This window comes from Peromyscus maniculatus, chromosome 2 (genome assembly GCF_049852395.1).
Source record: "Peromyscus maniculatus bairdii isolate BWxNUB_F1_BW_parent chromosome 2, HU_Pman_BW_mat_3.1, whole genome shotgun sequence".
Taxonomy (NCBI): Eukaryota; Metazoa; Chordata; class Mammalia; order Rodentia; family Cricetidae; genus Peromyscus; species Peromyscus maniculatus.
In genome coordinates this window covers 152029612-152098425 of record NC_134853.1, presented here as the reverse complement: position 1 = coordinate 152098425, position 68814 = coordinate 152029612, and the positions used below count along the sequence as shown (strand labels likewise).

The window sequence follows — 68814 nt, the reverse complement described above, 5'->3', positions numbered from 1 at the left end:
ACAGAGGCTAGAAAATGGTGGCACTCACACCTTTAAGCCTAGCATTCCAGAGGTAGAAATCCCTCTGGATCTCTCTGAGTTCAAGGCCACATTGGAAACGGCCAGGCATGGTGACTCAGGCCTTTAATCCCAGAAGCAAGCCTTTAATCCCAGGGAGTGATGGCAGAAAGGAAAGGTATATAAGGAGTGAAGACCAGAAACAAGCAGCATTTGGCTGGTTAAGCTTTTAGCTGGTTAAGCTTTCAGGCAGTTCAGATGAGAGCCATTGGGATGAGGACACAGAAGCTTCCAGTCTGAGGAAACAGGACCAGGTGAGGATCCGGCGAGGTGAGGTAGCTGTGGCTTGTTCTGCTTCTCTGATCTTCCAGTTCACCCCAATACCTGCCTCCAGGTTTGATTTTATTAATAAGAACTTTTAAGATTCCTGCTACACCGTGCTCTCTCTCTCTCTCTCTCTCTCTCTCTCTCTCTCTCTCTCTCTCTCTCCCTCCCTCCCCCTCTCCCTCTCTCCCCCTCTCCCTCTCCTAATAAAGCTCAGCTCTGGAAAGGTAACCATGGCTCGTGATTCTTCCGCTACCACAACATCCAGTGCTCTCTTTCGTCCACATGGAACAGATGGGTCTCTGTGAGTTCAAGGCCAGCCTGGTCTACAGCCAGAGCTACACAGAGAAACCCCGTCTCAAAAAACAAACAAACAAACGAACAGAAAGAAAGGAGAGAGAGAGAGAGAGAGAGAGAGAGAGAGAGAGAGAGAGAGAGAGAGAGAGAAGGACAGTAACAGGAAAAGAAGTCAATGGGCGACAGAAGGAGCAAGAATGATAAAAATACATTATGTACATGTGTAATAATTTCAGACCAAAGCCATTAACATATGATAATGAGACACAGCAGCAAACAGACGAGGCTGGGACATGGCTGCGTTGACAGAGTGCTTGCCTAGCATGCACGAAGCCCTGAGGTCAACTCCAGCACTGCAGAAACTGGTGTAGGTCTGATCACAGCAGGAGGTAGAGGCAGGAGGATCAAAAGTTCAGTGTGCCCCTTGGCTGTATAACAAGTTTAAGGCCAGCCTGGGCTACATGAGAGCCTGCCTCAAAAAATAAAAAGAGGTCTTGTATACATTTGTCAGGAGCTGGGTTTCTTGTTTTGTTTTTTGTTTTTTTTCCAGACAGGGTTTCTGTGTAGTTTTGGTGCCTGTCCTGGATCTCGCTCTGTAGCACAGGCTGGCCTCCAACTCACAGAGATCCACCTACCTCTGCCTCCCAAATGCTGGGACTAAAGGCATGTGCCACCAACGCCCGGCTTGTCATGAGCTGTTTTGACAGTGTGAAGCTTGAGACCACAGCCCAGCAATGAGGGTTAAGGACCCCAGACCATTCTTGTGAATCCTGAACACAGTTCACTGCAGAGAAGCAGCTTTACTCATGGGACTTACGTAAGTCAGGGGTGAGCCTTGTTTACCTTCCGTGAGACCAGACAGATTCCAAATTCCAGTTCTTTGCCTCATAAAAGCTTAGTTGACCTTCTTGTCCCTGCCAATCAAGCTTTGGATTAACTTCATTCTCCCTGGATCTCTGAACTTTGGCCCATTCTCAGCTTGAACCAGTTCTCCCCCTCCTCTTCCTCAAAAGTCCTTCACAGATTGGGCCAGGCTTTCGAGCCAATTATTTCCCATTTACTGCCCTGTGTCTGCGGCTCATCCCACTTCCTCCCCCACAGCTCCTGTTTACTCCCGCCTGAGAAAGAAAAGCCCTGTTGGCCCTTGAGACCCTTGAAGATCTCATAGTCGGGTCAGGGCCGCTCCTCAGTGCGATGGTTCCTGCCCTCGTAATTGAGATAGTTCCTTTTTACTAATCCTTACAAGCCCGCTGCGGAGTCTAGTGTTGTTGTTATCTTGTTCTCCGCTTGACAGTCTATGCCAATATTCATGTGTTCATGAGAGTTTGTAAACCATTAGCATTTTGTACCAATAATTTCAGGTCTAGCCAGAGAAAGGAAGTCAGAAGCCAGAATTGTCTCATTTATATAAAGGTCAAACTTGCAAACTAAAAACAAAATTTAGGGATGTATTTAAATCAGAAAAAGTCCTGGGTACTCAAGTAGTCTCAGCACCTTAGACGGAGAGGCAGGAGGTTTACTACAAGTCCAGGAGCAGGCTCAGTTACAGAGCATAAACCTGTCTCGAACATGGAAACGGGGGAAGGAGAGAAAGAAAGCAAAAGTCAAAGAAGTGGTTAACTGAAAGCCAGGGTGGTCGTTAGCGCTGGGGGATGACGAGAAGGAGCCTTCAGCGTTGGTGGAGATGACTGACGCAGTGATGGTGAGGTCCACCATGCTGTTACTCTTTGTGTTTCGTAGATACAGTTTATAAACTGTTTGTTTTCATGATTTCTTTGTTTGTGTATTTTATTCTATTTATTTATTTTATATATTGGGGGGTTTGTTGAGACAGGGTTTCTCGTGTGGTCCTAGCTGTCCTGGAATTCACTCTATAGACCAGGCTGGTCTAGAACTCACAGAGATCCTCCTGCCTCTGCATTTCGAGTTATTATGGGCTGGAGAGATGGTTCAGTGGTTAAGAGCACTGACTGCTCTTCCACAGGACCTGGGTTTAATTCCCAGCACCCACATGGCAGCTCAGAACTGTCTGTAAGTCCAGTTCCAGGCGGTCTAACATCTTCACACAAGACACACGTATAGGCCAAACACCAGTGTACATTAAAAAAAAAAAAAAAAAAAAAAAGACTGCCGGGCGGTGGTGGCGCACGCCTTTAATCCCAGCACTCGGGAGGCAGAGCCAGGTGGATCTTTGTGAGTTCGAGGCCAGCCTGGGCTACCAAATGAGTTCCAGGAAAGGCGCAAAGCTACACAGAGAAACCCTGTCTCGAAAAAACCAAAAAACAAAAAAACGAAAACAAACAAAAAAAAAAAAAAGACACGTCATTACACCTGGCTCCCAATATCATTCTTATTTTAACTCAAAATTCATCTTAAAAGTCTTGCCAGTAAGCCAGGTGTGGTAGCACACGCCTTTAATCCCGGCACTCGGGAGACAGAGGCAGGTGGATCTCTGTGAGTTTGAGGCCAGCCTGGCCTACAAGTCAATTCTAGGACTATATAGAGAAACCCTGTCTCAGAAAAACTGAAGTAAACAAACAAACAAACAAACAAACAAAAACCCAAAACTGTCTTGCCAGTAAAATTCATTTAAAGTTAAAAAACAAAAATAAGCCGGGCGTTGGTGGCGCACGCCTTTAATCCCAGCACTCGGGAGGCAGAGCCAGGCGGATCTCTGTGAGTTCGAGGCCAGCCTGGGCTACCAAGTGAGCTCCAGGAAAGGCGCAAAGCTACACAGAGAAACCCTGTCTCGAAAAACCAAAAAAAAAAAAAAAAAAAAATAAGTATGAGGACCCATGCTAATCGCATGGAATTATATAGTGGGTGAAAATTAATTCCTTTTTTTTTTTTTTTGGAGATAGGGTTGAGCTGTGTGGCCCCAGCAACCAGAGTGAAAAAGTGATTCTTTTTGTTGTTGGTGGTGGTTTTTTGAGTCAGGGTTTCTCTGTGTAACAGCTCTGCCTGTTTTGGAACTCACTTTGTAGACAAAGCTGGTCTCAAACTCGGAGATCCACCTGCCTCTGCCTCCCAAATGCTGGGATTACAGGCATGTGCTACCACAGCCCTGCTTCAAAAAAAATAATAATAATTTTTAAGATTAAGACAAAGTTTTGCTATGTAGTACAGGCTGGTGGGAACTTATGGCAATCCTCCTACCTCAGCTTCCTAAGTGCTGGGATTACAGATGTGTACCATCATTTCCAACCTTAAAAAAAAAAAAAGCTCTAAGCCAGGAGATGGTGGCACACACCACTAACCCCAGCATTTGAGAGGCAGAGGGAGGCAGATCTCTGTGAGTCCAAGGCCAATTTAAGTGAGTTCCAGGACATGCTCCAAAGCTACACAGAAAAATCCTGTCTCAAAAAACCAATAATAATAATAATAATAATAATAATAATAATAGTAATAATGCATAGCCAGGTGATGGTGATACATGCTCTTTTGTTTTGTTTTATTTTTGAGACATGGTTTCTCTGTGAAACAGTCCTGGCTGTCCTGGAACTCTCTGTAGGCCAGTCTGGCCTTGAACTCACGGAGATCTTGCCTACCTCTTCATCCTGAGTGCCGGGATTAAAGGTGTAAGCTACCACTGCCCAGCTGTGATGCATGCTTTTAATCCCAAAATTTGGGAGGCAGAGGTAGGCGGATCTCTTTGAGTTCGAGGCCAGCTTGTTCTACAGAGAGAATGCCAGGACAGCCAGGGCTACACAGAGAAACTCTGAGACAAAAAAAAAAAAAAAAAAAGTTGAAGACGGGCCTGGAGAGATGGCTCAGCAGTTAAGAGCACTGGCTGCTCTTCCAGAGGACCTGGGTTCAATTTCCAGCACCCACATGACAGCTCATTACTGCCTGTAAACTCCAGCTCCAGGGGCTATGACACCCTCCCATAGACATACATCATGCAGGCAAAACACCAATGCACATAAAATAAAAATAAACAAATTCATTAAAAATTCATCTAATAATGTAGAAGAGGCAGAGGAGACAGTCTGATCTCTGGCCTACACACACACACACACACACACACACACACCCGCACTGTTGAGTGCACCCGCATACATGTGTAGACATTATACAACATATACACAAATAAATAAGTAAGCAACAGTCACTCAAGCAAGGTCATTTGTAATATTCATAAAATGTGGAGCAAGCCATATGTTCATCAACATAATAAGTAAATGAATTTCGGCATAATGAGACACGTTACAACAATGACAGTTAATTGTTCCTGCCACACAGAACAGCTGGATGACATGGAGACAGTACTAAGTGAAAAAAGATAAACAGAGCACTGGAGAGATGGCTCAGAGGTTAAGAGCACTGACTGCTCTTCCAGAGGACCTGGGTGCAATTCCAAGCACCCACATCACAGATCACAGTCCTCTGTAAGGAATCTGAAGTCCGTCTGGCCTCACAGGGTACCATGGACTCAAGTGTTACACAAGGCAGAATACCCGCACACACATAGATAATGAAATAAAGTAAAGTGATAAACAGGAAATATCTTATACAGAATCACACAGAAGCATGTAAGATAAGCAATTCCTTTTTTTTTTTTTTTTTTGCTTTCTTTCTTTCTTTTCTGTTTCTTGAGATGGTCTCACCTGACTCAGGCTGGTGTCGAACTCATTATGTAACTGAGAAGGATCTTGGACTTTTTTGGGGTTGGAGAGATGGCTCAGTTGTTAAGAGCACTAGTTGAGCCAGGCAGTGGTGGCACACGCCTTTAATCCCAGTACTCGGGAGGCAGAGGCAGGCAGATCTCTGTGAGTTCAAGGCCAGCCTGGTCTAAATAGTGAGATCCAGGACAGGCACCAAAACTACATAGAGAAACCCTGTCTCAAAAAAACAAAACAAACAAAACAAAACAAAAGAGCACTAGCTGCTTTTGTACTGGACCTGGGTTTGAGTCCCTACATGGCAATTCACCACCTGTAACTCTAGTCCAAGGGATCTGACACCTTCTCCTGGCCTCCATGGATGCTGCACAAATATACAGACAGAAAAGATCCATACAATAAAAATAAATAAAATCTGGCCGGGTATGGTAGCACACACCTAAAAAAACAACTAAACCTTTGTGTCTGTGTGTGTGGATGTGTCTGTGTGTGTGGATGCCAGTGAAGGCCAGAAGAGGGTGCCAGAATCCTTGGAGAAGGAATTACAGGCAGTTGTGAACTACCAGACCTAAGTGTTAGGAGCTGAACTCGGGTCCTCAGGAAGAGCAGGATACTCTCTTAACTTTGGAGCCATTTTGTTGTTGTTGTTTTGTTTTTCGAGACAGGGTTTCTCTGTGTCACTTTGCACCTTTCCTGGAACTTGCTTTGGAGATCAGGCTGGCCTCCAACTCAAGAGATTCGCCAGTCTCTGCCTCCTGAGTGCTGGGATTAAAGGTGTGCACCACTACTTTCCAGATTTTTTTTTTCCTAAAATTTTTCTTTTCTTTTTTTTTTTTTTCATTTTTTAAAAAAGATTTATTTATTTATTATGTATACCGTGTTCTGCCTGCATGTATGCCTGGAGGCCAGGAGAGGGCACCAGATCCCATTATAGATGGCTGTGAGCCACCATGTGGTGGCTGGGAATTGAACTCAGGACCTCTGGAAGAGCAGCCAGTGCTCTTAACCGCTGAGCCTTCTCTTCAGTCCCAAAATTCTTTATTTTCTTTTATGATTTCCTATATGCATAGTGTTCCTCGAGCAAAATCCTCCTTTTTGTTGTTGTTGTTTTCTGAGTCCATTATTCTACCATCCTTACCCCTCCCAGCAAATGCCCTCTCCTTTCCAAGCCCCTCTGTGAGTTTTCATGTGTGTATGTATGCATGTACGTATGTATGAATTTGTGACCCATTGCATTTACTAAGGTTGTCTGCATGAGCACGGGTATGTGGGTGGGAGAGTAAACTTAATTTTTAATTTATTGTCATTATGTGTGTGGGGAAGTGTGGGAACGCACGTGCTACAGAGAGGGTACGGAGGTCAAAAACCTTGTGACTTGATTTTGTCCTTCCACCCCGAGGTTCCAGAGACTGAACTGAGGTTATCAAGTTTGCACAGTCAGCACTTTTACCCAGCGAAGCATCTTGAACTTCTGATGCTCCTGCCTCCACACCTCCCGAGTGCTGGGTCTAAAGGCATGCAACCATCACACCAGCTAAGCGCTGGGGTTATTGATGTGTGCCACCTCCTAGTTCCTTTGTGTTCTAGAAATCAGTATGGTAGAAAACTCTGAGGAAAACTCTGAAGTTTTCTGGGGTATTGTATTTTTGTTAGGTTTGTTGTTGTTTGTTTGAGACAGGGTCTCTCTATTATGTGTCCCTGGCTTTCCTAGAACTCACGATGCAGACCAGGCTGGCCTTGAACTCACAAAGATCCACCTGCCTCTGCCTCTGCCTCCCTGGTGCTGGAATTACAGATGTGCGCCACCAAGTCCTGGGATATTGTTATTAGATTTTTTTTCTCCTGTGCTGAGGATTTACCTCAGGGCCTCATGTACAGTGAGCTGCCACTCTACCTCTGACGTACACCCCTAGCCTGACTGTGTGTGTCCCATTGCACAGGCATTTGGAGGAGCTATTTTAGACAGGGCCTCCTCATGCATCCCTGTCTGTCCTGAACTTTGTCATGATTGCAGAGACTAACTTCAGATTCCTGGTCCTCCTGCCCCACTCCCCAGTTCTGGGACTCCACAACACCTGGTTTGCCCTGACTCAAAGATGGCACAAGGTTGGCTTTCCTCTAGCCATGCCCTGCCATGAACAAATGTCAATTCCCCTGTGTTGACCATGACTCCCTTCAGACTGTCATGGGTCTCTTCCACCAGATTCTTTGGAGTTTCCTTTCTCTATTGTTCCATTTTGTGATACAAACCCCGTTCACATCCCCAGGTCCATCTTCTGCTGCTCCCAGACCCACAGGTCCCGGGTCACATTCAGAAAACACCCCTTGCTCTCTGGCACCTCTGCGCCTTCGCATATTCCCTTCCCTCTGGAATGCCTCACCTCTGCAAACTCTCAAACATTTCTGAGTAATCAGCACTCCAGGGAAGCCCTTTCCCTGCCTCTGGGCACAATCAATCACCTCTGTAACTGCTGCTCCCACACGATTCAGATCACTGTAGCCTAATTACTTAGGTATCTTCATCTGCCAGGGGAAGAGTGTGGGTCTGATTCATTCTCTGTCCTTTCCCGACATCTACCCCAGAGTCTGGCCTGAGTAATTGTCAGGAGACACTGCGTGATACAATAGGTGAATGAATGGGTGGACAGATCATGGATGAGCACCTCATTTTTTGCAGCAGCGTCAAAGGTTCTAGGGTGCACCAAGGCCCTGAGGGCAGGGTGGCTCATGGCTGAGCACAGCACCTCAGCTGACAGCTGCGGGCTGCCTGATGCACAGCCAGTGATTTGGCTAATGAAGATAGAGCTAATGATGGCCATAAACCAGTACCCTAAGCTGCCCTGAAGCCACAGTCCTGCTCCAGCTCTCCAGTGAGTCATCCCTGGCTGAGCCTGAGGACAGAGATCCTGCCTTAGAAGTAGATGGTCAGTAAGCAGTGGCTGAACTAACAGCAGGCTGCCTGATTCCGACTCACTGCAGCCTGTGGTGATGGTAGGAGTTCCTCCTCTACCATCACAGGGGCCTGAGCTCAAGTCTCCGCACAGACAGTGATTAGCTTTAGACAGCCAGGAAGTTCCATACCCCAGCTGGGCCTGCTTCTTCCTCCTCCCCCAGAAAAGAGGCCCGAACCCAAGACACAGGCCCAATCCGAGATGCTGATAACAGACAGTCTCCCAGCTCTGGAAAACCCACATGGAAGGAGTGTCACTCTCCTGGTTCAGAGAGAAACAGCTCCTGAAAGTTGTCCTTGGTTGGCTCTCCACAGGGGTGAGCGAGCAGACATGAACACATTTGCACTCACACACATAGAATAAATAAAAAGGAGGAGGGGGGGGGAGAGAGAGAGGTCACACTTCCTGACCACTTAGAAAGAATAATTTTTTGAAAAGGACCAAGACAGAGTTAATAAGAAAAGCTATATGGATGATGGAAAGATTAAGTAAGTTGAGGGGGAAACTGGTGTGGGGTGTTGAGGAGAATGTCCCCTAATACTTGGTGGCCTTGGAAGAGGAAAGGGAGAGACAGGAAGATTGAGGATTTGAGGTGGCGTTAGTAACTAACAGAGGCCATTGATGAAAAGGCATTAAAGAGGATGGCCCCAAGTGCCTGCATCCCTTTGATCAGGTCACCTGGAGGAAAGACCTGCTATGTCAGCACTGTGGGAGGGGCTGGGATGTGCCAGGAGGAGGCCAGGCAGGCAGAGGTCAGCGGCTCAGGCCAGGTCTGAAGGTTTGGTGGGAGGTGGGAGTGTGTGGAATGAGGGGCTTTTTCAGCTCTAAAGGATTTCACTAGAAGATTTCTCTAGGGAATGGCTGAGAAAGTGAATGTTCAGGTCACCTTAAAGGTCATTATAAGCGATTATCTAGTTAAAGTCCTGAGTGCTGGCTGGGTAGAGCAATTTGGCCTGGGTTGTAGATTCTGAGAACTACCTGAAGATGTGTAGACATAGGTCTATCACTTCATTCATTCATCTCTTCAGACGTGGTCTCCATTAGCCCAGGATGGACTTGAACTCATTATGTAGCCTAGGATGATCTTGACCTTCTGGTTATCTTGTGTCCACTGTCAGGTGCTTGGATTAGAGGTGAGCCTCACTTACAGGGCTGGAGGTCAACTCAGGACTTTGAATGTGCTGGGCAAATATTCTACCAATTGAGCTACATTCTCCAGCCCTAATTTAACTTATTTTTTTTTAGGTTTTGGTTTTTTGAGACAGGGTTTCTCTGTGTAGCTCTGGCTGTCCTGGAACTTGCTTTGTAGACCAGGCTGGACTCGAATTCAGGAATCAGCCTGTTTCTGCCTCCCAAGTTCTGGGAGTAAAGGTGTGTACTGCCACACCTGGCTCCCTAAATTCTTTTTTTTTTTTTTCAGACATGATCTCACTATATAAGGCAAGCTGTCCTTGAACTCACCAAGTAGCTCCGATTCATAGCAATTCTTCTGCCTCTGCCTCCTTGAGTGCTGGGGTGATTGGCATGAGCCTCCATGTTTAGTGAGGTCTGCCTACATCTCTCTTTACTGTGACATAGGAAGGATGAGCAACACATCCCACGGCCAGGTGTAACAGTGCAGACCTGTGATCCCAGCACATGGCAGGCTGGAGGATCACAAAGCCACTTTTTATTTTATTATCACTAAGTAATAAGATTCTGTCTCATTTTTTAAAAAAAGGGAGGGGGCATAGGCAGGGGGCTGGTGGGGGGCACTGGAGAGATGGCTCAGAGGTTAAGAGCACTGCCTACTCTTCCAGAGGTCCCGAGTTCAATTCCCAGCAACCACAGAGTGGTTCACAACCGTTTATAATGAGATCTGGTGCCCTCTTCTGGTGTGTAAGTATTCATGCAGGCAGAAACACTGTATACATAATAGATAAATCTATAAAAATAAGAAGGGCGGTAGTGGTACACGCCTTTAATCCCAGCACTCGGGGAGACAGAGCCAGGCGGATCTCTGTGAGTTCGAGGCCAGCCTGGACTACAGAGGGAGATCCAGGACAGGGACCAAAACTACACAGAGAAATCCTGTCTCGGAAAAAAAAAAAAAAAAAAAAAAAGAAGAAGAAGAAGAAGAAGAAGGGCATAGGGCTGGAGAAATGGTGTCTTAGTTACTTTTCTACTGTGATAAAACACTGTGACCAAGACAACATATAATAGAAGGAATTTAATTGTTCTATGGCTCCAGAAGTTTGACATTTATGACGGAGACAGAGGTTAGCAGCTGGAGCAGCAACTGAGAGTTCACATCTTGATCTGCAAGCAGCAGGCACAGAGCACACTGGGAATGGGGCGAGTCTTTTGAAACCTCAAAGCCCACTCTCAGTGACACACCTCCTCCACCAAGGCCACACCTCCTAATCCTCCCCAAACAGCCCCACCAACCGGGGACCATATAATCAAACAGGAGCTTACGGAGGCCAGTCTCATTCAAACCATCACAGATGGTTCAGCAGTTAAAAGCACTAGCTGCTCTTCCAGAAGACTCAGGTTCAATCCCAGGAACCTATATGGTGGATCGCAGCCATCTGTAACTCCAGTACCAGGGGGATCCTATGCCCTCTTCTGGCTTCTGAGGGCACTGGGCATGGACATATACACAGACACATATGCAGGCAAAATATCCACACACACTAAAAAGATAAAGTAAAATAAACAGAAGAACATATGCAGATTGAAGGTGTCTCCAAGCAGTATGTCCACTCTTGGGTGCACAGGTGCACGGTATTGTGACTGTGTGGCTTGGGTACTTATGTATGGTTTTGGGGGAATCTGCTGCAACGTGCTTTACAGTACTATGTGGGGGTCAGCTGAGGGTCTGGTGTGTGTGTGTGTGTGTGTGTGTGTGTGTGTGTGTGTGTGTGTGTGTGATAGAGGGAGAGAGTTTCTGTGAGGGTGACCCTGAGCTATACATCTGAGTTCTGTGAATCCTTGTTGTGGCATCTGAGCTGTGTGGTTCTATAATAAGGGGCTGGGGGAAGGCGCCGGGGTGTTCTTGGTGCTGGCACTCGGTGTCTATAACGGGGAGAGGCGTGGTCCTGAGCTGGGAGCTTTAGAGCCAGGCCTGAGTGGTGACTCCTCGGCTGTTGCCCCTGAAAGAATGACCTCTCTCTGAGCAATGATTAACTCGGCCCCGTGAGAAGGATCCAGACTGTGGAGGTGAAAGGGGTGGAGCCTGATCAGCACAGGAGGAGGGCTGAAAGCCCTATGGGCAACTGTGTTGTTATCATTTCCTCCTGCCCACCCTTCAGGTCAGTCACCCTGACCCGGGGTAACCGGGTCAAAATATTTAACAAACGCGGAGGCACAGACATTAGCCAATCAAAACAGACGCTAACCAGGCTCTGAATGGAGCCAGGCTGGAGGCTGTGGCCCGGCCAAGCACAGCTTAGGTGGCCAGGACGATGGGAATGACCCCCTGAGGGGGCTGTGGCAGGGCAGAAGGAGGACAGAAGGGAGCTCATGGACTCGGGCCACAGTGGTTTCAGACTTTAACAACTAGGGTGACCATGCCATAGTTAACCCTCTGCCTGGCTCTGCCTCTAAGCCACTTCCAGGCCAGCTCTGGATGCTGCTTTGTCCCTGGTGCTGGGAGAGCATTGGACCAGTGTCTTCTGTCAATTGCAGGAGGCGGGGAAATGCCGACGAGGGTCAAAAATCCTTGAAAGTGAAGTGACCTTGTCTATTTTGAGAATGGGGCATTTCTGTGATTAGCTGCAATCCCAATTCCTCTGAGGGAGAGGCAGCCTCTAGGGGACAGTAACCTGAGAGCGGACAATAAAGGCTCTGGAGGCAAGGACAGAAAGTCCCTCTGCTCAGGGAGAAGGGTATAAAGGTGGCAGGAAGTGAGATGATGCTTTCTGGTGGCTTCTCATTCTCTTGTAAAATAAATCTTATCCTCAGCATTGATGTTGCCATCCCTCTCTAGAACATCAAGGAGCTGGTCTCGGGTTCTTTTCCAGGAGTCCCCTCTGGCAAGAGTAGGGTGTACCCTGGAGATTGGCGGGTCCCTTCCACAGGCAACTATGGTATCAGCAAGTCATACCTTTTATTACAAAAACCAATAACTTAATTTAGTTTTATACAAAGTCAGGAGGAATTCTGGTCTGATATACAGCCTCATTCATGCTCCCTCCCTGGCCCTGGCCCAAAGGCTTTGGGGGCCACCAAGGGCCTATTAGGCAGTTAGTAGCACACTGTGTTCAAACCAAGGAAGTCCAAGCTCGGGGTGTGGCTGAGGTGAGGGCTGCTCCTGGGGCGCTGAGTGGGGCCTTTCAGGCTCCCCTTTGGAAGCACTGGACCTCATTCTGCAGGTCACCTCAGCAAAAGCATGTCTTCGAGCAGTTCAGCGATGTCAACATCTCCGATGATAGGGCGGAAGAAGAGGTCTACCAGGAGGCTACATGGGATGTTCTTGAGGGTGGAGGCCATGAGGAGGATTCGGGCCAGGCGGCCGTGGCTAGCCGGGTACCAGGGCTCCAGGACCTCACACAAGGCCCAGTGAGCCTCCTGCTGCAGATGTGCGATGTGGCAGGTGGCATGGAGGCCCGGCACATCTGTGGCAGAGAGAGTGCAGAGGGCTGGTGAGCGGAGGCTAGCCCAGGATGTGGGGATGTTAGCAGTTCCCGCCCCTCGTATGCTGGGGTGTAACTGCAGGGCCTTGTGCATGCTAGAGCCTGCTTGGCAGGATTTCTACAACTGGACTATATATTGATGGCTCCGTTAACATGCTAGGTAAGAATGGTACCACTGAACGACATTCCCAGCCTTTGAAGATAGAGAAGAGCCTAATTGGTGGTGCTGGGAATCAAACCCAGGACCTGTAGCTCGGGAGGCAACACTTTACTAATGAGTTACAGGCCTTGGCCTACTCTGCTACCTTGGAGGTTTCAACCACCATCTCCTTCATTTTATTGATCCATCTACTTATAGACAGGAAGTACATAATGTGGATTAAAAAAAGACATACGGGTTAGAGAGATGGCTCAGTGGTTAAGAGCACTCACTGCTGCTGCAGAGGACCTGGGTCCTGTTCCCACCTACACCGTGGCTCACAACTGCTTATAACTCCAATGCCTGATACCCTCTTCTGGCTTCCGGGAGCTCCCACCCAGATGACACACATTCATACAGGTAGAAACTCATACACATAAAATAATATACATACATACATATATATACACATATATACACATACACACACACACACACACACACACACACACACACACACACACACATATATATGTATATACATACTTTTTTTTTGAGATAGGGTTTCTCTCTGCAGCCCTTCATGTCCTGAAACTCAATGTGTAACCCAGGCTGGCCTTGAACTCACAGAGATCCACCTACCATGCCTCTGCAGTGTTGGGATTAAAGGCATGGGCCACCGGTGCCTGACTAAATGAATTTTTAAAAAAATACAAAACAAAGCCTGGCGGTGGCGGCGCCTTTAATCCCAGCACTTGGGAGGCAGAGGCAGGTGGATCTCTGTGAGTTCGAGGTCAGCCTGGGCTACAGAAAGAGTTCTAGGACAACCAAGGCTACACAGAGAAACCCTGTCTTGAAAAAAAAAAAAAATACAAAACCAGAAGCAGGCTCTCTGGATGTGAACCCCAGCACTGCCACCTACTAGCTGAGTGACCTTGGACAAGTAGTTTAATCTTTCTGAGTGACTGTAGATGAGTAGTTTAATTTCGTGCCTCAGTTTCTTCATCTGTCAAGTGGGAATGACAGTACCTGTCGTCCATGATTGTTAGGAGGCTTAACCAAAGCAGCATCTAAAACCCTTAGACTGAGTCCTGACATATGGTGAATGCATGTGGCTGTTTGGTACTGTTACTGCTGTTTGGCATTATACTTCAACTTTCAAGGCTTGTCTCTTGTCTTCCTCAAAGCTACAAAGAATATTTTCCCATGCCAGGCATGATCTTAGTTTGAAGTCAACTTGCTCTACACAATGAGTTCTAGGCCAGCCAGAGTTACATAGTGAGACTCTGTCTCAATTCTCTGCATGGCCTCCCGCACCCCGACACCCCATCCCCACCCCACATCCCTGTTCTCCCGGCTAGATTTCCCAAGGAGTGCCCACGCTCACGCTTTCATTCTTTTTCTTTGTGTGGCCTCTCTGAACCCACGGAGGACTTTAACCTTCAGAACCTCACTGTACTGCCTGCCCTTGAAGATGTGGCTGCCACACGGCTGTGTCTACCCCACCCCCTCCACCTTCCCACAGTCCCTGAGAGTCAGGGCGAATTTCTCAGGCCCAGCGGCACGAGCAACCTCTGCATTAGCTTGACCAGCATGCCCAGCCCTGCTCTGCCTCTGCCTGCTGTGTGGTTTCAGGTAGTTGCTTGATCTCTCTATGCCTCTCCTGTGAGATATCTATTTGCGTCTAACAAGGATACAAAGGGACAGTCGATGTCAAGCTCCAAGAAGGCCCGTTCCCGGGATGGGTCCCCTCCCAGCTTGGCCCCTATCCAGGAGAGTCTGGGAGCTCACCTGGGTTGAAGAGGATGGTTCCTTTCAAGTAGGCATACTCCTTGGGACCCAGCTCCAGGCTCCAGAAAGACTCCAGACAGCGCTGGAGCCACCGTACAGCAGCCAGCGAGGGTTGTGGCCGGTCTGGTGGCTGGGCATCCCGGGTACCACTGCTGGGCTTCTCCAGTAAGATTTTTTTAAGTATACTGGGCACCGGAGCCTCGGCCACCTCGAAGGTCACAGTATCTTGGGCCAACCCGAGCAGGAAGAGAGGGCTCCAGCAGACCCCCAGCAGCCGCCGCTGGTCCTCGTGGGGCAGGCGGCAGAAGGATGGCAGGTTCCTGAGGAATGCTACCGTCTTGGCTAAGACGTCCAAGGCCTCGCGGCAGGTGCGATGTGGCGCACACAGACGCACGGGCCGGTGCTGCTGGCAGAGGCAGTGACTTCGGGAGGCGGATGCAATGGGCCTGGCCCTGAGGCTGGGGTTCAGAAGTGCGTACAGAATAGCTGGGCGGCCTGCAGAGCCCTCGCAGGGGCAGTCCCCAGACTGGCTGGAGTTCATGGTTGGTGTCTTGTTCCTGTTTCTTCCCAGCTATCTGGCTCTCTGTATTGTGGGTGCTATTTATATCCTCGATGGGCGGGAGGGGGAACGGCCAAGCAACCTTGACTCCAGAAGTCATGTTCATTGAAAAAAAAAAAAAAAAAAAAAAAACACCACATACACAATGCACACACGCACTGACCCTGACTGCGGAGGAAACGGTGGGGGAGGGGCGCTGGAGCTCCACGTGGCGCTGCTATCGCTTTAGTCAATGGAGTGGCCATTGCAGGGCACAGGGCCACCTGCCCGCTGCCTGGATGCCCTTTATCGGATGACTCAAGTGTATAAACAAGGTCATTAACCTAGGCTGTACCAGGGCACCAAGGTCTCAGGCGCTCAACCAGCCAGTGGCTGTGACTGCTGTTTGTTTCTATTGGTGCCCACTTTCATGCATGCAAGACCAGGGTTCTCACTGAGCCAAAGAGCCAGCCGGAGAGAGCCGGCCAAAGCCTTGAATGCATGACCCAGTCTGGAAGTCCCTTATCTCTGCTGTGTTTGCCTAACCTTGGGGCTCTGCTCCTGCTGTCGGTAAGGAACAGGCTGCAGGGAAGGGAGCCAGGTCCCTGGGAGACTTTGATCATCGTGCAGTCTAGGAGGTCCGTCCGTCCCCCCCCCCCCCCCCCCCCCCCCCCCCCGTGACTCCAGCGCAGGGGCCCCTTTGGAGGAAGACCATTCAGAGCCCCCTGCTCCCAGTCTGCATTCCTATAGCTCCAGAGAGGCTGGCCTGCTGGCCCTTGCAAAACTGTGAAACTGCAGGGCTGCCATTTACTGAGGACCGGCTAGATGGGGGTCACTTTCCTTTGTAATGGTGAGGACTTCCCGGAGGGACTAGGTGAAGTGACCTGCTCAGAGTCACACCAATAGGAAAAGAAAGATATGTCTGACCTCCAAGTCATCCTTGTTTGCCCCCTGAATCAATTGCACAGCTGCATTGTGAGTTTCTCAGCACTGGTGGCTAGCAGTTACTGCCGCGCCCCTCCCCCCCCCCCAGCATCCCCTGCCACCTGCCGGGTCTGCAGGCGTGGCCCACCTATGGTGTGAGTGGAAACATCTCTGCTAGCACATGGCTTCTCTGTCCTGGATATCTGTCTCAAGTGGTGGGAGGTGAGGGACGAGGGAAATGGGAGGTCCCCAATTGTATCAGGTTCCTGACCTTGGCTAGCCTTGCCTAGTGGGCTTGCTGTCACCACACTCTTGAGGAGAGAGACTCTGGCGTCCTCTGCCCTTGCATCTGGTCTTGGCTCCATGCTTCCCAGTCACAGTGTGACTGCCCGCTGGTCTCCAGGGTTCTGTGAGCCTCGCTGTCTTAACTGAGACAATAAGGTCTCCCTGTGGTGTGGACTTGAAGACAGAGCACTCTATCCCTGCAGCCAGGCAGGCATGCTGCTTTCACTGTAGTGGTTGGTGTGGATCTCAGCCCAGGCCTCCTTTTGGAAAAGAACAGCAAGGCGTAGTCAGTGGGAGACCAACAAGATGCAGATGGACTAAAAGAGCTGGGTGAGGTGGTCCTCGCATGGTCCTCGAAGTTACATTCAGGCCTCATCTCTTCCCTAGGAATGACATGGGAAGGATGATGCTCTGTTCTTCTATTTTTATTTATTTTGTGCCAATTGCTCTCTCTGTAGCAGGCAGCCTTGAACTGGCACTGTGTTGCCCCCCCCCCCCCCCCCCCCCCCGCTAGAATTACAAGTCTGAGCTACCACACCTGCCACCAGATGCTGCTGCTTTTAAATATTTGTTGGATATGATGACTGCTGACAAAAATAAGAAAAAAATTAAAAATACATTATTTTTGTGTGTATGAACTGGAGTTAGTTCTACCTTCCACTTTATGTGGGTTCCAGGGATCAAATTCAGCCAGGCTTCTCCAGGGAAACTGCCCTGATCTGCTAACCCATCTTGCTCAATCATTTTTAACAATTTTATTTATTTTGTTTTTTGGAGACAGGGTTTCATGTACTCCAGCCTGTCCTTGAACTCACTATGTAGCCAAGATTAACCTTTAACTCTTGGATTCTCCTGCCTCCTCCTCCCAGGTGCTGGGAAAACAGGCATGCACCACCACACTCCATCCTGAATCCTTCCCCTCCCCTCCTCTTCCTCTTTTTTTTTTCTTTTCCTTTTTCCTCCTCCTGCTCCACTGCCTCCAGCTCCTTCTCTTCCTCTTTTTGCAGAACGAGGGCTTTTCTCATGCTAGACAGCCCTCCAGTGCACCCACTTCAATTTTTTTTTTTTTTTTAAGATTTATGTGTTTTGCCTGAATATATGTATGCGCACTGTGTGCATGCCTGGTGCCCAAGGAGGTCAGAAGAAGGGTTCAGAGGTCATGGGACTGGAGCCCCACACGATTGTAAACTGCTATGTGGGTTCTGGGACCCAAACCTGGAACCTCTGCAAGAGCAAGTACAGTTATGCAGGCTGGCCTCAATCTCACTCTGTTAGCCGAGGCTAGGCAGGCTTTGAAGTCGGGACCCTCCTCCCTCAACCTCAAAGCTGCATCAGTTGCAGGCTTGTATCCCCTAGCTGCTTTGGTGGTAGGTTTTTTTTCTTCCGAGACAAGCTTTCACTATGTACCCTGTGTGCTAGCTAGCTCTATATCAATTTGATACAAGCTAAAATCACTTGAGAGGAAGGAACCTCAATTAAGAAATTGAGACTGCATAAAGATAATAAAATCAGACTCCAGAAAAGTCAGACTGCAAGCAAGCCTGTAGGTCATTTTCTTAATTAGGGATTAATGGGGGAGGGCCCAGCCCCTTGTGGGTGGGGCTATCTCTGGGCTAGTGGCCCTGGGTCCTATAAGAAAGTCTGAGCAAGCCATAAAGAGCAAGCCAGGAAACAGCTCCCCTCCATGGCCTCTGTATCAGCTCCTGCCTCCAGGATCCTGCCCTGACTGCCTTTGATGATGAACAGTGAACAGTCAAATAACCCTTTCCTTCCCAGGTTGCTTTTGGTCATGGTGTTTCATCACAGCAATAGCAGCAACCCTATGTAAGACACCTTGTCTGTCCTAGAATTCTGTTGATCAAGACAGCCTTGAACTCATAGAACTCACCCACCTCTGCCTCCTAAGTGTTGGGATGAAAGGCGTATGCCATTGTGCCTGATTAAAAAACTTAGTGGTGTGCATATGGACATCAGAGCAGAACTTCTAGGAGCTGATTGTCTTCTTCCACCGTGTGGATCCTGGGGATCGAAGTCACATCATTGGGCTTGGTAACAAGTGTCTTTACTTGCTGAGTAAATCTCACTGGCCCAATTTATGTGGGTTTGAATTCATGGCCCTCTATCTAGTAGCTTATAAAGTGTTACTATCATTATTTATACTAGTGAGCGGCTGATAATGTTGTCACCAGTTTGGCAACTAGAAGCCTGGTCTGTGTGTCTATGTCCTGGTTGTAGAGTAAAATCGACAGCCAAAGAAACCCACCCTGACACTGGAACCAGAGCCAGCCAAAGAAACCCAACCGGACCCTGGAACCAAAGCCAGTGAAAGAAACTCAACCTGGCCCTGAAACCAGAGTCAAAGAAACATACTTTGGCCCTGGAACCAGAGCACGTAAAAAACAAACAAACAAACAAAACACCCTGGACCTAAAACTAGAACCAAAAGGCTAAAAGGGCCAGTGAAACAGTGAAAGAAACACACTTTGGTCCTAAAACCAGAGCCAAATGGGCCCCTGAGCAATGGAGCACAAAACCAACTAATCCCTGAGCAGGAAAACCAACCAACCCCTGAACATGAAATCTAGCCAATCTGAGTTTGTCCAAGCTCAAGGGGATTGAAACCCAACCAATTCCCACTCTGAAAATCTTCTCCCTGGAGAAACTCTGCCCCTAAGAAGCCCTATCTAAACCCTGTGCCTGTTCAGATTGCTGCTGCCTTTTTTTTTTTTAATTAAGAGATTTTTCTATTCGTTTTACATATCAGCTACGGATTCTCCTGTCCTTCCCTTGGGGAGTCAGCAGAGCCTGATACATTCAGTTGAGGCAGGTCCAGTCCCCTCCTCCCTGTTCCAAAGCTCAAAGACACCAAAGTATCTCAGCATAGACACTAGGTTCCAAAAGGCTGGCTCATACACTAAGGACAGGTTCCAGTTCCACTGCCTGGGGGCCTCCTAAACAGTTCAAGCTAAATACCTTTCTCACTTATCCAAAGGGCCTAGTCCAGTTCCATGGGGGCTCCTCAGCTACAGTTTATGTGTTTCCACTAGTTTGGCTAGTTGTCTCTGTACTTTTACCAATCATGGTCTTGATATCTCTTGTTCATATAATCCCTCCTCTCTCTCGTCAATTGGACTCTTGTAGCTCTGCCTGGGGCCTGGCTGTGATTTCTGCATCTGCTGCCATCAGTCACTGGATGAGAGAGTTCTATCATGGCAGTTAGGGTGTTCGGCCATCCGATCACCAGGGTAGGTCAGCTCAGACACCCTCTCGACCATTGCCAGTAGTCTATAGTGGAGTCATCTTTGTGGATTTCTGGGGACTTCTCTAGCACTCTGCTTCTTCCTATTCCCATGGAGTCTTCATTTATCATGGTCTCTCTTTCCTTGTTCTCCCACTCTGTTCCTGATCCAGCAAGGGCCTCCTGCTCCTGCTCCTGCCTTTTAACACCATGGCAGAGGCAGCCACCCTCCTGGATTATTCCCTCCCAATATCTCTTGAACGAGGCTTGGGTGAGACCTTCTTTCACTGGAATGGAGTAGAAACAGAGAAGTAACAACTATTCACAGGAACCAGGGTGGAGAAGAGCGGAGCAGAACTTAACACTTTTGCTGGGGAAACCTTCCACTAGGAGAGCAGAGTGGTTACACTGGGGAAGCCTTTCCCTGGAGCAGGGCTGTAAGCTGCTAAGCTTAAGTTGACTTTGGTATTCCTTGGCTCCCGATTGCTGGGATCCCTTTCCACCCGAGCTATAATGCTTACACTGGTGTCTATGTTCTTTTGATCTGTCACATTGTTCTGTACATATGCTTTTGTTTTCTGCTGTAACAAGGCACCAATCTTCCCAGTTCCTAGAATCAGCCACTACTCCAGTCTGATTCTGGCATGAGAGTGTAGTTAAAGGAGAGAGCTTGCCTACCATGTGCAAGGTCCTGGCGTCTATGCTCAGCTCGAGGAAGGGGGGTTAGGACAATGGGAAACCACATTTCTCAGAGTGGGAGATGGAAGGTGTCAATGCAGAAGGGACAAACCCTATTATACTGGATGGGAATTGGTGATAATCACCCTCATGTTTCTCTGTGTGTGTGTGTGTGTGTGTGTGTGTGTGTGTGTGTGTAGGAAATGAATGTAGGGGGCTGAAGAGATGGCTCATCAGTTACAGTACTTGATGATACTCTTGCAGAGCACCAGGATGCAGTTCTTGGCACCCACGTGGCAGCTCACAACCTAACATTAGTAACTCCAGTTCCAGGAGATCCAACACCCTCTCTGGCCTCTGCAGGCACTGGACATACATGGTGCATAGGTGTCCATGCAAGCAAAACACTTATATACATAAAAGAAATCTAAAAATCGAATCAAAATTTTTCTTTCTTTTTTTTTTTTTTAAGCTTCACACACTCTGCTTCAACAGTGCCTCCCTTGTCTGTGGGCTCAGAGTGGATGTAAAGCACACTCGGGCACTTCCTGAAGGCTGGCCTTCGTCCCTGTTGCTGCTGCCATCCCCAGTTTTTGGAAGAGAAAGCTGAGGAGGTAGAGCCTCTCTGCCAGACTGGAAGCTAGGTCCCTCTCACTGTGGGGAGCTTAAGGCCAGGTATCATTTCTGGAATCCCTGGAGGGGGAGAGAAGGCTGTGGTCAGGATCGCTATAGGCCAGAGCCTGGCTGGAGCCATTTGCTCAGAGAAGTCCAGGGCTTCTGTCTTAGGGTTTCTATTGCTGTGATGAAACACCATGACCAAAAGCAAGGGAGGAAAGGGATTGGCTTACACTTCCACATTACGGAAGTCAGGACAGGAACTCACACAGGGCAGGAACCTGGAGGCAGGAGCTGATGCAGAGGCCATGGAGGGGTGCTGCTTACTGGCTTGCTCCTCATGGTTTGCTTAACCTGCTTTCGTATAAAATTCAGGACCACTAGCCCAGGGGTGGCTCCACCCACAATGGGCTGAGCTCTCTCCCATCAATCACTAATTAAGAAAATGTCCTACAGGTTTACCTCTGTGGGATCTTACGGAGGCATTTTCTCAGATGAGGCTCCTCTTCTGTGATGACTCCAGCTTGTGTCAAGGTGACAGAAAACTAAAGAGCACCTCTTCTAACTGGCAGATGACACAGATCATCCCTCAGAGACCTGAGTCTGATAGCGGAGAGGAGTCCTGCTCTTTGGGGGTGTTCATCTGAGGTTCAATCCTCATGAGTCCCTATTCCACGGAGGGCGATACGGCCTGACTCTCAGGAAATGTTTGGTAATAAACAGTACAGCACTTTCAGGTTTACAAAGTAAAAAAAAATAAATGCATACACGCGGGTGGGGGGCTCTTCAGGTGATACACACAGGCCATCTCAGTACTTGGAGATGAAGGCAGGTGGACCAGGAGTTCAAGTTCGTCCTGCCTCCGATACACGGTCCCTGTCACAGCAAAACAAAGCAAGTCATCAGCACCACTCCCACCACCAAAATAAAACAAAAGACCAGAAAAGTTAAGAATTTCCAGACAGTAAGGGAAGAGCCTTCATCCAGCTGCAAACAGTTTCTAAGCCTGGGGCTCTATGCAAACTACAGTTTTGTGCACTTTTCCAAAAGCTTGGCCCAGTATGATGGAGTAGGTTGTCCCTTCGGTGAGTACTTTCTTCCTGGGTCTCAACTGCCGCTCGTAGGAAAAGACGGTTGAAGTCACTGCTTGATCAAAACTTAACTACCAGCCCTGTCAAGGATGTGAGCTCGGAGCTTTCTAGAAGGCTCCCAGGTATCTGGTGACCATAGCAACTCAAACCAAACTCTGCGGCCGCAAGCCCCTCCCACCCCTTTCGGGTCGCGCCTGTTGATTTGCTCCTCCCGTTAGCCAATGACCGGTGAAGCGGGCTGTGTTCCGGGAGCTCAATGGGCACCGATGGGCGGGGAGGCGGGAAGAGAGCAGGGAAGGGCGGGCCCGGGCGGCCGGGGCCGTGCGTGTTTCCGGCTCCGCTGCGGAAGGCCGGCGAGGGGAACCGTTGGGCCCGACGCGAACCGTGCGGAGCGCGGGCATCGCAGAGCGCGAGTGCGGAGCTCGGAGCGCAGCGCGATGGGCGGGGAGCAGGAGGAGGAGCGCTTCGACGGCATGCTGCTGGCCATGGCGCAGCAGCACGAGGGCGGCGTGCAGGAGGTAAGCGCCGTGGCCCGCGCCCCAGCCCTTCTCCGCCGTGGATCGCCGAGACCTCCCCCACCCCGGCCGCGCGGGTCCCCGCGCCCCAGCTTCCGGCCCGTCCACCCCGCGGGCGAAGTCTTAGTCCCACGCCATCGGTGCCCGGCACTTGGCCCCCAAGAGCAATTCTGTTGTCTCAGAGAGGCCCCAGAGCTTCCGCATCCGTTCTGTGTTCCACGCGTCTTTTCTCTTGCCTTTTAATGATTACTTCCTAGAGCATCCCTGGACCGACTCTCCCAGCCGTGATTTCCATCTTAACCAGAGTGGGGCCTCCTTATCACATACTGCGTGGGCTAGTGAGAACCAGGGTGAGGTCAGCACGTGGCATCTTTAAACACCAGTCGAGGAAGTGAACTGGAGACCTGTAGACACTTCTCAGTAGCCTCCTACTAGGTTAAGCGTCCCGCATGGTCTAGCTTCAGTTGCCTAGTCTGTGAGGTGAAATTTAGGAATACCAGTTCTTGGTTTTGTTTTTGTTTTTTTGAGTCAGGGTCTTGCTGTATATCCTCTGCTTGCCCAACTTGTTATATAGACCAAGGTGACTTCCAATTCAGGGTCATCCTCCTGCCTCTGCCTTCAGAGTGCTGGGATTAAAGGCACAACTGGTTCCAAATAATAATTTTAAAGCAAGAATTTCTCTTTGCACATAAGTAAGGTGCATTTTTTGGACACCTTGCACATAAGGGCAAGGTGGATCTTTTGAGTTTGAGGTCAGTCCAGTCTACAGAACTAGTTCAGGACAGCCAGAGCTACACAAGAGAAACCCCCTCTTGAAAAAAACAAAAACAAAGAAACGTATTGTTATTTTTCTTGTGTGTATGTTTGTGTCAGGACAACTTCGTGGGGCCAGTTCTCTCCCGCCACCTGTACGGGTTCATGACCTTGGGTGCCAGGCCCTTGGAGCAGTCTCTGTTACCAGTGAGCCGTCTTGCTGCCATACGATGAGCATTTCAGAAGTATAACTCGGGGTCCGATATGATGGTGCATAACTGTAATTCTGGCACTGGGAAGGAAGAGGCAGAATTACAACAAGTTAGAGGCTAGCCTGCTCTATCTATATAAGCAAGGTCTCAGCCAGTCAGGGGTACATAGAGAGACCCCAATATAATAACCCATAGGTGATGTTGACTGACCAGACCTAGTTAGCACTGTGGGCGTGGCTTATGAACCACAAAGATCAGCTGGTGCATATGCTGTTAATTGCCGCCCCCCCAAGTGAAATATTGGTAGAGGTGGAAAAGCCCATGGTAGTCCTGACAACTTAACATTCTCTAAGCACCCGAGGGTCATAGAGTGACAGTTTACCCAAAGTCAGCCTACCTGACCTAGGTAGGCTCCGGGGATGGGTTTTCATTTAACTTCCCATTAGGTCTTAGCATCACTCTTACTGTGATGAAATACCGTGGCCAAAAGCAAATTGGGGAGGAAAGGGTTGATTTCACTCACAGTTCTATGTAACAGTTCATCAGAAGCAGTGAGTGCAAGAACCTGGAGGCCGTGGCGGGGTGCTGCTTACTGGCTTGCTCCTCATGGCTTACTCAGCCTGCTTTGTAGAAAACTTAGGACCACTGGCCAGTGGTGGCGCACACCTTTAGTCCCAGTACTCGAGAGGCAGAGCCAGGCAGATATCTGAGTTCCAGACTAGCCTGGTGTACAGAGCAAGATCCAGGACAGGCACCAAAACTATATACAGAAAAACCCTTTTTGGTGGGGGGGAGAACTTGGGACCACCAGCCTGGGGGTGGTGCCATCCCACGATGGGCTGGGCCCTCCTACATCAGTCACTAATTAAGAAACTGCTCTGCAGGCTTGCCTATAGCCCAGTCTTACGGAGGCATTTCATTTTATCAACTCAGGCTCCCTCCTCTCAGATGACTTTAGCTTGTGTCAAGTTGACATAAAACCAGTCCACTACACATTCCAAGTCTTTCCTGTAGGTGATTGTGTTGACCAAGGACTTCTAGATCCCTTGAAGGGAGAGAGTGTGTCAAATCTGCAAATGTGAACAGCCTCCTTGTCTCCATTCCCCTAAACTGACACACAAATAGATTCGGGAGTGAGTTCACTTTCTGTTTGGATGACTTGAAAGTGCCTAGAAGTAGGGGTTGCACACACTGGGGTAAGTTCTCATGTCAAATTTAGAACCATAGATGAACCTTGAAGACCTTTATGGTGAGATAAGTCATGTAGGAGAGGACAAACGGTGCCGGGCATGGTGGTGCAGGCCTTTAATCCCAGCTTTCAGGAGGTAGAGGCAGCCTGGTCTACAGAGTGAGATCCACAACAGCCAGGGCTACACAGAGAAACCCTGTCTCGAAACAACAACAGGAAGCTGTAAACGTAAGTGGAAAGTCCGACGCTAACAGTGGACCATCAGAATATCACAGCTTAGCAGTACAGTGCAGTGTGGAGTGTTAGCGGTTTGCTTTCGTGGTGGAGTATCAGTCGGGCTGGGAGCTGACTCCGGCTGCTCAGGATGGCAAGGCAACAACATCTGTACACATAGCCCAGGAAAGACCAAATAGATTCCATTTCTACTCAGTGCATACTGCTGTTGTACCAAAGTGAAGTCTAAACCCTAAGGTGCCTGCCATCATCAGCTGGCGACTGACCGTCTGTCCTCTGAGCCACGGCTCCTGTAGGGAGAGTCTGTCTTCCACGAGCCCAGTGCCTCCCAGAGCCCAGTGTCTCCCTCTGTGCCAGATGCTCCTAAGAGTTTAGTGACTTTACCGAGTACCAGCATTCGTTGCTCTCAGCTTTCTGAGGACACCATGTGACCATCTGCCGCAAGCTTCTTCTTTGATGGACCGAACCCCGGACTTTAAGCTAAAATAAACCCTTTCTCCCTTGAGTTGGTTTTCTCGGGTGTTTTATATATATATTTTGGTTTTTCGAGACAGGGTTTCTCTGTGTAGCTTTGCGCCTTTCCTGGAACTCGCTTTGGAGACCAGGCTGGCCTCAAACTCACAGAGATCCACCTGCCTCTGCCTCCCGAGTGCTGGGATTAAAGGCGTGCGCCACCACCGCCCGGCTTCTCTTTTTGTTTTTAATCACAGCAACAGGGAAAAGAACTAAAACACAGATACAATCACCCTCTGCTTTCTTGAGAGGGTCTCACTAGATAGCTGAAGGTGACCATAAACCATGATCCTCCTGCCTCAGCCTCCTGAATATTGGCCTTATAGGTATTTAGTATCACACTCACTTATCCTTATTATTATTTTTTTAAGTTTAGCTGGATGTGATGCTGCGTACTTTTAATTCCAGCACTTGGGAGGCAGAGACAGGCTTTTTTTTTTGGGCGAGGGGCGGGGGTTTCAAGACAGGGTTTCTTTAGCTTTGGAACTTGCCCTGGAACTCACTCTGTAGCCCAGGCCTTGAACTCGAGATCTTCCTGCCTCTGCCTCCTGAGTGCTGGGATTAAAGGTGTGTCCCACCACCTCTCAGCTTGTGAATTGAGTTTGAGGCCAGCCACTGCTATGTAGTAAGACCCTGTCTCAAAAACAACAGGAGCCAGGCGGTGGTGGCGCACACCTTTAATCCCAGCACTCGGAGGCAGAGGCAGGCAGATCTCCGTGAGTTCGAGGCCAGCCTGAGCTACAGAGTGAGTTCGACGAAAGGCGCAAAGCTACACAGAGAAACCTTGTCTCAAAAAACCAAAAAACAAACAAACAAACAAAAAAAATAGGGATCAGAGAGATGGCTGAGTTAAGAGCACATACTGCTCTTCCAGAGGACCCGAGTTTGATTCCCGGCAGCTCACAAATGCCTGTAACTTCAGTTTCAGGGGATTCCTACTCTGGCCTTTGTGTTCCACACACTCCTAAGGGCTTGCTTTTTAAAAAAGATTTACTTGTTTTTACCTTATGTGTGTGAGGGTTTGCCTGCATGTGTGTATGTGCAGTGTGTGTGTGTGTGTGTGTGTGTGTGTGTGTGTGTGTGTGTGTTTCTGGTGCCATGGATATCTAGTGAAGAGGATATCAGATCTCCTGGAGTTACAGATGATTAGGAAGGACCAGCTCAGGGCTGGGAACTGAATCCAGGTTCTCTGCGAGAGCAGGGAGTGCTCTTCGTGGCTCAGTCTTCTGTCCAGTCCTGTGCTTCTTAATCCTGAGTGCTGAGATCAAAGGTGTCTGACACCGCCGGGTGCATGTGTGTTTATATGGGGTGTGTGCGCCACAGCATGTGTGTGGCGGTTAGATGAGAACTTTCAGGAGTTGTTTCTTCTAGTGTGGGTTCTGGGCAACAGCCCAGGTGGTCAGGGTCGCACAACAGGGGCCTTACCCACTGAGCCATCTCTAGACATTAGATGGGCTTTCCTGTCCAGTGGTGAAGACTTTGTTCGGGCATTCAAGTCCCGGGAGTGGAGGAAGAGCGGCTGGCTGGGGCCGGCACCACTGTGAAGGTGGATATGCATGTACACACACACACACACACACACACACACACACACATACACACACACATACACATACACACACACATACACACACATACACACATATACACACATACACACACACACACATACACACATACACACACACACACACACACACACACACACACACACACACGAAATGAGTTTGTGTTTCAGGTTGAAGGTCCTGGCAGAAAGGACTCAGATACTTGGTAGGGAGGCTGGCTGTTCAGGTGGGAGGTTCAGAGGGAATGCTCAAGTTCAAGTTCTCCCCTAAACTAGGGCCTTGCTGCAGTTGAGGCCCCCATCCTGAGCCCCAGTCCTCAGCCTCCCCCTCTGTCTTTCAGCTTGTGAATACCTTCTTCAGCTTCCTTCGACGCAAAACAGACTTTTTCGTTGGAGGAGAAGAGGGGATGGCAGAGAAGGTGAGTGCTGGGGATCCTTCTCCGTGGCTGGGTTTGGTGCTGGGAAGGAAGGTCGCCTGCTTGTGTAAGCCGAATGCACAAATGCACGCAGGCTGAGGGCTGGGGAAGGGAATGAGCTGTCACTGAGGCCCTGCCCCTGGCTGGGTCCTGAGAGCTTCCTGTGGTCCCTGAGCAGGTTCATTGTATGGATGAGGAAGTTGGCTCAGGGGTGGTTTACACTCTGCAGAGTCCCGGGCTGAGTTGTAGAAGAACACCATGGAGACCATCTGTGTAAGCTTGGCGTCCATCCCTGAGTCATCCTCCACCCACCAGGTTTTTACCGATTATCTGGCTGGGGGATGAGTGGCTAGACATTACAATTGGAAGCTTAAAACCAGGCATGGTGGTACATGCCTGTAATCCTAGCACTGAATTTGAGGATAGCCTATGCTACATAGTGAATTCAGATCTAACCCCATCTCAAAGAAGAAAGCAAAAATTAAAAAAAAAAAACTACAGACACAGCAGCTCAGGCCTGTAGTTTCAGCACTTAGGAGGTGGTGGCACAAGGATTAGGAGCTTAGGGCCATCCTTGGCTATGTGGTCAGCCTGGGCTACATCACTAGATCCTGTGTCAGATAGCTCTGCTACCCCTTTCCTCCACATCACAATGAGCTCCTACCTCAGACTCATTCAAATGGCTTCCATCAGAACGACAGGAAAGCTGTGTGTGGTGCTACACAAGGTCACTGTGGAGGCCGAGGCAGGAGGGTGGCTAGGCCTGCAAGTGTGACACCAGCCTGGCACACTTGAAAAGAGGGTAACAACCGTAACAAAGTGTTGACAGAGGTGTGCGGAAGTTGGAACCACGAGGCACAGCCGGTGGGGATGTCGGGTGGCCCCTCTGCCGTGGCAAAGAGCCTAGTGGTCCTGGAGTATGAAAATAGCATCACCGTGTCCAGCAGTTCCTTTTCTGGGCAAGATCGGGAAGATTTGCTTGCACGTGCTTATGTTCCTGATAACAGACATTATTCGGAATAAGCAAAAGGGGGAGGGGCCTGGAGCGAAGGCTCTGTGTAAGAGGGAGGGCCGCAGTTGCTGAGGACAGAGGTTTCCTGGAACCCACATCAGGTAGCTCACAAATGCCTGTAACCAGCGTCATGGGATGTGATGCCCTCTCTTAGCCTTCCTGTGCACTTGAACTCAGATGTGTATACCACCAGCTCAGAGAGATACACATACACGTTTTTTGTTTTTTGAGACAGGGTTTCTCGGTGTAGCCTTGGCTGTCCTGGAACTCACTCTGTAGTCCAGGCTGGCCTCAAACTCAGAGATGCCCCTGCTTCTGCCTCCTGAGTGCTGGGATTAAAGGCCTGTGTCACCATGCCCAGCATGAGATCTTAAACAAAAAGCCCAATCCTTTGACATACCGCTCAAGTCTAATACTTACTCAGATTCAGGCTTGCTAAGAGCTCATTAGACCGAGAGCTTGGGCAGCGCTTCAGGTGCTCTTCTTACTGCTTTATTATGAGAGATACTGGGAGGCGCTCGGGAGGCAGAGGCAGGAGGATCTCTGAGTTTGAGAGTAGGGCTAGTGAGTTCTGGGCCGGTTCACACACACACACACACACACACACACACACACACACACACAGGAAGAGCCGTACACCACGTGACCACGTGTCAGGGTGTGAGAGTGTGGCCCCGCCACGTCCTCTCTGGTTTTGCTTTCTTCCCAGGATCTTCATGTTCAGCAGCTGGGAATGGTTCAGGCTTCATTGTTCCGGGATTTCATGTGTGAGCATGGTTGATAACTCCATCATTGGCTGTTGTTGATCCCGTCAGTCTGCAGGGTCTCCCCACTGCCTTCCTCCACTGGGGACTCGGTTAGAAGGTTCAGCCTCAGCGCTTGCTGAGTCTTCTTAGCAACCGGCAGGCCCTGAGCTCTGAGACAGGATCCCCCCTCCCCTCCCAGGGTTTCTCTGTAGCTTTGGAGCCTGTCCTGGATCTTGCTGTGCAGACCAGGCTGGCCTCGAACTCTCAGAGATCCACCTGCCTCTACCTCCTGAGTGCTGGGATTAGAGGCATGCGCCATCACCGCCTGGCCCCAGACTGGATTCTAACAGACATGGTTTCAGTCTAACAGAAGATGCCAAGGACTTAGGAGCTTTGTGTCAGGAACCTGGGACAGAGACTTGGTTTCTTACTGTAGCTCGCATCTGCCTTGTGGGTTGTAGCTGAAGTTTTTGCTCTGTAGAATCATTGGATGCTGTCAGGTGGACTTCAGGCTTGATTTCTTTTCTTCCCAGCACTCTATTGTAGACAGGCAGGAAGTACAGAGCAGTCAGTGGTCTCTCTCTGACACTGTCAGCTGTGGTCATGTCTGGACCTGTCACTTCAGGATAGTCTACCATCTTTCTTTGTAGAAGCTTTCTTGGGGAGTTTTATTTAATGGGTTACATTCGTTTATGTTGTGGAATATTTGTCTAATGATGCAAAGATGTGTTGCATTCCTTCATGTTGCATTTGTTTAACTCTGTGAGGCTGTGCTACTTTGCCTGCCTAAAACACCTGATTGGTTTAATAAAGAGCTGAATGGCCAATAGTAAGGCAGGAGAGAGGATAGGTGGGGCTGGCGGGCAGAGAGAATAAATAGGAGGAGGACTCTGGGGAAGGGGGATCAAGGAGCAAGAAAAGGAGGAGCCAGCCCCCCAGCTACATAGCCAGATGAGGAATGAAAAGGAAAGAAAAGAGGTACAGAAGAAGAGAAAGGTAAAAGCCCAGGGGCAAAGGTAGACTGGATAAGTTAGAAAAGCTGGCTAGAAATAATCCAAGCTAAGGCCAGGCATTCATAAGAAAGAATAAGACTGTGTGATTTATTTGGGAGCTGGGTGGCAGGCCCCCAAAGAGTAAAAAAAAACAACAAAACCCCACAAAGCTTTCCATCACTCTTTGCTTCCATGCAGGAAGTGCCCATACTACCGCTTTCAGAATAGTTACTCGTGTGTTTCCAAGGTGACCCATGAGGTGGGTGTTTTTCTCTACCGTTAAAACTCATGGACTCGAGTAAACATGTTCCAGGGTTGTTACCAAGTCAGTTAAGAGGGAAATCTGTGTCAAAGGACACAGGCCAGTTTGGCTTTGACACTAGCGTGAGTGAGACTCCCTGTCAGCCCCCATGCCAGGCCCCATGTAAACTGCTGTCTCTTCCATCTTGGGGTGTACCGTGGTATTGTCACCTGCTTCCCTGATTCCCTCAACCTAGCTTAGGTGAGTCTTTCTCCTCCTTTTTGTCTGTCTTTGCCTGTCAGTAAAGGATACTCAGTTCTTTGTCGTTTAATAATTTTGTGTGTGGTCCTGGGCACTAACCCTTAGGCTTGGCACCACTGACGTGTGTCCGTGCCCCCGCCCCCAGTCAAAGTCTGGATGTGGAGAATACAATGGCCTTAAGCTTGATCTTCCCCTTTCTGCCTCGGGGTGCTGGGATTACAGGAGTGGAATCACCATGCCTGGCTGTGTCGTTGATTCTGCCTTTATTCTGTGAATGTTGGAACAGATACACTTCCCAGTCAGCAGCTTAAGGAGAGGTGTTTTGTAAAATTACTCTACGTTCAGAAAAATGGTTGAGGTATTTGAGATGCTCCGGAGAGAGGTCAGGCAGGATCCGGCTTCAGAGGGCATGAGACACAGCCCTCCTGATTCCACTCAAGTGAGGGAGGTGCCGACCGCATGGTGAGGTGCAGTTAAGAGCCTTGTTCTTGGATTGAAGAAGGCTGTTCTTGGATTGAAGAAGACTGTTCTTGGATTGAACAAGGCTGTCCCAGGTAAAGGGAGCAACAGATAGCAAATGCAGAGCTGTGGAAGTTACTCAAAGAAAAAGTTGCATGCACGCATGCTTGCGCTTTGCAGGTCAGATAGAAGGCCCTGGCAGAGGCTGAGTCAGAGGCCGCATGTGGAGGTAGTGGGCCATTCTGTGAAAGGCTGCTTCTGGAGGCCCGGACCTTGTGGAGGGGAGACAGCTCAGCCTGAAGCAGCCATGGCCTTAAGGCTGGTACCAGGTGGATCTTCCTTTTTTTTTTTTTTTTAAAGATTTTATTATTTATTTATGTATATGAGTGCTTTAGCTGCATGTACAACTTTATGCCAGAAGAGGTCATCAGATCCCACTAGAGATGTTTGTGAACCACCATGTGGTTGCTGGGAGTTGAACTCAGCACTTCTGGAAGAGCAGGCAGTGCTCTTAACTACTGAGCTATCTCTCCAGCCCCAGGTGGGTCTTCCTAAATGACTCTTCTCTGGCCTTGGTCACTTGGATAGCTGTTGCTGTCACTGAAAATGAGGAACTTCCAAGGAGAAAGATGCTGGGGTACTGGTTTGTGGGGTAGGTGAGTGTAGCAAGCTTTCTTGTCATATTAATTATGAAAGCTTGGCCTTAGCTTAGGCTTTTCCCCAACTAGCTCTTATAACTTAAATTAGTCCGTCTCTATTAATCTACATTCTGTCACGTGGCTCGGTTACCTCTTCTGGAAAGACTTCTTCAGGGTCTCTCTGGCATCTCCCTGCCTCTCTTCTTCCCAGAGCTCTCTCCCTGGAAATCCCGCCTAGTCTCTCCTGCCTAGCTATTGGCCATTCAGCTCATTATTAGACCAACCACAGTGACACATCTTCACACAGTGTACACATATCCACCACAGGTAAGGGTGGAAAGAAGCCAGGTTGGTTCTGCCTGTTCCCTCCCCAACCCCAGCTCTAGACCTCTCCCCACTGAGACCTCTCAGTCTTCTGGGGCCTGTGGGGCATCCTGGAAGTTAAGAGAGGGCAGGGGTCAGGTATGCACTCCCAACCCGGTCTGGAAAAGGGAGAAAGATGGGGTTAGGCGGGGCCAAGAGACAGACCCCCTCCCTGAGCAGCTGCGGGCCTCTAGTCCACTGCTTGAATGTGTTACTGACCCTGGGGGTGGTCAGGGTCAGGCGCTGGTGCCTTTGGGTTGGGTGTGGGTGACTGCAGTCCTCTGCCAGACTAGGAACCATTCTTGTCCCTGTCAGCTCTGACAAGAAAACACCTGTGTTCAACCCACCAGGCCCAGAATGCCTCACTCTCTCACCCGCTAGCCTGTGGCTCCCAGCCACATGTCAGTGACCCTCACGGCCCCTGCACAGACCACCGTTAGCGTGCCCTTTGGTGGGAGGGGACTGGGAAGAAGGGTCAGCTGCTGCTCTGCTTGGCCCTGACTTTGCTGGTGGCTCATCTGCCCTCTTTTAACCTCCAGCGGCGAGGAAGTCATAGGACAAGTGGATTGTGACATGATTTATGGGCTGGAAGAGGCGAGGGCCCTGTCCCTGCCCCTCCTTGGCCAGTGATTGTCAGATGGCTTGAGTTCAAGGTCCCCGTGATTAGAAACTGGGGACGAGGCCCTGTGCTGGAACAAGCCTCTGCTGCTGTTGATTCCTGACCTGCTGTCCCTCCCCACGGCAGCATGGCCTCTGAGCGCCTCCTCTCTCTCACACCCAGCATAGCTCTTGAACCTGCTGGCGCTCTGCAGAGTCTGAAGCTGCCCAGCATGGCATGGGGCTGGGGGTTGGGAGGGAGAGTCACAGCTGATAAGAACATTTGGCAGACCCTTGGGTGTGGGAGGCAAGGGTGACTTCTGTGACTGCTTCCTCCCTCCAGCTTAGGGTCAGGGATGCTTGGAAGGTGGCTTATTGAGCACTGATCCTGGGGTAGGTGGGGTGGCTGCCCTGGGAGACCTCAGGTGTGCACTGTGTATGAGTGTGGGTGGCCTGACTTGCATTTTCCAAGGGTCTGTTCAGAGTCCACTAGGTAAAACTCAAGAGACATTTGAGCTGGTCCTGGAGACTGGCCAGTAAGACGAAGACCTCATTCTAGGTGAGAACAGCATATGCCGAGGCTGCGTTTAGAGAGAGATGGGGTGACTCAGGGTCAGGTGCCATGGGGCTAGCCTGGGGTGGGGGGGTGGGGGGCGGGAAGGGCATCTAGCAGGTCCTGGGGTTGAAGCATCATGGGAGGCTCACTCAGTGGACAAGAAAGGACTTGAAATCAGAAGCTCTCTGTTTAGGAAGGAAAATGGCCTCTTCCCTTGGGAGGGGTCTACTTGCTGATTCTGGGTGGGACTTTTTGAGTGCTGCCATCTGGGGCTGTGTGCCCAAGATGGACATAGGCAGGAAGAGAGAAAGTCAGGGAACAGGCAGTGTAGACCTGGGTGCTAGGGAGGCTTCCTAAAAGGGCTGAGCTTGTGTTCTGCTTGTAACAGAAGCAGCTACCGGCCCCGTCCTCACCGTCCTCACGGGGCACAGCCACACACCTGACGGCATTTGCAAGGCAGGGGCCGGCAGGGCTTTGTCTCTAGGCCTTAAGACACTGTCCCTGCTCTGACGGTTCACTGCCCTCCCTAGCTCATCACACAGACTTTTAAGCATCACAACCAGCTGGCACAGAAGGCCCGGAGAGAGAAGCGAGCGCGGCAGGAGACTGAGAGGCAGGAGAAGGCAGAGCGGGCAGCCCGGCTGGCCAAGGAGGCCAAGGCAGAGACCCCTGGGCCTCAGATCAAGGAGCTGACTGACGAGGAGGCAGAGAGACTGCAGCTGGAGATTGACCAGGTCAGGCTGGGCTTCCCTCCTCTGCCCCCATCCCTGACCACATTGGCCCTGGGAAGTAGGGCTCTGTTCCAACTGTGTGCCTTTTGCTTCAGAAAAAGGATGCAGAGAATCATGAGGTCCAGCTCAAGAATGGCAGCCTCGACTCACCAGGGAAGCAGGTAAGATAGGCTAGCAGGAGGCGTGGGCATCAGCTTCCTCCCTTCAACAGAATTCCCTCGTCACCCTCCCCTGCCCCTAGCCTTGGGGACTCTTCCATGCTTCAAGGTCCCACTCCAAAGATATGGAAAACAGAACAGAGTCAGTGTGGTGGCCCACATCTGTAATCTCAGCACCTGCGGGGCTGAGGCAGAAAAATTGATGTATATATGGGCTATCTAGTGAGAACCTATCTCAAAGCAATGTATTTTTTTCAACCCAGGCATAGTGGCACAAGCCTTTAATGCCAGCACTCAGGGGCAGGGGCATGCGGATCTCTGAGTTCTAGGTCAGCCAGGTTATGTAGTAAGACACTGTTTAGGATAATGGTGATACTTTTTTGGTAACTGGCCTTAAGACTGGGACAAGAACACCCACAGGTGGGCTGAAAAGAGGGCCCGTGGTTAGGAGTACTTGATGCTTTTGCAAAGGTCCCAGGTTTGGTTCTCAGCACCCACATGGAGGTTCACAGCCATCTCTAACTTCAATTAGATGCCCTCTTCTGTACTCTGTGGGTATCAAGCATGTACATGGTGCACATACATACATGCAAGCAAAATACTCATAGACATAAAATATTTCTTAAAATGCTCACAAGTCCCGCCAGGCAGTGGCAGCGGCGCACGCCTTTAATCCCAGCACTTGGGAGGCAGAGGCAGGCGGATCTCTGAGTTTGAAGCCAGCCTGGTCTACAGAGTGAATTCCAGGACAGCCAAGACTGTTTATACAGAGAAACCCTGTCTCAAAAAACCAAAACCAAAAACTAACCAAACAAAAAAATGCATACAACTCAGAGGGCACCCTGAAGGGTGGGCTGAGGGTCAGTGGGCTCCCCCATATATCCTTTATCACGATACATTTTGAGCCCTTCTGGCAGAGATCAGGACCTGTTTTATCTTGATTCCCAGTGGTCCGGGGTGTGTGGGTCTGCCATGCTTAGGTCTGCTCTCGTGACTGTTACGTCCAGTGGCAGTTCCGGGCCTGGCCTGGTGGAAGTCTGGTCTGTCAGGTAAGTCACTGAGCACCCCTGACTGTGAGCAGGATGCTGAGGAGGAGGAAGAGGAGGAAGATGAGAAGGACAGAGGAAAGCTGAAGCCCAACCTAGGCAACGGGGCTGACCTGCCCAACTACCGCTGGACGCAGACCCTGTCGGAGCTAGATCTGGCGGTGCCCTTCCGAGTCAGCTTCCGGCTGAAGGGGAAGGACGTGGTGGTGGACATCCAGCGGCGGCACCTCCGGGTGGGCCTCAAAGGGCAGCCCCCGCTGATTGACGGCGAGCTGTACAATGAAGTCAAGGTGGAGGAGAGTTCGTGGCTCATCGAGGACGGCAAGGTGGTGACCGTTCATCTGGAGAAGGTAAGAAGGCAGGGGAGGCCCCGCCCGGCCTGGGTGCCGACGGTGCCGGGAGGGGGGGGGGTGTCCCCTCGTCCCCGCTGGCTGTGTGGCAGGCCTTGGGGACTTACTCCTCTCTCTGCCCTTACCGTGTGGTCAGGAAACAGCTTCCATTCAGCTGTGTGCCTCGCTGGGCGCCGGGTGGGTAGAGGCAGGCTGAGCACTCTTGTACGCCAAGCCTCTTCCTTCCCATCATGCTTGCTCGTGGGGTCAGTTCCACACATGCTTGAACACCTACTGTGTGCCAGGCACTGTTCTAAGGACTGGAGAGCAGTGAACAGAATGTAGTTTGCCCTCATGAAGTGACGTTGTCTCCTACACTGCCTTCCTAGAGGTAGGGCGTTTACTGCGGAAAATAAAGGCAGTGTCTGGAAAGGGTCAGAGCCCAAAGACAGCTTCCCCGACACAGACGGTGGCTCGGCTGCCTCTACTTGGTTTTCCTCCCAGCCAGAATCTCCTTTCTCGTTCTTTGCTTTTTTCTAAATTTTCAAAAGATTTATTTATCATACCTTGGGGTTTTGCCTGTATCTATGTCTGTGTGAGAGTGTCAGAGCCCCTGGGACTGGAGTTACAGACAGTTGTGAACCGCCATGTGTTATTCTAGCCTCTCTCCTCCACGCTGAGTGGCCACCGCACACTTCTTGCTGTGGTGCATTGATTTGTAGCTGTTGGCCTCTGCGTGGACAGAAGTCTGGTTCTTCTATACCCCTGGTCCCAGCACAGGCCTTGCATGGGGCTTGGATACAGATGTGGATGGGAGAGAGTTTAGTTCTAAAAGGGTTGAGGTGTAATCCCTGGGTCATAGAGCTTTCCTTCCCATGGATGTCTCCCTCTGCCTCCTCTCAGATCAATAAAATGGAATGGTGGAACCGCTTGGTTACCAGTGACCCTGAAATCAATACCAAGAAGATTAACCCTGAAAACTCCAAGGTGAGTCCTATTTGGCTCGGAAGCTTTTTTGTGGCGCTTGGGGGGATAGGTAGGCCAGTGCATTCTTCATTCCTCTCTCTGCCTCTCCCTAGCTGTCAGACCTGGACAGTGAGACTCGCAGCATGGTGGAGAAGATGATGTATGACCAAAGACAGAAGTCCATGGGCTTGCCCACCTCTGATGAGCAGAAGAAGCAGGAGATCCTGAAGAAGTAAGCAACCTGGGGATAGGAGGATTGCCCTGGGGACTTAGGCCTGGGTGGTGACAGCGTGCCACTGAATGGGACTCTAGACTGCCCTGCCCCCTTCCAGCATGAACCAGCCAAGTTCATGGTTCTGTGGCCTTGGCTTGCCTACCCTGACTGCTTGCCAGGGTCACCTCCAGGACAAGGCCACCTTAAGAGTAGGAAGCAATAGGTAAGAATAGGTCATCGCCACCTACTGGAAACTGGAGCCGCTGCTGATACTCCCACTTCATCCTTGAGGGTTCAAATGGGCTTCAGCTCTCAGGCCCCACGAGGCTTGGCCCCGGGTTCTTCAGGGTTCTGAGGAGGTTAGGCCCAGTGTCAGGACTGGAAATAGGCTAGCTTGGGGTGGACAGCTTGCTTCACTCTTACACTTCTGTTTCCCAGGTTCATGGATCAGCACCCAGAGATGGATTTCTCCAAAGCTAAATTCAACTAACTCCTGTGCTTGCCTTCCTGAACTCGTGGGATTGGCCCCTAAATTTCCTCTCCCACCTTTTCCTGGGACCTGGGAACCTTAGGGCTGGGGCAGGCATGGGACTTCCCGGGCATGTGAGCTCCGGGGCTTCACCGGAGAAGGGCTGGGTCCTGGGGGTCCTCTCCTCCCCGTTTGGCCTGTTACACATTAAAACTATTTACCCTGCTCCTCCCGTGTCCTCCCTTTAGCCCTCTCTAGCTGCTGCTGGGGTTTTGGCTACTCGCCCAGATTCTGCTGTGTAGAATTCTACCCACTAGGGCAGGTTCTTGATTCTGGATCTCCGTTCCCCTTATGATTTAGGGAGGACTGTAACACAGGTTTTAGGTATTTATTTGTTTAGAGACAGGGTTTCTCTGTAGCCTTTGCGATCCTGGAACGAACTCTGTAGACCAAACTGGCGTCAAACTCAGATCCACCTGCCTCTGCTTCTTGTGTGCTGGGATTAAAGGCGTGCACCACTACCACTGGGCCCTGTTTCAGTTTTTATTGTGTGTGCACATGTGCTACAGCACATGTATGAAGTTCAGAGGACAGCTTTGTGGCTCAGTTCTCTCCATGTTTCCATGAACTTCAGGGATGGAACTCAGATTGCCAGATCTGTGTGAGTGCTTTTCCACTCTGAGCCACCTCACCTGCCACATGTGGTTCTGAGCAAAGGGGAGTCTTTCTGGCTACGGACTCCCAAAGGGACCCGTGAGCCAACAGGATCTAACAGCAGCTGTCCTTAGTACCAGGAGCCGAGTCCAGAAGGAAGTAGTCAGACTGGACTGTCGGCGAAGCCGGGTGACAGTGCATAGGGAAGGGAGCTGGGAAGGCAAGGGACAGTCCAGTGGAGCCCACTGTTTGTCTTTGACCTGTCCTATGCAGAAAGGCCGAGGAGGTACTTGTGCTCACACCTGGCCCTTGGAGCCTCTGCTCCCACCAGAGGGTAGGGCCGCTGCATGCAGGGCCATGCAGGTTAAAGTGAGCACCAAGCTGTTTTGATAAACTTTTTCCTGGGAATGTAAATAGTACTTCACAGAGCTGTTGGGAAATTGGTTTCTGGGCCGCGGCTGGAGTTTAGGACTGTTAACGCTTACTCTGGTTTCCCTGTCCTGTAATCTTTTCCTTTAAAAAAATTACAGATTTAAGTGAACGAGTGTTTTCCTGTATTTATGTATATGGACCATGTGTGTGCCTGGTGCCCACAGCAGTCAGAAGAGGGCATCGGAGTGCCTGGAACTGGAGTTAGGGATGACTGTGAGCTGCCGTGTGGGTGCTGTACCTCTTTACCCCTTTTTGAGGAGTCTTGGTATGTATCCCTATTAGTCTTGAACTCGGTAATCCTCTTGGCAGTTTCCTAGGTGAGATCACAGGTGAACACAGTTTTCCCCCTTACAGTGCGAGGGATCAAAGCCAGGACCCCGCACATGCAAGGCAACACCGAGCCACACCCCTACCTGGTCATTCTTTTCATGCCTAGATCTGGATAACAGCAGCTCCCAGGGGCCAGTTGGATTTCTATAGCTCCACCTGGTCCTGTGGTCACAGCCCCAGGGGGCCATCTGTCCCTTAGGAAACCAGATAAATGATAGTTAACCCCTTTTCAAAGGGTGCCTGAACATACAATAAACAATGTCTGTAAAGGAAGAAGCTGAGAAAGAATAACCCCCTTTGCTAGCCTGTGGTCACTGGGCTAGCCTGTGGTCACTGGGCTAGCTAGCCAGCCCAGGGCTTGCTGAAACGTAAGCTGGGCCTTTCTTTGTTTGCGGTAATGGTTGAAGAACTGCCCTGGCTAACTTCAAGCCCACTAACCTAGCGGGCCCTGTACTGGGATCCTTCTGCCTCACTCTCTCAAGTAGCTGTGATGTTAGGTCTACCAAGACCTAACCAGCCCCTGTAAGAGCAGCTAAGGGCCCTGGATGGAGCTAGCCACGGTGCCCATAAAAGGGGAGTCTGCTTTTGCCTCTGTGAGCTCAGGCCCCAGGTTTGGTGCCAGGTGCTAGCTGCGAGAGCAAGATAAGGTGAGAACCAGAGTGCTGTCTCAGCACCAGGGAGAGGTGAGGGGTCACTGACAAGTGACAGGTACTTAAGACTGGGGGACTGGCAGTCCAGACAAAGGGAAGCCACAGTCCGCCTGGCCCCACCTTGTCCTACTCCACAATGCTGAACAGGAAGACCGTGTAACCCTGACGACAGGCAGGTGTATATACTTGCAACAATGGTCATGTTAACAATACAGAACATCCAAGATCCGATCCAAACTGCTCAGCAATGTAACAAGTGGGCGCTGCCCAGAGAATCACATATAGAGGCCATGCTACCTACATAGTTTCCATAATTGCTTGGGGGTGACATGGGAATGGAACTGGGAAGCTACTTCCCAAGGCTGTGCTTTCAGGCCACAGGAAGAAACAGGCCCAGGCAGCAGTCAGTTCAGCTGAAGAGGCAGAGGACAGGGGCACCATGGCCCTGTGAAATGTACATGGTCTAAATCATTCAGCAGAAGCAGAAGCCAGAGGTCACTGCTAGGCTCAGTGTCTGGCCTCCACACAAAGGGGTCCTGGTTCTTCCACTCCGCTGGCTACGCTTCTTCCAAGAGGGGCTGTGAGTGCCGGGCCATTGGGGGTTAGCAGTAGACCTGCAGCAGGGGTGCCCCTGAAGAGTCTGTGTCCGTGCCCTGGAAGGACGAGTCTTGGCTGGCTGGGTACCCTAGTTGGAGGAGGAAGCAGAGGCTCAGAGAGGGGAAGGAGCTCAGCCAAGGCCCACAGCCAGGGAGAAACCTGCTGGGTGGAACAGAGCAGGCCTGAGCCTGGTCAGCCATCACAGCCCGGGCAGACCACTCCCGATGTTCAAACCCCCGCAGCTGTCTGGTGAAGGCCCAGAGGATGGCAGGAGAAATCAAGGGAGCTTCGTAGCTGCAGGCAGGATGGCCTTCTGTCCACCTCACTCCCTGATCACTAAGAGTTCTATTCGGGAACCTCGCTTCAAGCCAGCTCCAAGGTTGCAGTGGGTATGTGGTTGCTCAGGCCTTTTTCCATTTCTGATCCCATCCTCACCCACCCCAAAGGAAGCTGGAAGGTCATCCGAAGGGCCCCTGGTATAGTTTCCCACCCTCTGCTCAGGTCAGGACCACACCTGGGGTTCCATATGGCCTCAGCTTCCTGGCGATGGCATCGGCTGTTGTCTCCTGGGAGATCTGCACTGTCAGTTCTAGGGAGGAAATATGAATAAGCAGTGGTCATTATATTTTATAAAGCTCAGTTCCTACTGCAGCTCAGTGAAGAAGGGTGCTTACTATACACAGGCTAGAGAAATAAGCTTAAAAGGTGTGTGTGTGTGTGTGTGTGTGTGTGTGTGTGTGTGTGTGTGTGTGTGTGTGTGTGTGTGTTGGGCAGGTGGGACTTCGGCTAGGCCAGGTCAGTGGCTCAAATTCTTGGGTTTTTGTTTGTTTTTCGAAACAAGGTCACTATAGCCCAGGCTGGCCTAGAATGTTTGGCAGACCTTTTTCTTGAGCCTCTAGAGTTCTGGGAATACAAGCGTGAACTCCCATCATTAGCCTTTCTTGCTTAATGCACAGGTCCAAATTCTTGAGCTTTAGGCCCTTATTTAGGCCAGGCTCGGGAGCTGCTTTGCCAAGAAGTAATAGGGGAAGGAGGAGCCTGACAGACGCAACAAACAAACACATGCTGGGGACACTGCAGTGGCCAACACGACAGACGCGGTGGGTGGGTGGGTGGGTGGATGGATGCTGGGGACAGTGCAGTGGCCACCACAACAGACGCGGTGGGTGGGTGGGTGGGTGGATGGATGCTGGGTACACTGCAGTGGCCACCACAACAGACGCGGAGGGTGGGTGGGTGGGTGGGTGCTGGGGACAGTGCAGTGGCCAACACAATGGACGCGATGGATGGGTAGATGGATGCTGGGGACACTGCAATGGCCAAAGCTCTCGGAGTCTGCATGTTCCCCATAGTTTTCAGCTTCCCTGTGCCCAAGAGTTTAGAGATGTGTCGGCTGGCCAAGGGTAAACCCACAAAGAACCCACCCCAGCCCTCCTATAGCCAGAGCTTTCCTACTTGGGCCCACTTACCATCCTGGCTGAGGCCAGAGCCTACCATGGTCTCATGGCCACTGTCGGGGGCAGCGGCAGGGGCAGTCGAGCGGGCTGAGCGCCCCTCCGAGGTCTGTGGGCGGGAGCGGCTTTTGCGGGTACTGATACGAATGATGCCGCGCACCAGGCGGCCCTCGGCGTCTTGCTCGTCCAGGTGGTAATCCTGCGTGATGCTGCTGATCAGGTCTGAGATCTTGCTGGTCTTCTCCAGGAACACAGTGTCCGACGTGCACTTGGCCAGCTCGTCAATCTGGTGTACACTGAACAGCTCTGTCAGCTTCTTGAAAATAAGCACGTCGATCTCCCGGCTCGACATGGAGCCACTGCCCATCTCGGGCAGGTCCAGGTCCGACTCGTGGAAGGAGTAATACTCCTCGGAGCCGCGGGGGCTGCTGGGGAGGGTGCTTGGCAGGCTGTGCCGTGTGGGAAGAGGCTCAGGCAGGGGCTCCTTGCAGCAGGAGTCCGCATCAGGGACCGGGGAGGTGGCATGGCGGTAGGGGTAGACCGGAATGCCCTTGAGCTTAACGTCAGGGTAGCTGAAGCTGCTGCCCATGCTGGACTTGAGCCGCTGGCCATCCCGGCGGCTGGGAGGTGCACAGTCCGGGCTGGGTGGCACGCCATTCTCCTTGACCCAAGTGACTTCAGCAGACCCCTCAGTGGGATCCGCAGCAGATAAGCAGGGGCTGCAGCCCCGCACACAAGCCCCACAGCGCTGCAGGCAATCTCTGCAGCGGCGGAAGCAGAAGGCAGCCCTGCACCAGTCCCACCCCCAGGGGCGCCAGAGGAGGCAGCAGGTTGGGGGCTCAGTGGCCGGTTCTGCAGAGCCTGAAATGAAGGTGATACTCTCTGGCCCATGGTGGCCAGGGTCCTTGGGGTCCGCCCTGCGGGTGCGGCGGCCTGGTGGGGGCTGGGAGCGCTCATCATTGGTTTCCAGGCATAGCTCTGTTGGCCTCTCCCAGGGACCCAAGCGAGGAGGCCCAGACGATGGGCGAGGCTGTCCCGGTCTGGGCATGGCTCAGAGCATGGCTTGCTGCAGCCAGGCACCTGCAGGGGAGAAGCCAGGAGGAGGTCAGAAGCAGAGGTCAGGGACAGGTTCCTGGGCTGACCTGAAGAGCTTTAGACTTCTGGGAAGCCTGTGATGAGGGCGGACGAGCATCCCGAAAACCCTTGCAAACGTTGAGCTCTTCTTGCCCCAAAGAAAAAGTTCTCTTTGTGGTCTACCTTAGGCTTTAAAAATCTCCTGAACTTCTCAATGAATGGCTATTGTTGAAAACAAAACACAGACAAGTGTCAGTGGGGTGCAGAGAAATGGGGTCATTGGCACTTGGCTAGTGGGGATATGAAATGATATATGCATTGTGGGAAAGAGACCAGTTCTTCACAACTTAAACACACAGGAAGGGAATGTAGCATGGGTGGCCTACATAACATGAAGGAGGCCCTAAGTTCATCCCCAGTACGGCAAACAAAAAACACAAACGGGCTGGGCGGATGGCTCAGCAGTTAAGAATGCTACTGCTTGATAGTTCCTAACCACCTGGAACTTAGCTCTAGGGCTGACACCTCATCTTCTGCCCTCACGGCACTCACAGTGGGGACCTCTCTCTCCACCCCACACACATATACAAATAATTATTAAAAACTCTAAAATGTGTTTTATGTGTGTGAACATTTTGCCAGTATATATGTGTGTGCACCACATGTGTCTGGTGCCCAAGATCTGAAGAGGGTTATAGGAGCTTTTGGAACTGGAGTTATGGAGGGTTGTGAGCCATGTTGTAGGTGCTGGGAATCGAATCTGGGTCCTCGGTAAAAACAACCTGTGATCTTAACCACCTAGCCATCTTTCCAGTCCTTATTTTTAAAAGTCGTGTGTATATGGGGGCTGGAGAGATGGCTCACGGTTAAGAGCACTGGCTGCTCTTCCAGAGCCTTGGGGTTCAATTCCCAGCACCCACATGGTGACTCACAACCTTCTTTAACTCCAGTCCTGGGGATCCCATGCCCTCTTCTGACCTCTGTAGGCACTACACATATGAGGTGCGTAGATGTATATCCAGACAAACACTCATATACATAAGAATAAATAAAATCTCTGCTGGGAATAGTGGTGTACAGAGGCAGGAGGATATCTGTGAGTTTGAGGCCAGCTTGGTCTCCATAGTGAGTTCCAGGACAGCCAGGGCTACAAAGTGAGGCCCAGTCTCAAAACAAAAATAACAAATAAATCTTAAAAAAAAAAAAAAATATTTTAACACCCCCCCCCCAAAACATCCCAAAATTACTATATGACCTGGCAAATTCACTCCTTGGTATACACTTAAGAGAACTGAAAATAGCAACTTTAAACAGGCATTTGTATGTCAATGTTCACAGGAGCATTATTTACAATAACCGTAAAGTGAGAACAACCCAAAAGTTCATCAGTGGGAGGCTGGAGAAATGGCCCAGCCACTGAAAGCACTGGCTGCCCTTCCAGAGGACCCGGATTTGATTCCCAGCATCCACATGGCCACTAACATCCTTATATAAGTGCAGTCCAAGGGGACCTGACATCCTCTTCTGGCTGCCACAAGTGCTGCATGCACATGGTGTGCAGACATATATGCAGGGAAAACATGCACATCAAATAAAAACAAAGGTTAAAAAATTAAAAAGTTCTCTGTGAGTTCGAGGCCAGCCTGGTCTACGGAGCGAGTTCCAGGAAAGGCGCAAAGCTACACAGAGAAACCTGTCTCGAAAAACCAAAACAAAAAACAAACAAACAAAGATTAAAAAGTATATCAATGGATGAATGGACTCATAAAAATGAAGCATTTTTGGGCTAGCATCTAGAGCTTAAAAAGAATGAAATTCTTTTGTGCTTTGACATGGATGAATTTTGAAGACATTCTAAATGAAATAAGCTACACAAGAAAGAACAAATACTCTATTGTCCAGCTAATATGAAATATCTACAACTACCGATTTAACAGACGTGGAAAAATGGTGTGGTGGATGCCAAGGGATGAAGCAGTGGAGCATGGGAGAGCTATGTTGAATGGGTACAGAATTTCAGCGGGGAAGGCGTCATAGCTCTGGAGAGTACAGATGTATTTAATGCCACAGGATGGTATGTTAAAAAATGGCATGTAGAAGATTAAAATGGTAATTTTGATGTAGATTTTACACAAAGAAGGAAGGCTCTCCAGGGACCACTTTCCTGCCATCATCAACAGACATTTTCTGTCTGCCTGGCCACAGTCATCACCGTTATCCTTCCTTTGTGCCCTTCATCCCAGACACGGGCATGAACGGGCCTCTCATCGTATTCACATCTGCCCCCCTAGAAACGTTTACCATCAAGTATGTTTCTCTTTTTCTTTTTGGTGAGGGAAGGATTGGTTTTGTTAAAACAAGAGGGTCTCATGTAGCCAGTCTGGCCTCAAATTTACTCGGCAGCCAAAGCGGCTCTTAAATCCCTGGCCCTCCCACCTCCCTTCTCAAGTCCTGGGATTAGAGGAGTGTACTACCTTGCCGGGAACACCAGGCAGTTTGGGTTCCTTGCCACAATCATAATCCTCATGGGCTGGGGAGGTGGCTCACTGGGTGAGAGTACTGACAACAAAAGAACCCATGTGGAAAGCTGGACACGTGATGAACATCTGGAATCCCAGCACTCTTACGGGGAGATGGGGGAGAGAGCCAGACAGAGCTGTCTGAAGTTCACAGGCCAGCCAGCCTGGAGTACACAGCACAGCACAGCAGAACTGAGAACTCCTGCTTCTATAAGGCAGAAGGTGAGAACGGACTCTTAAAAGCTGTCCTCTGACTTCCACACATGGACACCTTCAAGTGCAGACACAGACATAAAGTAAAGTCAATAAAAAAGAAAACATTGTTGTCTTAAAATAGTAATACTGGCTGGGCAGTGGTGGCGCATGCCTTTAATCCCAGCACCTGGGAGGCAGATGCAGGTGAATCTCGGAGTTCGAGGCCAACCTGGTCTACAAAGTGAGTTCCAGGACAGCTAGGGCTACACAGAGAAACTCTGTCTTGAAAAAAAAAAAAAAAAAATACTGAAATACTGATCTTCATTCCTCTTTGAGTTTATTTGCTAGGTATCTCAGAACTACAACTGTTTTACTGATGAACAGTGAGTCTGGCCATGTGTCAGGCAAGGCAAAACCAAACATAAATGAACCATGCATGCTGTACTTGATGGTGCAGTTTCTAGAAAAGCTTCTAAGACAAGTAGAGTGCAATAAGACCTGTCTGAAAACCTAGCACTTGGGAGACGGAGGCAGGACTAGTAGTTCTGGGTCATCCTGTACTACAAAGTGAGTTCCAGGTTAGTCAGCCCAGTACATGAGATCCTGTCCAAAAAAAAAAAAAGCTAGCCAGGCATGGTGCTCAGTTTTTTTTTTTTTTTCCAAGACAGGATTTCTCTGTGTAGTCCTGGCTGTCCTCGAACTCACAGAGATCTGCCTGCCTCTGCCTGGTGGGATTAAAGGCGTGTGCCACCACCCAATAATGGTCACAATTTTAATGCCAGCATGGGGTAGAGTCCAGTGGACTCTGTGAGTTTGAAGACAACCTGGTCTATGTAGAGGGTTCTAGTCCAGCCAAGGCTATATAGTGAGACTCGGTCTCAAAACAACAAACAAACAAACAAAAACAAAAACCTCCTAGGATGAAGCATGTGGAATTGAGTAAATCAGCAAGGCACCCTGAGGGATGATGTAGTGCCATACTCAGGAGGCCTTAACCACAGTTAAAGCTTTGCTGGGCAGTGACTGTCCTTAGCCTGTATTTTGAGCCACCATGTGGGTGCTAGGTAGGAATGGAAATCAGGTCTTCCGGAAGAGCAACCTGTGCTCTTAATCACTGAGCCATCTCTCCAGCCTCCTAGCCTTCTTTGAGATGCTGACACTTAATCCTTGTATTCGACTGAATCACCACGGACTCCTAAGAGTTAGCAATATGAAAGGAACAAAGCTGTAGACATCAGGATCTCTGTCTTCTAGTCCCCATTCTGGTCCTTATAAATTGTGCGCTTAGGACTGAGCATGGAGGCGCACGACTTTAGTCCCAGCACTTGGAGGCAAAGGCAGGTAGACCTCTGAGTTTGAGGCCAGCCTGGTCTATAAAGCAAGTTCCACGACACACAGAGAAACAAGTATTATTGTTTTTTGGTCTCAAAAAACCAAAACCAGACAAATATTGCATGCCTTGGGCAAAACAGTGCCCCCTCCCCAAACCACTGCCCCCAACACTCCTGTCCTGGTCTCTTCTACACGCTGCAGCCAGGGACAGTTTCCACCCCCACAAGGCTGCAGAGACCTCCCAGGAGCGCTTTAACCAAAAGATCAAAAGCAATGTCACCAATAGTGAAATGAAATGACATCAAAGATAAGGACACATTGTTAAGTATTCCTGCCTCAAACGCATAACTGGGATGTGACCTTGAGGAAGGGGTTGACAGCCCAGCTGTCAGAGACACGTCAACTAAATCCAGTGTGGGCCAGGGGTCAGAAGGAAAAATAGAAACCTGGGTAATGTGAATAACTAGTGAAAGTAGAAAACATCATATATTTATATGTAATATATCTAATTATATATATATTTATTTATTTTTATTATTATTATTTTTCTGGAGCTGAGGACCGAACCCAGGGCCTTGCGCTTGCTAGGCAAGCACTCTACCACTGAGCTAAATCCCCAAGCGCTATTTTGTTTTTTTAAGACAGAGTTTCTCTGTGTAGCCTGGCTATCCTGGAACAAACTCACTCTGTAGACCAGGCTGGCCTTACAGATCCACTTGCCTCTACCTCCTGAGTGCTGGGATTTATGCCTCGTTAACTAACTAATAAATTAACTAACTATATATTTTTTAATTCTTTATTTTGAGACAGGTCTCACTATGTAGCCCTAGCTGTCCTTGCTAAGTTGACCAGGCTGGCTTTGAACTTAAAGAGATCTGCCTGACTCTACCTCCTGAGTGCTGGAATTAAAGGTATGCCAGCTGAACCATCTATACAGCCCAGATCTACACGTTTCTATGAGAAACAGAACAGCCTAGTATCTTTGCTTAGCAAGCAGACCAGAGCTCTTAGGGGTAAAGGAACACAGATCTGCAGTGTGATCAACGGTTTAAACCAGCCAACCAGCACATCCTGGAGAGTTTGTGTAGACACACAAGGAGGCCAGGAATATTCCTTGTGCTGGATGAGGACACAGGAGTTCTTTCTTCCTGAAACTTCACAGTCTTCTCTGGGGCCTACTCAGCTCTCCTTCTCCAAGGATCTTGAGGACCCCTAGCCAAACGGGAGCCCCTCTTTCCATCCCCCTTCTGCTGAGGTCTCTTCACGGGGGTCAGCCTTGCACCCACTGTTTAGGATAAGCCTAATTCCCCAGGTGTTATCGTGGCACAGACACATCCTATGTGACTTTCAAGAGCACTGGGTGGAAAGACAAAGGACTTAGGCTCCAGGCAGCCCAGAGCAGGAGGCAGCAGCACTCTTAGGCAATGGTGTGTGCCTGTGAGACCCCATCTTTGGGAGTCTATAAACTGAGGGAGGCATTTCCTGCTTGGAACATCTCCTACCCTGCTGCTGTTAAAAAAAGGGGGGTGGGTGGGGGGTGGGCGGGAATACAACCTGAAATTGTAATAAGTGACTTTTTAAAAAGTTTTTCACACCTGAATGTGAGGCACACACCTGTTAGCCTTGTACCATAAAGGCTGAGGCAGGAGGACCACGACTTTGAGGCCAACATGTACTAGACAGCAAGACCCCATCTCAACAAAACAAAATGTTCTTCACAAGCCAGAGGGAGAGAACTAAATGTCCTGATTTGATCAATGTGAGGCTGGGCATGGACTCATTGAGTTATTTCACAAATACTGAGGATCTAATGTGCATCCTAAACTCTATGGACACAGCGGTAAGACAGACGAACTCCTTAGCCTCAGGAGCTTACATTCCAGTGAAAGCGATTAGTTCTTACAACCAAGTTGTAGTTCTTACAACCACCATGTGAACAGTTTACCTTCACTCCACAGCCCAGGAATCTGAAGCTCAGAAAGGGGAGGGGACAGAGCAAGACAGCGAGCTGGGAAGGGCAGGATTTGTTGTGTGTGTGGGGGGGGGGGGGGGGTGGCGCTAGGCTCTTCAGCCCAGGTACCTCGCTCTGAGCCACACCTCCAGTCTGGGAAGAATGGAGAGAAAGGGAGGGAGCAGAGCCTAGCATAAGCCGGGGATGGTGGTCACTCAGGTCATCCCAGTGCTAGAGAGGCTGAGGCAGGCAGATCCCCTTGAGTTCAACAAGATCAGCCTGGGCTACCAAGAGAGACCCTGTCTCTAAACCAACCAACCCGGCAGCCTCCCTATTTGTGGTATGGACAGTGTCTGGCCTCAGTGTCCCTTCAAACAGCCAATTCATTCCAGGCTACATATCCCTTTCCCTACCACGGCCCTGCTCCTCCCCTCCTGCCAATCCAGTAACACTGGTCACTTAAGTGACCAATTCTCCCCTCGGCTTTGGCTTGGAACAAGACTCTTGGTTCTAGTTTCCTCATCTTTACATAGGTTTACCTTATGATTAGGAGCCTGGGCCACATGAGACCCTGTTTCAAAAACCAAAAACCTAAATAACGTAACTTATTAATTAAACATAATTAAAAATGAATACATAAAAAATTAACCAAAGTGAAATAAAAATTGAAAACCTCATCTCCCAGAACCGGAGAGAGTGGTGTCCTTACAGCGCTCCGCTGAGGGACGGGGTGCTGGGTGTTTAGCGAGAGCCTGGGAAGACTGGCTCAGTCACTGGGCATTCGAAAGCACCGCAAGGATGCTCCAGGGTCTAGTGACCCCAGGGGACTCTGACTTCCCATTGCCTTTCCCCAAGTCCCCGCAAACAGCCACGCAACTCGGGGCTCTCCACCCGCCCTCCTCCCGGCGTCCACGGGACAAGCCGGCTGCACCAGCCTCTGCCCGAGCGAGCGTCGGGTCACCCCGCCGTGGTGGGCTCAGCTCGGGCGCTGGGCACGGCGCACCCCCGCCCCAGCCCCGGCACAGCCTCAGCCGCCCTCCTCTGCAGGCGCCGAGCCCGGGCGGCAGGGCGCGCACTGCCGTCGGGGCGCGCACCGCCTCTCGGGCCGCCAGCGCCATTGCCTGCGAGTCCCGACGCCGTTCCACTTACGGTTCCGGCCGCGGCTCCGAGGTGCCCGGCCCCAGCCCCCAGGCCTCCCGGCCCGCCCAGCCCGGCTCCCATTCGGGCCGCTCCGGCCCGGCCCGGGCCGCGCACCCCGGAAGTGGGCGTCGGATCCCGACGGAGCCAGGCCCGCGCCCCGCTGCCGTCCAGGCACGGCCTCCGGGATCACCCACTCGGGGCTGCACCGCTCCGCGCCCCCGCGGGTCCGCTCCGGACTTACCTGCCCCGCCAGGTGAGCCGCCTCCCGTCAGCCCTTCCCCCGCCCCCCTCTGCACTCACCTGGCTCGCAGGTGAGCGTCTCGCGGGAGCGCGGCACGGGTCGCCGCTGGGGACACACTTCCTGGCTCCGCGAAGCGCCGCGGCGCACCTGGCCGAGGCCCCGCCCAGCCCAGGCCCAGGCCAGGAGAGTGAGGCCCGGAGAGGGGCCGCCAGGCAGCCGTGCTCAGCTCCCCTCCGCGCTGCAGTCCCGTGTCCTGGAAGTCTCTGAGAGGCCATGGAGCGCCTCCCGGGCCTCAAAACTCCTACTCAAAGAGTATGGCTCCTGGGACGTCGTCCCTGACCCCCGATTCTAGCTCTCTTCTATGGAACAATTCTCTCTGCTCGTTATTCTAGTCCCCAGCAGGCTGTTGCTTTCAGGTCTTCTGTCTCCCTTTTTAGCCTCTGACCCTGAGGGTAAGGTCTGGTCGTATTTCCCTAGTACAGGGCCTGGCGCATACCGGATACTCAGCAAACAGTCTTCACTGTTTGAATAGCTAAGCAATGATCTGTCGTCGATTTATCTGCCTGTCTACATATTCACTTATTTAGGTTTCTTTTTTACATTAATTTTTTTGTATGTGTAAGTTTCTCGCCTGTGTGTGTGTACGACTGTGCACCACTTTCACGCCTGGTGCATTCAGGGGTAAGGAGCAGAAAAAGGCATGGGGTCCCCTGGAAGTGGAGTTACAGTTACGAATTGTCATGTGTGTTCTTGAGAACCTCACTTGGGTCCTTGGAACTTGGAAGAGCAGCCAGTGCTCTCAGCGGGCCCAGCCACCTTTCCAGCCCCACCCTACCCTGCTTAGCTCCGAGATCAGACTGGACCAGGTGTGTTCACAAGCCTATGGCCACAGACTGTTTAGGTTTTCTGAGACGTTGTCTCATGCATCCCAGGCTAGCCTCCAACTCAGTATGTAGCCAAGGCTAGCCCAAACAGTTGCTCCTTCTGATGTCACACCTAGAGTGCTGGGATTCCAGGCATGTGCTCTCTTTCTTTGCCGTGGGATAGAGCTAGGGGGCTCCTGGTTGGCTGGTAAGTTCACCTTCTTATCAGTGTGTGCAAATGTGCACGAATCCTAAATGGTCTTATAATAAAAACCCGGAGCCAGATATTGGGGTAAATGCTGAAAGATCAGAGGAAACAAGCCACAGCCACGTCTCACCTCACCAACTCCACAGATCCTCTGACTGAATGCCTCTTGAGTCCTCAGCTGTCTAGTTCCTGTCTCCTAACCTGACTACAAGTTTGATTGTAATAGGTGACTATCTACTAACCTGCATTTCTTTATATCCTAATTAGTTGGTAATAATAACTTTCAAGGACTAGAAATTTGCATTAAATTGCTAAATGAACTGTATAGGTACCTTGAACAAGAGTAGAAATATATGTACAGTATGTTCCATCGAAAATAATCTCAATTTTGTATCAGTATGCACAATTTGTATACAATATACAAAAATCCAATTCAATGTAAAATATTTATGGTGTGAATATGTGTGGGTCCCATTGGATAATAAATAAAGCTGTTTTGGCCTATGGCAAGAAAGCTTACAGCCAGGCAGGAAATCCAAGCAGAGATACAGAGAGAAGGCCGGAGTCGAGAGAGAAAGAGAAAGAGAGAGAGAGAGAGAGAGAGAGGAGCCCGCCATTGAAGGAGCAACAAGATGTCAGCAGATCAGTAATACCGTGGTCACATGGCAACATACAGATTTATAGAAATGGGTTAATTTAAGATGAAAGAGCTAGCTAGCAGGAAGCTGAAGCCATAGGCCATACAGTTTGTAATGAATATAAGCCTCTGAGTGATTATTTTATAAGCGGCTGTGGGACTGTGGGACCATGTGGGACTGGAGAAATTTCCAGCTACATTCTCTATTTTTTTTTCCAGAGTAGATTCAATAATCTATCTTTTATCTTATCATATCTATATCCTCTTTTTCTTTTTCTTTTTTTTCCCAAACAAGAACCCTAAATCTAATTTCCTTTGATTGGCTTTTTTCCTGACCATTACCAATAACAACTAGTAATCAACCACCAAAACAATTACAAATATCTATAACTCATTGAACAACAACAACAAAACACCCACCCCACCTCTTGGGAATGTGGCTGTCATGTTCTTAAATTTACTTCCTGCTGTCTGAGGGTAAAGGCATCTTTAAGGGATCCTGAAAAGAAAACTTTGGTTAACTGTCAAGTCCTGGGAAAGGTAGCTGCATTATTTGTTGTCCGGTCTCTGCATAATGAGAAAGTGCAGGGCTTGTCTCAAGCCCTGGCTATAGTAGTCTGTGAGGCTGGATCATCTCAGCTAGTTGTCTCAAAATTGTCCTGAGCAGCTTGTTGTTGTTGGAGGTTTTTGCTCTTTTTGGGGGGTCCGCCACCCAGCTCCCAAATAAATCACACACAGAGGCTTATTCTTACTTATGAATGCCCAGCCTTAACTTGGCTTAGTTTCTAGCCAGCTTTCCTTAACTTATCCTGACTACCTTCTGCCTGTGGGATTTTCCCGTTCTCTAACTTCTGTAAATCTTACTTTTACTCCATGGCTTGCTGTGTAACTAGGTGGCTGTCTCTTAGAGTCCTCCTCCTTCTCTGGCTCCTAGATCATATCTCTCCTCCCAGATTTTTCCCTTTATATATTCTCTTTGCCTGCAAGTCCCACTTATCCTTTCTCCTGCCTTGCTATTGACCAGACCACCAGGTGTGTTAGACAGGCACAGTAACACAGCTTCACAGAGTTAAACAAAACAACATAAACAAAAGTAATACACCTTAAAATATTCTACTACAGTTTGTAGTCCAAAGCTGATCTTTGGGTGGTGTTTGTCAGCTTAATGGTGTTATTATTGTCCTGATGGAATCGATGTTGTGGGATCCCATCATCTTTTTGGAGATGTCAGAGATCGAATTAAGTCAGATTATTCCTTTTCTTGGTAATTTTTTCTGGGTAGTTCTCCCTTCTTTGGATGCTTATTTGTCCAGATCTTTACATTCTTCAAGATAGTTGTTTTTATTTCCTGAAAAGACAAAAACAAAACCCTTCCCCAACCCTAACTTTGGGGAGTTTCCAAATCTAATCTTTATCAATTTTGATTTATGATTCTCCTGAATTTTTTTGTTCTCTCTTCTATAGCTGTTCTATCATCCAGAGCTGTATGTTTTGGTTTGTTCATTTGTTTGTTTGTTTGTTTTACAATAGGCATTAGGTTCTTTAATTGCTCTTCGAATTAGTTTCTTCCACAATGACAGGAAAGGACTAAATGGAATTTGACATGGGGGGCCTGTGAAAGGCCCTTCAGGGCATATCCCAATGGCAAAGGCAAGGGATTACCTTGTCTGTCCCTTGTTGACCTACATTTGTTAGTCCAATGTCTGCCTTTGCCACACCTTCTGCATAATTCAGAAGGGAGGGGCATTCTGTTAGGATTATTCCTTGAAAAAAAACAAAACAAAAACGCCCTGTTTACAGTCCCTTTTTAGGTGACCCTGTTTACCACAATTGAAATATTTTGACATTACTATTTTTCTTCAAACCTCTGGAAATCAACTCTCCTATCCAAGCTTCATCATGGTCATGAGATTCAATATTGATTATATCTTGGATCCATTCCTCCAAGAGTTCTGATCTTGTCTTTAATGTCCTAATTACCCTTTTGCATTGTGCATTAGCATTTTTAAAAGCCAGAGATTCAATTATTATTTGTCTAGCTTCTGAATTTGGTATCATTCTATTTACTGTTGAAGTCAGTCTTTGTAAGAAATCAGTAAAGGTTTCTTTTAGACCCTGTATAACTTCAGTAAATGATTCAATTTTCTTTCCTACTTCTTTAATTCTGTCCCAAGCATTCAAGGCTGCTGTGTGGCATAATGCCAGGATATGGTCATCATATAAAGATTATCTTTGTATATCAGCATAATTGCCCTCCCCAAGAAGTTGATCTTGGGATATTTCAAGATCTCTAGCCCTACTTCATTGTTCTATGTCTTAGCCTCATCCTTCCACCAGGTCCTCTATTGTAATTGGGGACCAGCCTCTAAGACTGCTGTAACCAAATCTCTCCAGTCTTGAGGGATAATTCTATTACAAGTTGACCATGAGTTTAACATCTCCTTCACAAATGGGAATGCATACCATATGAGACTATCACTTCTTTGAATTTCCTCAAATCTAAAATTTGGATAGGAGTCCGTTCAAGCTCTTACACAGTCTTGGCGATGGATATCTGTCATTTGGCAGTTTCTATAAGGTTACTGGAGAAATTAAGGTTGGCTGTTTGAAAGCCTTAAGTGGTTTCTCTGTAACCTTATAATGCAATGCTGAGATTGGTTCTCCCTTAAATTTCTCTGTCTGGGTCTGAATATCTCTATGATCTGTTTTAATAAGTTTTTCTAAGACTTGTATCTTGTCACTCATATCAACCAACTTGGCACTTATATAAACCAACTTTTTAGGAATAAAATAAGAATGATCAAACTGATAATGTTTATAATTGACATTACATCAATCCCATTGAAGTTAATTATCCTCTCATTTAATTGTTCCATTTTCAGACTGTCAATTGTATATTCCCTCCATTATAAAAATGTTTCCTTTTTTTTTTTTTTTTTTTTTGGTTTTTGGAGACAGGGTTTCTCTATGTAGCTTTGTGCCTGTCCTGGATCTCGCTCTGTAGACCAGGCTGGCCTTGAACTCACAGAGATCTCCCTGCCTCTGCCTCCTGAGTGCTGGGATTAAAAAGTCGTGGGCCACCGCGCGCCCCCCCACCCCCACCCCCTGGCTCCCGTTTTTTTGTTTTTTGTTTTTTAATGTGGGAAAAAACTCGCTCTGTCTTTTTTTTTTTCCTAACTAATTCCCCCTTTTAAGAAATCCCAATTGACCACCAAATCGGCTGACAATGATGATTCAGATGATGGTGAAGTGAGGCAGCTTCCTAATGTGGCAGCAGCCCCAGGAGGGCTCCAGTGAAAGCCACACCCAGCAGGAGAGGGAAGAAGCCAAAGAGCCAGCCATCTGCACAGGTGAACATGGAAAGCAGCTACTTCTGGCGTGTTTGGAGCCGGAGCCTGAGCCTGGACCCGGGCTTGGGTTTGCACGTGTGGAGTCCTGCAGAGGGAAAATGTGCAAAAGCTCCTGTGGCTTGTTGAGCCCCAAACCTATGGAGTCTGCTGCAGAGAAGCTGCAACAAAACCTTAGCGGGCAGGATTGGAACTCTGGCCCAGGTGCCTGAGCTGGTGGCTGCAAAGCCACAGGCAAGTGGCTCTTTCGTGGATTTGTGCCTCACATTGGGCGCCAGATGTTGAAAGAATCCGAATGGTCTTGTAATTAAAAACCCAGATCCAGATATTGGGGTAAATGCTGAAAGATCAGAGAGACAAAGGAACAAGCCACGGCCACTTCTCACCTCGACAACCCCACGAATCCTCTGACTGAACGCCTCTGAAAGGGCCTCTAGGTCCTGTCTCCTCATGCCTTACATGCCTTTCTTCACCCAGACATTTCACTTCCTTCCTAGTGCTGGGATTAATGGCGTGTGTGCTTCCCAAATACTGGGATTAAAGGTGTGTGCCACTACTGCCTGGCCTCTACATTTAACTCTGTGACTGACTCTGTCCTCTGATCTTCAAGCAAATTTTATTCGAGTATAACAAAATATCACCACAGAAAGTGGTACAGTTACCCTGGGCCTTGAGTAGAGTGAAGAAGTTGGTCAGGCTGTGTGGCCCTGAGAGACACGTGGGAGATGAGCAGAGACCAAAAGGCACTGCTTTCCCTAGGAAGGCCCCATAATTGGCGATAGTATTGGGTGTCAAGAAGTCAAGGCTTACTCTTCCCTGACTACCTGCTCTCCATAACTGGACAACAGCGCTGATAAACAGGAGCGTTAAGGAGGATCTTTAAGGTCCATGCCAAACCCCTCACTTGCATTGTATTATTCAACCTTCCACTAATCTACGAGATAGAAATCTTGTTCATGGTAGCCCCAAACTAGAACCACACAAATACCCCTGACAGGAGGAAGAGGAATGTGGGAAGTATTTGTGAGTGAGGGATTATCACACACACACACACACACACACACACACACACACACACACACACACACCCCGTTGCTGATGTAGAAACTTATGGGTAGGAAGGAGACATTGATCAGAGAGTTGACATGAACTATTTGACGTGGGAGCACTTTCTGTCTTGCAGTTTCCCTCTGTAGATGATGGAACTTGTCTAGCCAGATGTTGTGGTGCAGTCCTGTTATTCCAGCACTTGGGAAGCAGGAGGCAGAAGAGTCATGAATTTCCAGGTAACCTGGGATATATAACAGCAAGGCTTTGTCACAAAAACCAGACCAAAACCAAGACATAAGAAAGTACCCTGGCTACCTCTGGGTGGGGCATGGTGGTGCATGCCTTTAACCCCGGCACTCCAGAGGCAGATCTCTGTGTCTTCCATGTCAGCCTGGTCCATGTAGTAAGTTCCAGAGCTATGTAGATAGAGAGACTTTGTCTTGGATAGATAGATAGATAGATAGATAGATAGATAGATAGATAGATAGATAGATAGATAAGTTTCTTCAAGGCAGTGGTGGCATATGCTTCTAATCCCAGCACTTGGGAGGCAGGGGCAGGCAGATCTCTGTGAGTTCCAGGCCAGCCAGGTCTACAGAGTGAGTTCCAGGCTACACAAAGAAACCTGTCTCAAAAAAAAAAAAAAAACCCAAAAATAAAAATAAAAAAAGAGAAAAAATCATCCTGAGTGAGGTAACCCAAACCCAGAAAGACAGTCATGGTATGTACTCACTCATAAGTGGATTCTAGATATAAAATAAAGAACAATCAGACCACACACACACACACACACAAAAAAAAAAAAAAAAAAAAAAAAGAAGATAACCTCTGTCGACCAGTGAGGTTGAAAAAAGATAACAGATATAAAAGGAGAAAAAAGATTCAGGAGGAAATCACTGGGGCAAATACACAGAGGTGTGCTGCTCCCACCAAAGACCCGATGGCAGGCCTTCCCACCACAGCTCCTCCACATTTCCTTCTTGGGAAAGGGGCACACTGTGTTCCCATTTGTAGCTCAGAAAATGAGTCCCATGGTGTATAGTGGTGCTTCTGTGTACTCTAAGACCAGGAAGGCCAGTTCTGGGGCACATTCCCAAGATGTTCCTGCAGGGCTATGCCAGGTGGAAATGTGTACAGGGGGCTGGGAGAAACTAGTCAGGTAGCCGAGTGCGGTGGCTCACGTCTTTAATCCCAGCACTCAGGAGGCAGGAGCAGGCGGATGAGAGTCTGAGGCCAGCCTGGTCTCCAAAGCGAGTTCCAGGACAGTCAAGGCTACACAGAGAAACCCTGTCTCAAAGAACCAGCCAAACAAGCAAACAAAACAAACAAGCAAACACAGTAACAAAATAAAACCAAAAGAAAGGAAGAAAGAAGCCATTCAACTGCCACAGGCTGTTATCCTAGCAAGAAGATCAGTAGTTCAAAGCCGTCCTGGGCTACAGGAGACTGTCTCAAAACCCAAACCAAGCAAACAAACAAAAACATTGTTCATGGTAGCCTCAAAGTGAAAAATCCAAACACCATGGACAGGAGATAAGGAAATGCAGAAAATTCATGCAGCGAAGTTTTTTGTTGTTTTTTGTTTGTTTGTTTTTTGTTTTGTTTTTCGAGACAGGGTTTCTCTGTGCAGCTCTGGCTGTCCTGAAACTCACTCTGTAGACCAGGCTGACCTTGAACTCACAGAGATCCACCTGGCTCTGCCTCCTGAGTGCTGGGATTAAAGGTGTGCATAGGAAACAAGTAGAGAGCAGAAGGATGTGCTAGAAGATTCCATATGAAATGAGTCCATTCCCTAGAGCCCACAACCAACCAGAATTGCTATGGTTAGGCATAATATTAGGCTGAATTGTAAGATGTTTCTGTTATTTGGGCTCTTTTGACTTAAAAAATAGAAAATTCATATAGTCCAGCCTATTTTATAAATAAATAAAACAAACAGGAGCAAGGGGGCAGATGAGATGGTTCAGTGGGCAGTGGTGCTTGCAGCCAAGCCTGATGACCTGAATTTCAGTCATGGAGGGAGAACCATGGAAGTATGTTGTCCTCTGACGGCTACATGTGCTTCATGGCATACCCCTTAAGTGACTAAATCAATAGGTAAGTGAATTTTGTTGGTAGTGGTTCAAATTTTTTAAAGTTGTTTTTAACTGTGCGTGTGCGTGTGCGTGTGCGTGTGTGTGTGTGTGTGTGTGTGTGTGTGTGTGTGTAGGTATGTATGTGTGTGTGTGTAGGTATGCGCATGTGAATGCAGATGCCCACAGAGACCAGATGAGTTGGAATCCCCTGAAGCTGTAGTTACAGGCAGTTATGAGCTGCTGGCCTGGGTGCTGCTTCTCTGGAAGAGCAGTACTTGCTCTTAATTCTGCTCTCTCCAAACCCTGTTGGTGTTGTTTTTGAGACAGGGTCTTACTATGCAGTCCAGGCTGGCCTCAGACTCTCAGAGTTCCACCTGCCTTTGCCTTCCAAGTGTTCGGATTAAAAGTGTGTATTGCCATGCCCAGATAAATAGATGAGAAAATAACAGAGTGTGGTAGCACACACCTATAACCCCAACACTCAGGGGGGTAAGGCAGGAGGATCATGAGTTTCTGGTGAGCCTCAGCTATCTAGTGAGAAGCTGTGTCAAAAGGACAGGGGGCAATTTTATTTCCCTCACAGAGTGTTGTTTTAATAATTTTTCCTGTTGCTGTGATTAAAAAACAAAACAAAGCCGGGCGGTGGTTGCGCATACCTTTTTAATCCCAGTACTCAGGAGGCAGAGGCAGGCATGGATCTCTGTGAGTTCAAGGCCAGCCTGGTCTACAAAGCCAGTTCCAGGATAGCTAGGGCTGTTACAGAGAAACCCTGTCTCAAATAAAACAAAGCAAAACAAAACAAAACATACCAAACCAGAAAAAAAAAAAGGATAAACACTGTATGTTTCTACTAATATGAAATATTGAAGTCTGGGTATATATAACTCAGTGGTAGTATTATGTTTGTCCAAAGTGCATCAGGCCCTATGTTCAATTTCCAGTGCTGCCTAAAAGAAAATAAAATGAGTATGTGAAATATTAAGAATAGTAATTTTTGTGAATGTGAATTTGTCACAGAGGCAGAAAGTGTAGATGTTATTCACTGCTAGGTTGGAGGTCACAGGCAGCTATTGCTTCACAGGTACAGAGTTCTTGTTTGAATGATGACAACATTTTTGAAATAGAGGTTGCATAATACTATAAATGTAATTATTGCAGTTAAATTGATGCTTCAAGGTGGCTTAAGGGACTGCGGTGACTGATGGCTCAGTGGGTAAGAGCACTGATTGCACAATCGTGAGGACCCGAGTTCAAATCTCCTCTGGCCTCTGCATGCACACACACACACACATATGCATACACACACACACACACACACACACACACACACACACACACACACGACAAAATGAATAAAAAATGGTTTAAGCCAGGTGTGCAGACAGCTGGAAATAGAATTTCAAGCCTGAGGGCAGCATTTCAAGCCTAGATGCATCTTGAGATCAAGGCCAGCCTGAGCTATACAACGAGACCCCCATCTCAAAAACTACAAAAAAATGTGAATAAACAAACAAAAACTAAAAGAATACGCGCAATTTTACTTCTCATTAAAGTAAGCAAAACAAAAGAGGATATCCCGAAAACAAAACAGAGTGTCTCATTGGCCTAGAATTCAGCAAGATGAAGATAAGAAAAGGCTTCTGGGGGAAGATCCTAGATTAACACCCTTTTTCCTTGAGTGTTTTTTTTTTTAATGTTTTATTTATTTTTATTTCATGTGCGTTGGTGTTTTGCCAGCATATATCTCTGTGTGAGGGTGTCAGATCCCCTGGAACTGAAGTTACAGACAGTTGTGAGTGGCCATGTGGGTGCTGGGAATTGAACCCAGGTCCTCTGGAAGAGCAGTCCAGTCAATGCTCTTAACCACTGAGCCATCTCTCCAGCCCTAAATGTTTTATAATTTATAAAACAAACACCTTTTTTTTTTTTTTTTTTTTTTTTTTTTTTTTTTTTTAATAGACAGAATCTCAGGTAGCCTAAGCTGGCCTCAAACTCTCTCTTTGGTTAAGGATGACCTTGAACTTCTGATCACCTTGAGTGCCTGGATTAAATACCCACCTGTTGTATGCTGTACTGGAATGGATCCTAGTACTTCATGCATGTAAGTGAGCATTCTACCAACTGAGCTACGTTCCTAACAAAAGCATCCTTTCTATTTTAACTAAAAGAATTTTTTTTCTAGTATTAGAGACAAAACCCAGGGTCTTGCACACGCTAGGTGAGCTTTCTACACCACAGCACTGAAATCACTTTGCTTTTTTTTTTTTTTTTTTTGTTTGTTTGTTTGTTTTGTTTTTTCAGTGTCAGATATGGAATCCAGACCCTCCAGGTCACTCCCATACCATCCACCTAGGAGCAGTGGCTTTGTAACCAGGGCCTCTGGTCACCTCCTCTGGTCTCTAGTTCAGGCACCTGACTTTATGCACCCGGATGGACAGAGAGCTTCGGGTGTACCGATGCTAATTTAGGTTGGACCTGTTGGGTTTGAGGGCCATCGTGAGGCAGTCAAGCACATTACCACTGTACACGCGGATGACTGTTGTGAAGCTGACACACAGCGATTTGGGGGCTCAGGGGACTGTGGGTGATGTATGGGCTCCATGATCAGGCTCGGCAAGTTTCCCTTGAGGGCTGCCTGCTTCTGCTGTACTTCTCTCATAGGAGCACTAGGGGGCAGCACACAACGGTGGAAATGTCCAGACTTGGCCCACAGGCTCTGAGTTGGAATTCTAGGTGTGAGCCTATGTAGCTGCTGTGTGAAGACAGGCTTTGAACCTTGGCACTTCTCATAGCTGTCGAGATCAGCTTCAGTTAAGACAGCACATTGTTTACAGTGTGAACTCTGAGGACAGAGGGCCCTACACTGCCCAGCTCTATTACTTACTGGGTTTGTGAATTTGGTTAAGTCACTGAACTTCTCCGTGCCTCTGACATATCTGTAAAGTGGTAACATGATAGCCTTCCCCTGCTTGCGGCTCCATTTTCTACAATTTCAGCTCCCTGTGGTCAATTACGATATCACAGAGAAAATTCAGAAATAAAGCCCAGTATGGTGGCTTACACCTGTAATCTCAGGATACCCAAGAGGTGGAGACAGGCACATTGCTGCCAGTTTGAGCCCAGCCTGATCGGCATCATTCCAGATCAGCCAGGGTTAAATCATGAGACCGAGTCTCAAAAGAAACCAAATCAAACCAAACCAAAACAATGAATAACAACAACAACACCCAAAACACTCACACACCAAACAAACAACCTCCCCCCAAAAAACAGAACAAATTCTAGAAGTAAACATTCCATGAGTTTTTTAAAAAGGTATTTAAAATGTTGGGACTGGAGAGGTGGTTCAGTGGTTTAAAACACTGGTTACTCTTGCAGAGGACTCAGGTTCAGTTCCCAGCACCCATTCTTTTTTTTTTTTTTTCTTCCAGTATCAGAGCTTTATTAGGAGGAAAGGGGGGGACAGAAGAACCAGGCCTGGGGAAGAAGCTCGCCAGCACCCATTCTTACACCCTTCATAACTCCAGTTCCAGGGAATTTTATGCTTTCTTTTGACCCTCATGGGCACAATGCATGCACATGGAGCACATACGTACATATGTGTGGGCAAAACATGCATACACATAAAAGTAAATAAATATTTTTTAAGGGCTGGAGAGATGACTCAGCAGTTAAGAGTTTTGGCTGCTGTTCTAGAGGACCTGGGTTCAATTCCCAGCACCCACATGGCAACTCACAACTGTCTGCAATTCCAAAGCTCTCTTCTGGCCTCTGCTGGGCACATGACACACAGATGTATACATGTAAGCAAATACAATGCACCTAAAGAAATTTTAAAAATTAATTTTTTGTTGTTTTTTGAGACAGGGCTTCTCTGTGTAGCTTTGGTGCCTTTTCTGGAATTCACTCTGTAGCCCAGGCTGGCCTCGAACTCACAGAGAGGCTGGGTTAGGTGCTCTTCTGAGTAGCGTGTTTTGTCCTGGCCCTTTGACACCGTGTGTGCTGCTGCCCTCTCGTTAGTCACTCGGCAGCCTCTCTTACCTGTGTCTCTATAGTGCAGAGTCTGTGCAGGAATAGTTCTTCTTTTACTGAATTACAGCCCAAGGTACAAGAACAGCAATACTGCCCATCCAGGCATGACACGGGAAGCAGTAAAACCAAAAGGTGAGCATTCTCGAGGAGAGGAAAAACAAAAACTGGGCATGGTGGAACACATCTGTAATCCCAGCACTCAGGAGGCTGAGGCAGGCGCATCTCTGTGAGTTCGAGACCAGCCTGGGCTACAGAGCGACTACACTGTCTTAGCACTTCTCCCCCCAAATGAGTGCTCTGCTTCCTGCTCCGGATGTGTGCCTGTCACTTTCCGCCATGCTTCCCACCACTGTGAACTCACCTCCCCAAACCTTAATCCAGATGTGAACTCACCTCCCCAAACCTTAATCCAGATGTGAACTCACCTCCCCAAACCTTAATCCAGGTGTGAACTCACCTCCCCAAACCTTAATCCAGGTGTGAACTCACCTCCCCAAACCTTAATCCAGATGTGAACTCACCTCCCCAAACCTTAATCGAGAATAGACTCTTTCTTCCATAAGCAGCTTTTAGTCAAGGAGTTTTGTCCCAGCCACAGGGGGGTAATATAAACCCCCTTTTTGTCGATGAAGGTTTCTTGTATCCCAGGCTGACCTTCAACTCATTGTGTAGCTGAGGATGACCTTGAACCTCTCATCCTCCTGCCTCCACCTCCTGAGTGCTGGGATCACAGGTGTGCACCACCACTTCTTGTTTATGTGACGCTGGGGATTGAACTCAGGGCCTTGAGCAATGGAGGTACATACTCCGTAGCCCCGTTTGTCCTGCCTTTGGTACCTGTGTCTTTCTGTTTGGCGGATCCACCTCTCTAACATACTCAGTGCATGTGGGGCCAACTCAAGTCCTTCTTCAGGAATGGGCTTGTCATGCTGAACTGACCAATGAAGCTATACAAAGATGTTTTCTGATGGGCAAGAGAAACTCTCTGTCTAGGAGCTGCTGACTATATGGATTATAAACTAGCTACAGGATCTGTACTCCTGTGGCCACAAGGGAAGTGTGTGGTGGCCCACAGAGGCTATCTAGTGAGACCTTACTCATGGTCAGAGAATCTGAGCTTGCTTTACCCAGCCGGGCTGCATAATAGGATGATTTGGCCAGGGACATGTTTACCACATGTTTGGAAGGGTCTACACTTGGCTGTATGGTGTGCTTTGATCTTGTAAGGGGGAGGTCTTTTGCCTCTCCCCTTGGCATATTATAAAAAACCCTTTTGAGGGCCTGGAGAGATGGCTCAGAGGTTAAGAGCACTGACTGTTCTTCCAGAGGTCCTGAGTTCAATTCCCAGCAACCACATGGTGGCTCACAACCATCTGTAATGAGATCTGGTGCCCTCTTCTGGCCTGCAGGGACACATGAAGGCAGAACATTGTATGCATAATAAATAAATAAATCTTAAAAAAAAAAAAGAAAAAGAAAAAAAAAAAACCCTTTTGAATAAAGCTCTGGGAGACTGGGTATTGACCCAGGGCCCTCCCGAAGCTATCCTGTGTCTCTGTCTTTCTTACCGTCTCTTTCTATCATTTCCTCATTTCTCTCTCCTACACCCAAGAACCCTTGGATAGGTGGGAGCAGGTTGGAGCTGGACTCTGTCAGACTCCCACAGAAGTATCTGCCCATGAGCAAGGGGAGCTGGGAAGCCAGAGAAATCTGATGGGTGCTGCAGTGGCTTGAGCGCCTTGTGCCAGCTGTACCTAGGCATTGTGCTCCCCTTGATCTTTTCACTTGGGTTAGTGGATAAATTCTCTTATTTTCCATTAAGCCTTATTTTTAAATCACATTTATTTATTTAGTGTGTGTGTGTGTGTGTGTGTGTGTGTGTGTGTGTGTGTGTGTGATGGCACTCATGTGGCAGTCAAAAGACAACTTTTGCAGGCTGGAGAGGTTGCTCAGTGGTTAAGAACACTCGCTCCTCTTCCAGAGGACCCAGGTTTGGTTCCCAGAACCCACATCAGGTGATTCATAGTCACCTGCAACTCTAGTCTGTTGTTGGATAATCCTTTTGTACACTGTAAAGATGTGTCTTTGCCAAGGCGCCTTCTGATTGGTTTAATGAAGAGCTGAATGGCCAGCTGGGGCGGTGGTGGCTCGTGCCATTAATCCCAGCACCTGGGAGGCAGAAGCAGACGGATCTCTGTGAGTTCAAGGCCAGCCTGGTCTACAGAGGGATTTCCAGGACAGCCAGCGCTGTTATACAGAGAAACCCTGTCTCAAAAACAAAACAAAAAGAACTGAATGGCCAATCGCTAGGCGGGAAGAAGTTAGGTGGTACTTCTGGGTAGAGAAAGGAGAGGAGATGAATCTAGGTGTGGGATGCCAGAGGACAGGGAGAGGAAGCAGGACATGCGGGGGGAGAGGTAAAAGGCTCGACCCACGTGGCAGCACGTAGATGAATAGAAATGGGTTAATTTAAGTTATAAGAGCTAGTTAGAAACAAGCCTAAGCTAAGGCAGAGCTTTTATAATTAATAATAAGTCTCCATGTCATTTTTTTGTGAGCTGGTAGACCAAAGAAAAATCTGTTTGCATATGGCATCCAGTGTGTGGGAGCTTGAACATCCAAACACAGGGCCTGAGAAAGCCAAGAAAAGTTCTGGACAAGGAGCCAGATATAGCTTCCTAGTCCTGCAGCCTCTCAGGTGGGCTGGTGCTCCGCGGCACACAGAGGACTGGCTCCTGGCTGTTGCCCGTAGGCTGGAGCCGGCCTCCAGCACCATGTGCCAGTGCCATGTGCTAAGCTGAGCGGCAGGGCAGTTTTAGATTTGTGTCATACCGGGCGGCGGCAGGGGGGGGGGCACGCTTTTAATCCCAGCACTCAGGAGGCAGAGGCAGGCGGATCTCTGTGAGTTCTAGGAAAGGTGCAAAACTACACAGAGAAACCCTGTCTAAAAAAAAAAAAAAAAAAAAAGATTTGTGTCACACAGTCAGAAAACGCTGAAGGTGCTTAGTAAAGCCAGGTCCAGACACAGAAAACCTCTAAAAAGGTACAGTATGTTAAAAAAAATGTGCTTGGATGCTGAAAAAAAGAAAATGGGTATAGACAGTCATAGAAAAAAATAGTTTAAAAATAATAAAGTCTTTAAAATGGAGTAATCTAAAAAATAATAAGTCATGTAAGGATGGAAAATATTATAACACTATTGGACCTCATATAGTGCTTTGTTAATTTTGAATTTTTTTAAATACTAATAAACAGAGAATTATGCTGATGAGAGACACTGAATTGTGGAAGGGACTGTGGAATTAAACCAGCCTAGATACTTTAGGGATGTCTTGGCTTCAAAATGGAAGTCAGAAAATGTACTGCTTTGGGGAAGAGGTTATACTTTTGTTTCCACAGAAAACGAAAGGCTGTGGATTCACTCAAGGTTGGTAGAGATCAGGTTTGATTGGGGGAGACCCCCTGAAAATCCTGGCTACAAGCATAAAGAAAGAAACCTAGAAAAACTTCAAGACAGGTAACATATATTTTACCTGCTCAAACATAAAATAAAAGTCATCTTTGGCTGGTTTGTGTACAATGCACATTTCATACTTGTGTTAATGCAATTATGTATGTTACCTTTGAAAGTTTGTGTGTTTTCAGAACAAGGGGACCAGACACTGATGAAAATGGTGATCCAGCCTCTCAGATGCCTCTGCTGCAGTTTCCTCAGAGTTCTGCATCCAGTATAGCTTCAAGGTTTCTGGCTGAGATGGTCCAGCCTCACAGACTATTCTAGCCAGGACTTCAGATGAGCCTTGTGCTTTCCCTTTGTACCAAGACTGGACAATAAATGTTATGGTTAGTTTTCCCAGGACTCGACCATTATCTTCATTTTTTCAGGTTTCCCAAAGATGCCAGTACCCCCAGACTGCAGGAAGCAGTTTAGAGAACACAATGTCCACTTTCCCAAGAGGTGGGATAGTAGTTTTTGGTTGTTCAGTGGGTTATGGATGTTTGTCATCATTTAGGGGGGTTGGTTACAAATTGTTATTGGTCATGGTCAGGAAAGAAAAGCTGAACAAAGGAGATTAGATTCAGGGATTTATTTCTAAAGGGAAAAAGGGGGGATTTAGTATAAAAATGATGGGATAAAAGGGTGGATTGTTGAGTCTACTTTTGAACAAGCATTAGTCTCAAATAATTTACATTGGTATGGATTTTTGTATATGGATATAAATTTCAGGTTATTTTTGTTATACTGTATATGTTTCTGTTCTTGTTTAAAGTATTGTACCTATACAGTTCATTTAAAAATGTAATGTAAAGTTTTAGTCTTGAAAGCTATTTAGGATAATAAAGAAATACAGGTTAGTAATTAGTCATCTATAACAATCAAATTTGTGGTCATGTCAGGTATGTTTTTAAGGTCATACAGAGATATATTCTGGATGGATAGGAGGTCTTCAAAGACTTACAGAATATGGCATTTAAAATGTTTTAATAACATAAGGCTTTTCATGATAGTGAAACACATATGTTTCTGGCAGCCCCATTTTACTTCAAAAGAGGATGATAGGCATTGAAGAACCTCCATATGCTGTTTGTTTTCAATGTGGCAAGTTAGTCATTTGTGCAAGAAACTGTCCTTGCCTTGACTGCTGACAGTATGCTGTACAAATTGGACAAGCAGGACACAAAAGTAGGTGACTGCTGAACTTTGCCAAGAAAAGATCGGAGAGTCCTTCAAAATTCCTGCTTCACAAGAAAATCTGTCAGATATTCTAAGCTTGGTAGACCAGAGACAGATGCCCCAATGTTACAGAAGAACCTTGGCTGACTGTCCAGGCAGCCAGATATCTCTGCCATTTCTATAGCTTTGGAAGTTGCTTGCTCTGCACTTCCTGTCTACAAGGTAATATTATATCCTTCTCAGGTCTTTGATGGGCTTGAAGACTAGATAGTTGTAGTTACAGTTTTCCTTATTACCAAATTCAGAAAAGACACTCACAAAAGAAGTGTAAAATATATAGGGTTGAGAGACATAAAAGCTTAAGTTGTTCATTGAGGAGAATATTTTCAGGTCTAAAAAGATAGTTTTGAATTGCTAATGCAAGTTAGGATAAAAAGTGAATTAGGTAACAAAACTTTGAACTCACCAAGATAGGACAGATAATGACATATTTTCTCTGAATTTGCCAAATGCAAATGGACTAGATAATTTTTCTTATTGTTTTGGTTTTATTATATTAGAGTTAAAACCTTTCCTTTTTATTTAGACAAAAAGGGGGAATGTTGTGGAATGATCTTTTTGTACACTGTGAAGATGTGTCTTTGCTAAGACACCTTCTGATTGGCTTCATAAAGAGCTGAACGGCCAATAGCTAGGCAAGAAGAGGTTAGGCAGGACTTCTAGGCAGACAGAGGAGAGGAGATGAATCTAGGTGTAGGAGAAACACCAGAGGACACAGAGAGGATGCAGGACATGCAGGGGGAGAGGTAAAAGCCATGAGCGACGTGGCAGCATGCAGTGTGGTGATGTTTTGTTTATGTTCTCACAAATGAAGCTTGCCTGAAGATCAGAGTGTGGAGCTAGCCATTAGAGGCCAGGCAGTGGTGGCACACACCTTTAATCCCAATACTTGGGAGGAGGAAACAGGAAGTGAGATGGCTAGGCGGAGAGAGGAAGTGATAAGGCAGGTGGAGACAGGAACTTGGACCTTTTCAAGCTGAGGAGTTTTAGAGGTAAGAGGTAACTCTGGCTGCTTTACTTCTCTGATCTTTCAGTATTTATCCTGATATTTGGCTCTGGGTTTTTATTATTAAGACCAATTAGAATTCGAGCTACAGTGTAGATTAATAGAAATGGGTTAATTTAAATTATAAGAGCTAGTTAAAAACAAGCGTAAGCTAAGGCTAAGCTTTCATAATTAATAATAAATCTCATTGTCTTTTTTTGTGAGCTGGTGCCCACATGACACATAGTACTCATAAATTCACACAGACAGGGCCAGGCGGTGGTGGCACACGCCTTTAATCCCAGCACTTGAGAGGCAGAGGCAGGTGGATCTCTGTGAGTTCGAGGCCAGCCTGGGCTACAGAGGGAGTTTCAGGACAGGTGCAAAGCTACATAAAGAAATCTTGTCTCAAAAAACAAACAAACAAACAAACAAACAAAATTCACATAGACACACACATATGCATAAACTTAAAAATGAAAAATAAATAAGCAACCTATTTTACTATATCAACTGAAAAAATAAAAGATTATTCTGGGCCAGGCATGTTGGCACAAGTCTATAATTCTTTTTTTTTTTTTTTTTTGATTTTTTGAGGCAGGGTTTCTCTGTGTAGCTTTGAGCCTTTCCTGGAACTCACTTGGTAGCCCAGGCTGGCCTCAAACTCACAGAGATCCGCCTGGCTCTGCCTCCCAAGTGCTGGGATTAAAGGCGTGCGCCACCTCCGCCCAGCTCATACAACTATCTTTGTAAGACGCGGACAACTACCTAGTAAGGGAAGTATGGACTTGAGATGTAGCACGGTGGTAGAGCACATGCCTAGCATGGGGAGGCCCTGGGCTCCCTCCATCCCTAGCACTGTATAATAAAAAAACAAAATAAAAATAGGACTAGACTGCACTGTCTTAGCAGGAAGGCACAGATGTGTGTGGGTATCAAAACAGAAGCAGCAGCGGGAAGGGATGACCCAGGGTCCCTATGAAGGGCTTAACCCAGTCTATTTAGTAGACTCCCAGTTAAGGGACCCTCC

The 68814-nt window shown here is 48.5% G+C and overlaps 5 protein-coding genes across 11 annotated transcripts; 2 read left to right on the top strand and 3 right to left on the bottom strand.

Moving 5' to 3' along the window:
- Positions 1 to 12264: 12264 nt before the first annotated feature.
- Positions 12265 to 22480, bottom strand: Nr0b2 (nuclear receptor subfamily 0 group B member 2). Of its 2 annotated transcripts, XM_076565344.1 has the most exons (4): positions 21478 to 22480; positions 16471 to 16744; positions 14738 to 15378; positions 12265 to 12789 (listed from the first exon to the last, which is right to left on the bottom strand). In XM_076565344.1, exons 3-4 carry the CDS (start codon positions 15276 to 15278, stop codon positions 12548 to 12550), a joined length of 783 nt encoding a protein of 260 aa, XP_076421459.1. In that variant the 5' UTR covers positions 15279 to 15378; positions 16471 to 16744; positions 21478 to 22480; the 3' UTR covers positions 12265 to 12547. The 2 variants fall into 2 exon arrangements, with proteins under 2 accessions (XP_076421459.1, XP_076421460.1); XM_076565345.1 differs by lacking the exons at positions 16471 to 16744; positions 21478 to 22480 and having other exon boundaries at positions 14738 to 15879.
- LOC143271745 (uncharacterized) lies at positions 20863 to 23601 on the bottom strand. Its single transcript, XM_076563622.1, has 4 exons — positions 23580 to 23601; positions 22333 to 22743; positions 21784 to 21891; positions 20863 to 21093 (listed from the first exon to the last, which is right to left on the bottom strand). The coding sequence occupies exons 1-4, from the start codon at positions 23599 to 23601 to the stop codon at positions 21041 to 21043; spliced, it is 594 nt and encodes a 197-aa protein (XP_076419737.1). The 3' UTR covers positions 20863 to 21040.
- Nudc (nuclear distribution C, dynein complex regulator) lies at positions 22490 to 37509 on the top strand. The gene is made up of 8 exons (XM_006975625.4): positions 22490 to 22624; positions 27431 to 27508; positions 33901 to 34104; positions 34197 to 34262; positions 35341 to 35655; positions 36538 to 36621; positions 36714 to 36832; positions 37253 to 37509. The coding sequence occupies exons 1-8, from the start codon at positions 22544 to 22546 to the stop codon at positions 37302 to 37304; spliced, it is 999 nt and encodes a 332-aa protein (XP_006975687.1). The 5' UTR covers positions 22490 to 22543; the 3' UTR covers positions 37305 to 37509.
- A 2019-nt stretch (positions 37510 to 39528) lies between these two features.
- On the bottom strand, positions 39529 to 50040 carry Kdf1 (keratinocyte differentiation factor 1). Of its 6 annotated transcripts, none has more exons than XM_006975623.4 (4): positions 49912 to 50040; positions 41416 to 42480; positions 40461 to 40535; positions 39529 to 40034 (listed from the first exon to the last, which is right to left on the bottom strand). In XM_006975623.4, exons 2-4 carry the CDS (start codon positions 42446 to 42448, stop codon positions 39952 to 39954), a joined length of 1191 nt encoding a protein of 396 aa, XP_006975685.1. In that variant the 5' UTR covers positions 42449 to 42480; positions 49912 to 50040; the 3' UTR covers positions 39529 to 39951. The 6 variants fall into 6 exon arrangements, with proteins under 6 accessions (XP_006975685.1, XP_076421458.1, XP_076421457.1 ...); XM_076565343.1 differs by lacking the exon at positions 49912 to 50040 and adding an exon at positions 49853 to 49908; XM_076565342.1 differs by lacking the exon at positions 49912 to 50040 and adding an exon at positions 49853 to 49898 and having other exon boundaries at positions 41416 to 42696.
- Positions 44726 to 56376, top strand: LOC121827511 (uncharacterized). Its single transcript, XM_076563621.1, is given in 6 exon segments — positions 44726 to 44804; positions 49217 to 49345; positions 49348 to 49634; positions 49637 to 49750; positions 49752 to 49864; positions 56091 to 56376. Coding segments are annotated over 6 exon segments (735 nt in total). The 3' UTR covers positions 56104 to 56376.
- The last annotated feature ends 12438 nt before the right edge of the window (positions 56377 to 68814 follow it).

Coding starts and splice junctions, on each gene's coding strand:
- Nr0b2 (XM_076565344.1), bottom strand. CDS start 15,278: ATGAACTCCAGCCAGTCTGGGGACTGCCCCTGCGAGGGCTCTGCAGGC. Junction 12,790..14,737: donor AACCATCCTCTTCAACCCAG/GTGAGCTCCCAG, acceptor TCTCTGCCACAG/ATGTGCCGGGCCTCCATGCC.
- LOC143271745 (XM_076563622.1), bottom strand. CDS start 23,601: ATGGCAGCAAGACGGCTCACTG. Junction 22,744..23,579: donor GGCAGCAAGACGGCTCACTG/GTAACAGAGACT, acceptor CGTGGGACTAAG/ACTTCGCCCGCGGGGTGGAC. Junction 21,892..22,332: donor GAACACAGCCCGCTTCACCG/GTCATTGGCTAA, acceptor TTGCTGTGACAG/GGACCGTGTATCGGAGGCAG.
- Nudc (XM_006975625.4), top strand. CDS start 22,544: ATGGGCGGGGAGCAGGAGGAGGAGCGCTTCGACGGCATGCTGCTGGCC. Junction 22,625..27,430: donor ACGAGGGCGGCGTGCAGGAG/GTAAGCGCCGTG, acceptor TCTGTCTTTCAG/CTTGTGAATACCTTCTTCAG. Junction 36,622..36,713: donor TTAACCCTGAAAACTCCAAG/GTGAGTCCTATT, acceptor GCCTCTCCCTAG/CTGTCAGACCTGGACAGTGA.
- Kdf1 (XM_006975623.4), bottom strand. CDS start 42,448: ATGCCCAGACCGGGACAGCCTCGCCCATCGTCTGGGCCTCCTCGCTTG. Junction 40,536..41,415: donor CTCTGGCCTCAGCCAGGATG/GTAAGTGGGCCC, acceptor TTTCCTCCCTAG/AACTGACAGTGCAGATCTCC. Junction 40,035..40,460: donor GAGGCCATATGGAACCCCAG/GTGTGGTCCTGA, acceptor TCCTCCAACTAG/GGTACCCAGCCAGCCAAGAC.